This window comes from Euleptes europaea, chromosome 12 (assembly GCF_029931775.1).
Source record: "Euleptes europaea isolate rEulEur1 chromosome 12, rEulEur1.hap1, whole genome shotgun sequence".
Classification (NCBI taxonomy): Eukaryota; Metazoa; Chordata; class Lepidosauria; order Squamata; family Sphaerodactylidae; genus Euleptes; species Euleptes europaea.
Window position 1 is genome coordinate 2,957,517 of NC_079323.1, and position 60,948 is coordinate 3,018,464.

The 60,948-nt window shown below is 45.9% G+C and overlaps 2 protein-coding genes across 2 annotated transcripts; one reads left to right on the plus strand and one right to left on the minus strand.

Moving 5' to 3' along the window:
- Nucleotides 1–2,252: 2,252 nt before the first annotated feature.
- CHRDL2 (chordin like 2) lies at nucleotides 2,253–32,259 on the minus strand. The gene is made up of 11 exons (XM_056858656.1): nucleotides 32,178–32,259; nucleotides 23,777–23,889; nucleotides 22,535–22,628; nucleotides 21,037–21,182; nucleotides 19,511–19,604; nucleotides 17,463–17,509; nucleotides 16,446–16,596; nucleotides 14,893–15,087; nucleotides 8,579–8,740; nucleotides 6,150–6,242; nucleotides 2,253–2,332 (listed from the first exon to the last, which is right to left on the minus strand). Exons 1-11 carry the CDS (start codon nucleotides 32,257–32,259, stop codon nucleotides 2,253–2,255), a joined length of 1,257 nt encoding a protein of 418 aa, XP_056714634.1.
- A 9,087-nt stretch (nucleotides 32,260–41,346) lies between these two features.
- On the plus strand, nucleotides 41,347–60,606 carry RNF169 (ring finger protein 169). The gene is made up of 6 exons (XM_056858822.1): nucleotides 41,347–41,660; nucleotides 49,886–50,072; nucleotides 52,130–52,273; nucleotides 54,252–54,364; nucleotides 56,537–56,633; nucleotides 59,413–60,606. Exons 1-6 carry the CDS (start codon nucleotides 41,347–41,349, stop codon nucleotides 60,580–60,582), a joined length of 2,025 nt encoding a protein of 674 aa, XP_056714800.1. The 3' UTR covers nucleotides 60,583–60,606.
- Nucleotides 60,607–60,948: the final 342 nt, after the last annotated feature.

Below are 60,948 nucleotides of genomic sequence, written 5' to 3' on the forward strand. Positions count from 1 at the left end.
AAAAATCTATTTAGGGCAGAAAATCTATTCAGTGACATGTGATATGGGGAAATTTTCCTTTTCGGACCCCTCCAGCGGTAACCCTGAAAACATTCCTGGATTATGTTATCCTTGAAATGATCCGAGAACAAACTGCCTAACCTACTTCCCAGAGTTGTTGCGGAGATTAAGTGGGACGTGTTCCCTGCCTTATATACACTGCCTGGAGCAGCTTGGAAAACGGATGGGATCAAGATGTGATTAATTAACACATTAAAAAAAACTGGCTTCAGCAATGAGTTGGATCCAATCTGTTGGATAGAGATCTGCATCTCCAAACAACAACCTTGATTAAACCAGGGATAAATCATTATATCAGCGCGTGAATCTCTGTAGCCTGTGGGTGTGAATGCAGGTGCGACGGGCTACCGATCTTCCTTTTGTAAAAAAGTGGTTTTGATTTCCCTGTTTAGGAGACTCATCCCCTCGTGTGAGTCCTGGTACAGAGGATATGGAGAGGACATAAAAAGAGCTATGCTGGATTAGACCAAAGGCTAGGGTTGCCAACCTCCAGATGGTACGTATACAGAAAAAAAGACCACTATGCAACTGAATGGGACAAATTATATAATTTCAAAAAGGCGGTTTATAATTCCACACAGACTTATAATATTCAAAATACTTATGTCCAAATAATGCACACTATACAAATCCTCATATAGACTTATAATATTCAAAATACATATGTCCAAACAATACAAACTATACAACAAATCCAAAGAGTTTCCGTCTAGACATTAGGAAGAATTTCCTAACAGCTAGAGCGGTTTCTCAGTGGAACAGGCTTCCTCATAAGAACATAAGATCATCAGAAAGGCCCCATGCTGGATCAGACCCAGGCCCATCAAGTCCAGCAGTCTGTTCACACAGTGGCCAACCAGGTGCCTTTAGGAAGCCACAAACAAGACGACTGCAGCAGCACCATCCTGCCTGGGTTCCACCGCACCCAAAATAATAGGCATGCTCCTCTGATACTAGAGAGAATAGGTATGCAGCATGACCAGTATCCAGTCTAACTAATAACCATGAATACCCCTCTCCTCCATGAATATGTCCACTCCCCTCTTAAAGCCCTCCAAGCTGGCAGCCATCACCACATCCTGGGGCAGGGAGGTGGTGGGCTCTCCTTCCCTGGAGGTTTTCAAGCAGAGGCTAGATGGCCATCTGTCAGCAATGCTGGTTCTATGACCTTAGGCAGAGCATGAGAGGGAGGGCACCTTGGCCATCTTCTGGGCATGGAGTAAGGGTCACTGGGGGTGTGGGGGGGAGGTAGTTTGGAATTTCCTGCATTGTGCAGGGGGTTGGACTAGATGACCCTGGTGGTCCCTTCCAACTCCATGATTCTATGAACAAGGTTTCGCGATTTTATCCTTGTTTTGCATCAGCTTCATCAGAAGTCTGTTGCTTTTTTATCTTGCTATTTACAGGAGAATCTTCACCGCTTCTTTTAGTCTCTCTGATTCTAATTCTGTTGCTACCACCAGGTGGTAGCTGGAGATCTCCTGGGATTATAACTGATCTCCAAGTGACAAAGTTCAATTCGCCTGTAGAAAATGCCTACTTCGGAGGGTGGACTCTATGGCATTGTACCCTGCAGATGTTCCTCCCCTCCCCAAATCCCATCCTCCCCAGGCTTTACCCCCAAATCTCCAGGTGTTTCCCAACGAGGAGCCGGCAACCCTACCAAAGGCCCATCTAGTCCAGCATTCTGTTTGCCCTGGAGTTGCCAGCTCCATGTTGGAAAATACCTGGAGATTTTGAGGGTGGAGCCTGTGGAGGACGGGGTTTGGAGAGGGGAGGGACTTCAATATAATGCCATAGAGTCCACCTTCCAAAGCGGCCATTTTCTCCAAGGGAACTTATCTCTGTCACCTGGAGATCAGTTGTAATAGTGGGGGATCTCCAGCCACTACTTGGAGGTTGGCAACCCTAATGATAGATGTTTATATAATTATGAAGGGGACAGAGAGAGTAGATAGAATTTTTTTTCTCCCTCTGTCAACCCTAACCATCTGGGAGAATTAGAACTGGGGCACCAAGCGGCCAGGTTATTCTCAGGGGTGTGGGTGGTTTGGGGGTGTTTTCCCAAAGCTGTCTGTGGATTGTGTGTCCTTTCACTGCTATGAGCGGCGACTGAATAAAGCAACTCGGTCATATATATTAATATAATATACACTGTCTCACACTGTCTCTTTCTCTCTTTTCCCCTCTTCTTATAAGTTCCTCATTTCTTTGTCAGGACCCTCTGAGAGCTTCACTTCCGGCCCCTGCACCAGAAACGCGTTCCAATAAGCTAGAAGAAGAAGGGAGATGGAAGAAGATGTGTTAGTCATGATTCCCCTGGAATCCATACCCTAGAAAGACAAAAGCACTATTTACAGACTTTCCTTTCTCCCTTAGAAGCTCCTTGATTAATAAATCTTGAGCAGCATAATTCTAAATCTATTGTTCAAGGGATATAAGGACTGAGATAAATTTTGCCATTGCCAATGTAACCTTAGGATCGCTTTCACTTTATAAATAGGATATTAGCTCAGACACAGAGTTTCTAGAAGAAGGAGGAGGGTTTTTTATATGCCGACTTTCTCTACCACTTAAGAAAGAATCAAACTGGCTTGCAATCACCTTCCCTTCCCCTCCCCACAACAGACACCCTGTGCAGTAAGTGGGGCTGAGAGAGCTGTGACTAGCCCAAGGTCACCCAGCTGGTTTCATGTGTAGGAGTGGGGAAACCAACCCGGTTCACTGCTCATGTGTAGGAGTTGGGAATCAAACCGGTTCACCAGATTAGAGTCCACCACTCCAAACCACTGCACTTAACTATTACACCACACTGGCTCTCAGTCCGATCTGTTGGAATAGGAATAATATATCTTGATCTTAGACCCTCATAAAAACGACCTTCCAGGAGCATGTGTGCTAGAGAATCAATAGAGACAGAAGAACACGGGCAGGTCCTTTCCAATTATGGTACGTTTATACATCTACCTTGCATAACCATAGAAGGGTTAGCATTCAGTCTAGCAAGAAATGAGGGGTTGTCAAGAAATAGGTATAAGAAGGCATTTTACCTCTCACTCGGGGGGGGGGGAATAGATCCGAGTCCAATAGCAACATAGAGATCAACCGTGTCACGCCCCTGGTATTCCTTGGAGGTCTCCCATGCAAATACCAGCCAGGGTCAGGGCTGAGAGTGTGGGACTGGCCCAAGGTCACCCAGCAAGCTTCCATGTCATGAGTGGGGATTGGAACCTGTGTTTCCCAGGTCCTAGTCTGACACCTTAACCAATAAACCACTCTGGCTCTCTATCAGAAGCGTAGAGGGAGGCAAAGGTGTTTCGAAACAGAACACAGTGCCAAACTCAACATGCTCTTTACAAAATCCAGAAACCAAAAAAAGACCTTGGGAGGAATTCATAAGACATCAGCTGCACTTCAGAAAGAACATATTCAAAACTTCCAACATCTGGGTGGGAAATCTGAATAAGAAGGTTGGAAACATCCCTAAATATAAGCAACCCCCCGGGGGAAGTTCTGTTCTTTGCTCTCTGCATTCTTTGCTCTCAAGGCTTCTGATGAAGCCCTATTTGCATGCTATCCGGAATGTTGCGGTAGCAATTTTTAATATGTGGGGAGAGGGGGAGTGGATTGCCCCCCTCCGGTTCCTAAATTGTATAATCCCTTTCCCAAAGCACCAGATGGGTTGCCGAGACAGACTTGAATAGACAGACTTGCAGACTCCTTTTGGCCCCTTTACATGTGATGTGAGCAACATTCCGATTTCTGCCAGAAGTATGCTATAAGGTGTGGAGAAAAGGGACCATAAAGAAGAGCGCGGAATACATTCTGGGGCTGTGCATTTTCTCTTTGCTAAACTTGCCAGGAAGAGCCCCATGGCACAGAGTGGTAAGCTGCAGTACTGCAGTCAAAAGCTCTGCTCACGACCTGAGTTTGATCCCAACGGAAGTTGGTTGCAGGTAGCCGGCTCAAGATTGACTCATCCTTCCATCCTTCCGAGGTCAGTGAAATGAGTACCCAGCTTGCTGGGGGTAAAGGGAAGATGACTGGGGAAGGCACTGGCAAACCACCCCATAAACAAAGTCTTCCTAGGAAACGTCGGGATGTGACATCACCCCATGGGTCAGGAATGACCCGGTGCTTGCACAGGGGACCTTTACCTTTTACCTTTAAACTTGCCAGGGCCCATTTCTCCTGGAATTACAGCTCATCTCCAGACTACAGAGATCAGTTCCCCTGGAAAGTGGATGCTTTGGAGGGTGGACTCTACGGCAGTGATGGCGAACCTTTTAGAGACCGAGTGCCCAAACTGCAACCAAAAACCCACTTATTTATCACCGAGTGCCAATGCGGCAATTTAACCTGAATACCACCCCCAGAGGGGGCCCAGAGGGAGAGGCTAGGGTTGCCAAGTTCCTCTTCGCCATGAGTGGGAGGTTTTTGGGGTGGCGCCTGAGGAGGGCGGGGTTTGGGGAAGGACTTCAGTGCCATAGAGTCCAATTGCCAAAGTGGCAATTTTTTCCAGGGGAACTGATCTCTATTGGTTGGAGATCACCTGTAATAGCAGATCTCCAGCTAGTACCTGGAGATTGGCAACTAGTTCCTTAGTGTTTTCTCTCTACATATCAAGACAAATGGAAAGGTGTTTGGAGGATAGCTTGTGGGCACTTCAAAGGTGGAATAGGACTGCACGCCCCTCCGCCCGCACAGACCCAGAGGGTGCCGGAGAAGCCGCTGGAGGGAAAGAAGGAAGGAAGGAAGGAAAGAAGGGAAGGGAGGGGGAAAGGGAAGGAAGGGAGGGAGAGAAAGAAAGAAAAAGAGAGAGAAAGGGAGAAAGAAATGGAGCAAGGGAGAGAAAGAAAAGGACAGAGGGAGACAGAAAAAGAAAGAGGCCATTTATGCATGGGAGGTTTTGCCTTGGATTTGCCACTCGGTGGGGCGCGGCAGCAGGCTTGTGAGAGGCGAGCAGGGTGGGGCAGAGGGCGCCTCCTTCGCACCCACCGACCAGCCATGCCCCTCCGCCCGCACAGGCCCAGAGGGCGCCGGAGAAGCCGCCGGCCATGCCAAGTGTGAGTGCTCGGCTTCTGTTCCCCGCTCTCCCACCCGCCTGGCTGGCCGCGGACGCTCCAGCGGTGGCAATGGTGGCAGCTTCTGTGGGAGAGTCCGGGGGCCACCGCCAATCATGTCGGAGGTTCCCCACCCCTGGGCTACAGCCTCCCCCATCCGGGGTGGGGCAGAGCCGGAAAGACCAGTGGCTTGGAGGAACCGTGCGTGCCGGCAGAAAGGGCTACGCGTGCCGGAAGTGGCACCCGTGCCATAGGTTCGCCAACACGGCTCTACGGCATTGTACCCCACTGAGATCCCTGTCCTCCCCAGGCTCCATCCCCAAATCTCCAGGAGTTTCCCATCCTGGATATGGCAACCCTACCCCCCCATCCCCTGCTGGTGGCCAGAGAGGACCTGGCAACCTTGGGAGGGTGGAGCTTGGGGAGGTGGAGTTTGGGGAGGGGAAGGAGCTCTGCAGGGCTGTGATGTCATAGAGTCTTCCCTCCAAATAGGGTTGCCAACCTCCAGGCACTAGCTGGCGATCTCCTGCTATTAAAACTGATCTCCAGCCGATAGAGATCAGTTCCTCTGGAGAAAATGGCCGCTTTGGTCATTGGACTCTATAGCATTAAAGTCCCCCCTCCCCAAACCCTGCCCTCCTCAGGCTCCGCCCCAAAAACCTCCCGCCGGTGGCAACCCTAGCATCCTCTGGTCAGTTTCAGCAGCGAGTGTAAAGATCTCAGGAACTGAGCTGGCTGTTCCCCCCCCCCTTTATTTCTGTTAACTATTTTAGCATTGTTGTTGTTTTTGCTAAAATAACCTGGCAACCCTACCTCCAAAGACAGCCATTTTCTCCAGGGGAACTGTTCTCTGTAGTCTGGAAATCAGTTGTAATTTGGGGAGAACTCCAGGTCAGACCTGAAAGCTGGCAATACTGTGAACAGGTGTGCCTTGCTTGGGGTGACCAAATGCCTGGCCTTGATGTCAGCAACAACCTCAAAGTGACCAGATCCGTTCTCAGATCATTTCAGTGGTATTATCTGTACCTTCATTTGTCTGGGAAAGCATCCGGAAGTTCTGGACTTCTTGCCTGAACTCCAGCTTGTTGACCTTCTGGATCTGAACCAAATGAAATACACCTGAAAACGAACACACACAGATTGCCAGAAGGGTTTGAGCAGATCACGTTTAAAAGGCACTGCAGGTGGACTGCAATCCCAGGATCCCCTTTGTCACTGTTAGACTCGTCTCGGTGAGCCAAAACTTGGACTAGGCTGGTAGGCTGCTGTTGGCTGAATTTACCAGGCCCTTTGGCTCAACAAGAACTGACAGCCCCTTATGACTTAGGACAACTAGGTTTGAGTCCAGTAGAACTTTAGAGACGAACAAGATTTTGGGGGATATGAGCTTTTGAGAGTCAAAGCTCCCTTCTTCAGATACTAAGCTGGACTAGATGTCCCTGGTGGTCCCTTCCAACTCTATAGCCATTTATACAGTGTCAATTTTGATGCTCGCTCAAAGCTGTTTTTTTAAATGTGACCTTTAAAATGCCTATTCACTGTCCCGATGCAAGAGGAGAAATTCCACCCCTCCCAACTTGCCTGCTCCTTCGTTCCTTTGTTTGCATAGCCATTAGCAATCACCCGGTTGCATGCTTTCTTGAGGGGATTCTTTGAGGCGGGGGCAGAGGAACACAAAAGGTTGCCTTAAAAGGGCTCTTAAGAAATGCGAAGCAGGTATGCACCCGCTTTCCAGTCACTTCCTGAATGACGGTTCAGGGTGAAAAACTCAAAAAAATATGCAGGGCACTTCAGCCTGGAACGCGCTGCTAATTACCAAGCATAAATGGCCTGTGATTCTATAAGCTTTGACTCTCGAAAACTCATACCCCAAAAACCGTATTGGTCCTTAAGGTGTTATTGGACTCGAATCTAGCTGTCCTACTGCAGCTCAACAGGGCTACCCGCTGAAACTTGTTATTTAGGGGCTCTTTTCTGTCATTTCATTTTTCTTCTTATTCGATTATTTGTTTAGAATGTTTTTTATGCCACCTTTCCACTCAACATAGGGTCCCCAAGGCAGCGAACAATCAAAACCATTAAAACAGGCTTAAAAAAATTATCATAAAAACAGTTAGAAACCAAAATTAAACAGATAGATTAGAGACAGTGGCAACTCAGAGACCAACAAGATTTTGGGGGTATGAGCTTTCGAAAGTCAAAACTCCCTTCGTCAGGCTCCGAGAGCTTTGACTCTCAAAAGTTTATACCCTGAAAACCTTATTTTTTCTAAGGCATCTCTAAGGTGCCACTGGATTCGAATCTAGCTGTTCTATTGAACACCAACATTGCTGCCCTCAGAAACAAGTAAACAAAACACCTAAACCATTAACAGTTCTTCAGCTGCATTGGCTTTGCAAAGTCTAGAGAATGGACAAAACTATGGTAAAACCATAAGCGAGGCCATTTCTTTGGCTGAATCCCCCCCACAAACAACAAGTTGAGTCAACGTAATGAGGACCATGCTGATATACTGTGGGGGCTCAGCTCTCTCCCAGGCATGTGTGGGTTGGCTGTCACTTTCCTTCCAAAGAATTGATGACTAAGGTCGTTTATGCATGGGTACTTTGACTCAAGTTTGCCCCCAGTCTGTCTCGGTTATTCCTTGGAATTATGCATGAGTTTTCCATCCATTAGAGATGACCTTGCTGCCAGCCCTCACAAATCCCAGGACTTCCTGTTCCTCTGTTAACCCGATTCTTCCCTCTCCCCTGAGTTCAGCCCGAGTGAAATCCCCGTGCATAAGGCAAAGCACGGGACACCCAAGCATGGTTTCTCTCACAGCCAATTACAAAGCAGTATGTAAAGAGGCGGGGATTCAAATGCTTCCTGGGAGCACTTTCTGAGCAGAAGAAAGGCTTTTAAAAACTGAGACTTGGATTTCTCCCTCCCCTTTCAGATTGCTTTGTTTTTTGTTTTTTTGTTCTTAAAATGCTTTTTTATGCAGAAATTGGGTTGGGGGGGAATTTTCTCTCACAGTAAGCACTACAAAGTAAGTCAATTACAAAGCAGCATTTAAAGGGGCGGGAACTTGATTTGAGCTCGGTGACTGCTAGTGCATAGACTCCCAACAGGAAAGTGTGGGTCCAGCGAGCAACAAACCTCAGGTAAAACTCCCGTGCATAAATGACCTGACTCTCAGCTGCTCCAAGTAGGGAACCTATATAAGCCACAGTCAAGGGTCATATGCAGATCCCACCGCTGACACCTGCAAGCTAGACCACAGACCTCTGATGGAGTAATGTCTTACTCAAAGGATCTGTCTCCTTTGTGTTTCTTGCATGATGGAGCTCTGCACATGTTTAGACACTGCCCTGAGCATGTTTTGTATGTTCCTGGCTACAAGGAAATGCTACTAAAAAACAAACCAACGCGACCCATCGGAGCACCGCAGAACATGCGCAAGAGGCACATACCTTTCACGAGCTTCCAGATATAGATTTCCACATAGTCTGAGGAATCCTTCTCTATGGCGATTTTCCTCAAGTTTTCTTTCTCAGCACTGGAAGCAATGAACATGTAGATGGACACTCTGCATTTATTGGTGTTGACCGCCGTGGTGGGTATCATCTCGTCGCCTGAAAGTACATAGACCCCATGGTCAGTGGTGGTGACTTCTCAGGAACACAGGAAGGGAAAGGTGCTGAAATCAGCATAGGGGATCGCTCAGGAAGAGACACCATGTGCAGCCCCTCAATCATTCATCTAGCACATCTGGGCGAGCAGTATACAGAACCTTTCTCTCTGATATACCAGTGATAGCCTGCATGGTACAGTGGTTAGAAAGTTGGACTAGGATCTGGGAGACCAGGTTTGGATTAGGGGAGTGCTGTGGACATAGTTTATCTTGACTTCAGTAAGGCTTTTGATAAGATTCCATATGATATTCCCACCTGCATCAGGGTGTCTGTTGTGGGGAGGGGAAGGGAAGGTGATTGTAAGCCGGTTTGATTCTCTCTTAAGTGGTAGAGAAAGTCAGCATATAAAAAAACAACTCTTCTTTTCATCTTCTTTTTGACAAGTTGGTAAAATGTGCTTTGGATCCTATTAGGTGGATCTGTAACTGGTTGACAGATCACACCCAAAGAGTGCTTGTTAATGGTTCGTCATCCTTTTGGAGAGGAGTGACAAGTGGAGTGCCTCAGGGATCTGTCCTGGTCCCTGTGTTGTTCAGCATCTTTATAAATGATTTGGATGAAGGAATAGAGGGGATGATTATTAAATCTGCCGATGATACTAAATTGGAAGGGGTAGCAAATACCGGAGAAGACAGAGTCAAGATGTAGGATGGTCTTGACAGGCTGGAAAACTAAGATAAAACTAACAAAATGAATTTCAACAGAGTTAAATGTAAAATTCTGCATTTAGGTAGGAAAAATGTTGGTTTTAATGGCTTTTAAAATGATATTTTAATTTGTATGTTTTAATTTGTTAGCCACCTTGGTAGTCCTATGAGGGCAGAAAGCTGGGGGTAAAAATCTTGGGTTTTTTTTACAGAAAAATGGAAGCTCGCTGGGTGACCTTGGGCCAGTCACTCTCAGCCTAGCCTACCTCACAGGCTTGTTGTGAGGTTAAAATGGGGGAAAGGGCAACTGTGTAAGCTGCTTTGGGTCACCACTGGGGAAAAGGCAGGATATAAATGAAGCAAATAAATAAATACAGGTGCTGCCTTTTACTGAGTCAAGACCACTGGTCTATCAAAGTCATCCATGTCTATTCCCGGCATCTTTAGTTCAAAGGATCAGATAGTAGCTGATACACAATACCTTGGCCTAGGGTTGCCAACCTCCAGGCACTAGCTGGAGATCTCCTGCTATTACAACTGATCTCCAGCCGGTAGAGATCAGTTCACCTGGAGAAAATGGCCGCTTTGGCAATTGGACACTATGGTATTGAAGTCCCTCCCCTCCCCAAACCCCGCCCTCCTCAGGCTCTGCCCCAAAAACCTCCCACCGGTGGCAAAGAGGGACCTGGCAATCCTACCTCGGCCAGAGACCTCGCCAGTCAGAGCAGGCAGTATTGACCATGCTAGACCAAGGGTCTAACTGAATAATGCAGCTTCCTGTGTATCGTCTTCATATGTATGTGAAACAACAATTAAACAGCTAGATTCGAGTCCAATGGCGCTAGGGTAGCCAGCTCCAGGTTGGGAAATACCTGGAGATTTTAGGGGTGGAGTCTGAGGAGGGCTGAGGTAGATGGGTCACCAGTCTGGTTAGTGTTGCCAACCTCCAGGTGGTGAGGAAATAAATAGTACTAGGCTCTTGCAATGCAAACAAACTTCTATTAATAATACAAAACTGTGCAATAAGTGAAAGTGCAGAATGTTACAAATGGAACAACAACACATACACATACAATACAGCTCCAAAAGGCTGCTCAATGTTCCACAAAATTTATCACAAAGTTGTTATGATCAGTCAAGGTCAAGAATTATCTCAAGAGTGAGCGCACCGTTTGTAATATTCTGCACTTTCACTTATTGCACAGTTTTGTATTATTAACAGAAGTTTGTTTGCAATGCAAGAGCCTAGTACTATTTATTTCCTCAGCTTAGCATTTGGTACTTGTGCCTATTTCTCCAGTTTGCTAACCTCCAGGTGGTGGCTGGAGATCTCCTGGGATTACAGCTGATCTCCAGGCGACAGAGTTCAGTTTCCCTGGAGAAAAGGGCCGCTTTGGAAGGTGGACTCTATGGCATTATACCCCGTTGAAGTCCCTCCCCTCCCCAAACCTCACCCTCCTCAGGCTCCACCCTCAAAATTTCCAGGTATTTCCCAACCTGGAGCTGGTGCCCCTCGCTCTTATGTGCTGTGTATTTTTTATCCAATGGAATAAGGAGACAGTGTGAAAATTCCACAGCCCAAGTTCCAGTACAGGAGAGAAGTCCTGCCCACCCCTCCCTGCTTCCTCACATTCACACCCCAGGATGTCATTTCAACTCTCTCTTACATATAATTCCTGGTTTTGGCCTCATCATGCTTATTCTTAACCTGCCAGAGTTCTAGAGGCGGTTTTTAGCACTCCCATTGGGCACAAAGCTATCGATGTTCTGTTTTTCTTGTGGTGTGATCTGGAATTAATGTTTGCACATAAAGGTGCCAATGTCCAAGTGGTGGCTGGAGACCGCCCACTATTACAACTGATCTCCAGGCAACGGAGATCAGTTCCCATGCAGAAAATGGCTGCTTCGGCCATTGGACTCTATGGCATTGAAGTCCCTCCCTTCTCTAAACCCCACCCTCCTCAAGCTCCACCCCCAAAGTCTCCAGGTATTTCCTAAAGTGCAGCTGGCAACCCTATTTGCACATCAGCATATTAACCCCAGAACTAGGCCTACCCAGAACACAGTGTTGTTTTCCTTCTAGGAGCATTATTGTTCCCTGTGCTTTTCTCACTAGGGAATAATAGATCAACAGAATATATTTTAGAACTCGGCACTATAACTTCTTTCAGTTTCATGTTGGCAGACTGGAGACCACCCCGGCTTCAGTAGAAGATGCTTAGCATAAACTTCCAAATTTGGTTACATCAAATATTTTTCTACTCCTGCTTTTGCTCCGATACAACCAAACAAAACACAGGACAAACATTCGTCTTGGTAAACGTCCACCTGGTTCAGCGTTATTCAGCACATTTTCATTTCCCCAGACCCTGCTTTCTTTCTCTTTGCCATTACTGTCCTTGCCTTCGCTTGCCCGTCCAGCTCTTTAATCCTACTGGCTAAGGCAACCTGTGAAGGCCAAGTATGTTAGTTCCTGAACTCTTGCAAGAACCCCATGAAACAAACCACCCTCTCCACATAGTAAATGGGGGCAAAGTGGACAGATGCAGGGAGAATGTGGCATGCCGATAGGGTTGCCAGGTCCCTCTTTGCCACTGGTGGGAGGTGTTTGGGGCGAAGCCTGAGGAGGGCGGGGTTTGGGGAGGGGAGGGACTTCAGTTGGGTATAATGTAGGGTTGCCAGCTCCAGGTTGGGAAATACCTGGAGATTTTGGGGGTGGAGCCTGAGGAGGGTGGGGTTTGGGAAAGGGAGGAAGTTCAGTTGGATATAATGTAGAGACTGCAATCCCGGGATTGCATCTGCTTTTGCCCTCTTGAGTTTCATTATGGAAAACTGTTAAATGTAAGAAGCTTCTTGATGCAGAGTTGTGGCTCAGTGGTAGAGCGTCTACTTGGCATGCAGAAGGTCCCAGGTTCAATCCCTGGCATCTCCCATTAAAGGGACTAGGCAGGTAGGTGATGTGAAAGACCCCTGCCTGAGACCCTGGAGAGCCGCTACCGGTCTGAGTAGAGAATACTGACTTTGATGGACCAAGGTTCTGATTCAGTATAAGGCAGCTTCATGTGTTCCATTTACATTCATGTAAATTAATTTTGCACAGTGAAAAGGCGGAAGGCCACTTTTAGAATAAAGCCTACACGAGGCTTGTTGCTTTCAGAATTAACAGGATGTTCTCTTTTTAAAAAAGTTTTAAAGTTTTATTTCAATACACAAACAAAACATAGACACATAAAACATAACCAATCATATTCATACAATTTAACTTACATTTTAGTAGTTTACTTCTTTTTGAGTTACATTACTGTGTCTTCTCAATATCTCTTCATATCTAATAACTCACATTTGCTGTAAAACATATATTACCTAAATCTTTCTTATTCTGTTTTGATTTAATTTTAGTCTTAATTTTCAGCTATGTGTTTAAAGAAGACATTCCATTTTTCGTGACATTCTGAAATTGGTCTATTATGTATAAAGGAGGTTAGTTTTGCCAGAGTTGAATATTCAGTTAACTTATTCATCCATTCGTTCAAATCTGGGTATTTCTCTGCCTTCCATTTTGCTGTGTACGTTACTCTTGCCGCCGTCACCATATACTTGAATAATTCACAATTTTTTTAAAAAAAAAATTACTTGGTAAGATATTTAGTAACATACTTCTCGGATCCATCACAAACTTAAGTTTTAATATCTTTTGCATTTCATCATGTATCACTGTCCAATATTTTCTTGCTTTCTTACATGTCCACAACATATGATAAAACATTGCATCTGTGTTCTGACATTTCCAACACTTCCCACTATAGCCTTTGTTAGGTTTTGCTATATCTTTAGGTGACACCATCTGAAGAACATTTTATAATATTCGTCATTCTGTAAATTTAATTTCTTTAGTCCAGAGATTTCCCCACTGACTCATACGTATGCTTCCTCCAAAATTTTGCACTAATTTTATCATGCAATCATTTACGGGCTCTGTTTCAGTATCATATTGCAATAACATTTTATGAATTGTTCCTAATAAAAGTCTTGAGTCTCCAGTGATTAGTTGTTCAAAAATAATCTTCTTTCTTAATTGGCCACCTTCTTTGCATTTTTGTTCTCTCAATTTTGATACCATTGGAAGATATAATAACCACAGAATAGTCTTTCCTTCATCTTTGATTGTTTGCCAAGGCTTTGTTTTCCCTTGATTGTCCCTCATAGTCTCATACGTTATATAATCAGTTTTCTTCCTTGTACTGTTGCCACAGTAAACATCAACTGGAGATGTCAATGGTGAGACTGGCGGACTTATTCAACCTCTGCATTGAAACCATATTCTTAACAAACCATCTCTCAAAATATGCCTTCCATCTTGCGTCTGAATTGTTCTTAATGACTTCTTCATCCGTAGATAGCTAAGTATTCCTTCTTTAATATCAATTGTTTCCAGTTTTACACTCCTCTGATTTGAATCAATAACCCAGTCTGAGAAATGGATGTTCTTGATTGTTAGAGAAATCCACGTTGTGATAGAAAAGGCAGAAGAGGCCCACTATCTAGCTTTCGAGATAGATGCTGACATCACATCTGACTCTCAAGAAGGATGCAGGAGGGTAAAAAGACAGAAGAAGAAGAGGAGGAGGAGGCGGCAGTTGGAAGAAAGTCCCTGAGAATAGCAATCTGGGTAAACAAACAGCAGCAGAAGACAGGAAGGATACAGAGCATCTCGACTTGTCCACCTTACTAGTTCTACTTGCTTCTTCTGGAGTACAGCCGTGCTTGGTGCAAACAGACATCACTAGGGTTGCCAACCTCCAGGTACTAGCTGGAGATCTCCTGCTATTACAACTGATGTCCAGCCAATAGAGATCAGTTCACCTGGAGAAAATGGCCGCTTTGGCAATTGGACTCTATGGTATTGAAGTCCCTTCCCAAACCCTGCCCTCCTCAGGCTCCTCCCCAAAAACCTCCCGCCGGTGGCAAAGAGGGACCTGACAACCCTAGACATCACACATGCATTCACTTTCAACAGTATAAACATTTCTTTCTCTAATAATTCCACAGCACCCAGAACCAAAACAGAACAGCACTTTTATTACAACATAGGCAAGGCCTGGTCTAGGCCCTGCTATAGCATAACCGGCCACAGCTGGCAAACAATATAAGTGAAAAGTGGAATTAAAGTAAAGGCTTTTTCCTTAAGGGAGCATGTTAAAATAACTGTACAATACAATAACATCAACAAATCAACAACTCCCCACGATATAACACTTTCTATAGACAGAAATCGGCTGTACAAATCGCTGATGTGTTTCAACCCATCTTCTGGGGTATGAGCAGGAGAAGGTCTCTGTGCCTGATTGTTACCCGCTCGGCCTCTGCTCTGCCCTCTAAGGCAGCTGTGCCACCCCGCAGCCGTGACGCAAACCACTCAGATGGAAGAAGAAGGAGCTACTTCACCTGGGCAGACTTTGCAGCATTTCCCTTCTACGTGCTGAGGCTCGTCGCAAGGGTACTCGCGGGGGCACACGACTTTTTGGCAGTCCTGGATCCCGTCCTGGCAGGTGCACAGAATGCAAGGCAGGGGCACAAAGTAGCGGAAAGTTGGGTGCCAGACTTCCCCGTGGGAGTAGGTCTTCCCATTGTACGCACAAGCTGGAGGAAGAGAAGAGGGTCTTAGGTAGGGTTGCCAACCTCCAGGTGGTGTGGAATTCAAAATACAGCACAAGACTATTATTTCCAAATTAAAGGAATCAAACAAAAGCAACTCTTGCTATTAAAGATATATATTGGAAACATGCAACTCTAGAGCAAAGAAATGTATATCACAATTGGTCTGAGTCAGACCCCAACTCTTAGGATAAGGCTTTACAGTGCAAAATATAAGCCAAAATGCTCAGTTCTTATTCAGTCCGTATGAATAATTGTGCAAAGTGCATCAGTAAATCACAGCAACAAGATGTGGAGCCACTTTGGCAATTGGACACTATGGCATTGAAGTCCCTCCCCTTTCCAAACCCCGCCCTCCTCAGGTTCCACCTCCAAAATCTCCAGGTATTTCCCAACCCAAAGCTAGCAACCCTAGTCTTAGGAGAAAATGGAAACCGGAAACCCAGGGTTTTGCCAGTTGCCACTTTGGGGTTATTAAAAATAATGTTGAAAATTACATTTAGGGCATGTGTATAAAGTGTATATAAAACAAAGGAATTTGGGTCCTATTCCCAAAATATCTCATTATGCATATGCAAAAATTCCAAAATATTCCAATATACGGAAAGATCTGAAATATCCCAAGCAGTCCAGATAAGGGATACTCAACCTGTACCCCACCTTATCTCCTCTGACTCGAGGCTGTTAACAAAACAACATAAACTTTAAGAATCATAAGCCCCCCAACAATAAGGTAAAACCTATACACAAAATTGTATTGTGCAGCTTTGTGCCTGTGTGGTAGCGTTTGTTCCATAGGGACAGGTCTTGGCAACTTGTGGCTGCTTCTACAGTCAGAGAACTAACTTTTCTTGATTTATCAAACAAACATATATTCCCTGAGCCATGGCTGGGTCATTAAAGTGAACAACTTGTATTATAAAGCAGGGAATTGCTTGCAGGTTATTCCTTCTTTACACTTGTGTAGTTAGATGCATCTTTTAAAGACCCAATATCAACTATTATCTGCATTTTGCACCTGCACAGTCAAGAGGGGATCGCAATCAACGATTACAAATTTAGCTGGGTTCATGGGCAGGTACAGAAGGCCCAAAGAGACCCTAGTAGTAAGTCTCAATACAAAAATATCAAACTGATTTCCCTCCCCCTTTTAACTGTCTTTTAAAATTGGAGGCAGGGGCAGATAAGTTGGGCGGGGGCTTCAAAAAACAACACTGTAACGTGGGAATGCAGCATAATTGTGCAAACAGACATATCCAAACATGAACAATCTGCTCCCGACTCATAACCGGCAAGCATGACAAGAGCCAGACCAGCAGGTGCCTAATCTGAAATGCCATTACCTCTCTTGTGCCTCTCTTTCAAAATGATTTTGACCGTTGTGCCACCCCCTCTCTGCTTGCCGCTGTTAGGGGCGAATTCCAGTGAAGCACCGGTTGGCATATCAGCTGCTTCGCTTCTTGTCTCCCCTGCGCACTGCTCCCGTGAGTGGCCCTGGAAGTAAAACAAGAAGAGACCAGTCAGCTCTGCAGATCTGCTACCATTTAGATGGGGGTCAACAAATGGGCAGGCAAGCCCCACCCTCCTCCCCAGCTAATTTGATAGCCAATTTTCATTCATAACATACTCCTGCTACCCTTGCCAGCCACTGGGTCCTGGGCCTGGCACCCAGATTTCCTTATAGGGTTGCCAACCTCCAGGTACTCAAATGCACATAAACAAGTTGCAAAAAACACGTCTATAATGAGTAATGAAGATGGAAAGAACAAAACAAGTGTACAACATGAAAGCTTAGCAACTAAGTGATTGGTTATATACAAATATACAAGTAAGCATGATTCTATGGTTTTGAAGTCCCTCCCCTCCCCAAATCCTGCCCTCCTCAGGTTCCACCCTAAAAGCCTCCTGCTGGTGGCAGGGGGAACCAGAACTTAATTTTTTTTCAGGGGGGGGGGGAAACAATCAGTGTCCCTGGCGGAATAATGTTACTTCCTGCACAACCCGGAAGAGACATCACTATGCCAGAGGCACGCTCTAGCATTTGCCCAAAACTCTATGGTTTAACCATAGTATTAACTCTATGGTTTAACCACAAAACTCTATGGTCTAACCATAGTGTTAACTCTATGGTTTAACCACAGAGTTTAGGGCAAAATGCTTGAGGGTCACCTGAAGCTATGATATCACTTCCACTTGCATATAAGGCAGCTTTGTATGCTCACTGAACTATCGGAATATTACAAATGAGATTGCGGACTAGGGGCAGGTGCTGAAGCTCAGAAACCAAGCATTTTTCATTAATTTAAAACAAAAATAATAGCTGTGATTCTTAGAGTGGACGTTTCACGTAAGACACCTACATTCAGCTGCAGGGGTTCCTCTTCTGTCAAACTGTCGTAGGAATTATCTACAAAAAGAAAAGGAATGGCAGGCATTAGGTGGGAACTGTCTTAACCTGAAGATAGCTTCGGGTGGGTAGCTGTGTTGGTCTGCAGTAGAAGAGCAGGATTCGAGTCCAGTAGCACTTTAGAGACCAACCAGGTTTCCAGGGAATGAGCTTTTGAGGGTCAAAGCTCCCTTCGTCAGATGTAAGGAGGAATAGAGATCGCTCTGCTCTTATATCCCAGTTAGAAGGTGGGAAGGGGTGTTGCAAAGAAGAGAGTCAGGATGCAAAGTAAGATTAAAGGAAGTACTTCTTCACACAACGCATAGTTAAATTGTGGAACTCCCTGCTCCAGGATGTGGTGATGGCTGCCAATTTGGAAGGCTTTAAGAGAGGAGTGGACCTGTTCATGGAGGAGAGGTGTACTCATGGCTACTAGTAAAAATAGGTACTAGTCATGATGCATACCTATTCTCTCCAGGATCAGAGGAGCATGCCTATTATATCAGGTGCTTTGGAACATAGGCAGGATAATGCTGCTGCAGTCATCTTGTTTGTGGGTTTCCTAGAGGCACCTGGTTGGCCACTGTGTGAACTTGATGGACCTTGGTCTGATCCAGCATGGCCTTTCTTATGTTCTTATGAACTGGATTTGTTTCCCCACTCCTACACATGAAGCCAGCTGGGTGACATTGGGCTAGTCACACACTCTCAGCCCCACCCACCTCACAGGGTGACTGTTGTGGGGAGGGGAAGGCAAGGCGATTGTAAGCCGGTTTGATTCTCCCTTAAGTGGTAGAGAAAGTCAGCATATAAAAACCAACTCCTCTTCTTCTTATGGACTCTGCAGAGGCAGGCAATGGCAAACCGCCTCTGCTCCTCACTTGTCTTAAAAGCCTCTTGCTGGGATTGCCGTAAGTTGCCTGCAACTTGATGTCACTTTACACACCCACCCAAGCATTTCTCCTCTGCTCCTGTCATGCTGATTACATTTTGCCTTGTACCTTTGTGTCCAGACTCCTTTCTTTGCAACACCTCTCCTACCTTCTGACTGGGATATAAGGACTCGATGATATCCATTCCTACTCGTATCTGATGAAGGGGGCATTGACTCTCAGCAGCTTATACACTGAAAATATTGCTGGTCTATAAGGACTTGAAGCTTGTCTCACCCTGGGCATTCATGTCATGTCCTCTAAGAAGTTCATTGAAAACCACTGTGCCCGATTCATCTGTTCAGGTGTTTAAGCTGTCAAAAGACTGCAGCAAGTAGTCCCCATCAACTATCAGAAATCAGATCTTTGGCAGGGTGTAAATGGGATTCTTCATCAATACATTTGTGATATAAAGGCTGCATTTCAACTAGATATTATTTGAGTGGTGGGCCCCCTTAATGTATCTGGATGCAGTGAAGGAGACAACCCACAGCAGGATTCTTAACACAAGGTTTTATTCTTCTGCCTTCTTACAACCCCTGCTCTACTTTCTCCTACATCTCTTTTCTTCTCCTCCTATGTTTCGTTCCCTTTCAGTCTATAGGAGTCTAGCCCACCCGGCCACAGCCTAAGGCTGCCAACCCAGGTACTAGCTGGAGATCTCCAGCCGATAGACCCTGGAGAAAATGTCCACTTTGGCAATTGGACTCTATGGCATTGAAGTCCCTCCCCTCCCCTAACCCCACCCTCCTCAGGCTCCGCCCCAAAAACCTCCCACCGGTGGCAAAGAGGGACCTGGCAACCCTACCACAGCCTGTGGTTCCATAATGGGACACACTTCTAAACATCATTAATGAAATAAATTACTGCAATTAAAACCTCTGAACGTCTCTTGCCTTGAAAACCCTGGAGAAAATAGCTGCTTTGGAGGGTGGCATTATACCTCACAGAGATTCCTCCTCTCCCCAAACCCCACCCTCCTTAGACTCTACCCCCAAATCTCCAAGAATTTCTTAACCTGGAGCTGGCAACCCTACTTACCACAATGAGGTCTATTCATATCATATGAGAAACAAATTCGACATCTTACCTCTGCAAACTGGACAGCAGGAATCTGGGATGTTCTGAGGTGAGGCACAGAATAGTTCTGGACAGGTCACCAAACCACAGTAGATCTGGCCTTCCTGAGAAACACCAGAAGACCCCAGATATTATTCAGAGCATCAGAAGCAAGTAGACAGAGCCCCTTTCTCAAGATCTTCCTGGTCTCAGGGGAGGGGACTAAATGGGCCACACACACCACTGAAATGTCTCTGGGGAGGGGGCTGTGGCTCAGTGGTAGAGCTTTTGCTTGGCATGCAGAGTTACAAATTCAATCTCCAGCATCTCCAGTCGAAAGGACCAGGCAGTAGCTGATGGGAAAAGTCCTCTGCCTGAGACCTCACCTGGAGGTTGGCAATCCTAGCTCAAGCAAACTGTCTTCGTCTGCCAAGCGATGCCCTTGAGGAAGGGCAGGGCATGCCTCCTGCCTCCCTCACTACGCCTTGGCACACCATCACAGTGAGGAAGCTACAGCTACTTTTTGGCTGGCTCAGATTTCAACCACTCCTTTTAAACATTTCTGGTTGCCTACAATGCTCTTGTGCCTTTCCTGATAGGTTTCGACCTGGAGAGCTCCTGGAATTAAAACTGATCTCCAGACTATAGAGATCAGTTCCCCTGGAGAAAATGGATGATTTGTTCAAGGAGGAGAGGGATATTCATGGCTACTAGTTAAAATGACTACTAGTCATGATGCACACGTATTCTCTCCAGGATCAGAGGAGCACGCCTATTATATGAGGTGCTGTGGAACACAGGCAGGATGGTGCTGCTGCAGTCGTCCTGTTTGTGGGCTCCCTAGAGGCACCTGGTTGGTCACTGTGTGAACAGACTGCTGGACTTGATCGACCGTGGTTTGATTCAGCAGGGCCTTATGGTAATATGCCCTGCTGAGGTCCCTCCCCTCCTCAAACCTTGCCCTCTTCAGAGTCCACCCCCAAACCCTAAAGGAATTTCCCAACCACGCTGTGGGGTTGTGGCTCAGTGGAAGAGCTTTTGCTTTGAATGCAGAAGATCATAGAACCATAGAGTTGGAAGGGACCACCAGAGTCATCTAGTCCAACCCCCTGTACAATGCAGGAAATTCACAACTGCCTCACCCCCAATGACCCCTACTCCATGCCCAGAAGATGGCCAAGGTGCCCTCCCTCTCATGCTCTGACTAAGGTAACAGAATCAGCATTGCTGACAGATGGCCATCTAGAGATGTGCCATCACCCAAAGGTGGCCTGCCATCACCCAAAGGTGTTGACCGCAAAGCCTTTAGGAGAATCTAACCTCTTCTTAAAAACCTCCAGGGAAGGAGCGGTTTAATCCCTGGCATCTCCAGCTTAAAAGGACCAGGCGGTAGATGATGGGGAAAACCTCAGCCTCAAACCCTGCAGAGCTGCTGCCAGTCTGAGCAAACAACACTGATCTTGAAGGACCAAGGGTCTGGTTCAGCATAAGGCAGCCTCGTGTGAATAACCCACAGCTGGCAGTCGTAGCAACTGATTGTGCCCCCCAGCCGCCTACCGAGCAGCTGCACTGCGTGCATTGGTTGGACTGCTTGGAAGGGAAGAGCTCGCTGGCGGTAAACATGTCGCCGTTTTGGTACGTTGCCCCATTGTATTCACAGGAGGAATCGACAGGCTCCTCGAGTCCAGGCTGACTGTAAAACTCTGCAAAGGAAGTGGAGGGGAAAACAGAAAAAAGAAAGAAAGGCAAGGAGCTGATTAGATGGCCATCTGTCAGCAAGGCTGATTCTGTGAACTTAGACAGATCACGAGAGGGAGGGCAGGAAGGGTTGCGTCAGTGTTTGGCTCCTGTGGCCCTTTCTTACATGTCCAGGGAAGTGACTATTGCCACTTTGGGGTCAGGAAGCAATTTTCCTCCAGGCCAGATTGGCCAGGGATCCTGGAGGGTTTTCCCACATCTTCTGGGCATGAAGTAGGGTCACTGGGAGTGGGGGGGGGGGGAGGAGGTAGCTGTGAATTTCCTGCATGATGCAGGGGGTTGGCCTAGATGACCCTGGTGGTCCCTTCCCACTCCATGATTCTATGACTCTAGTCTATGATTAGAAACCTTTCTAAACTGTTACCCTCCCACACTGCAAATTGCACATGAAAACCGTGGCACAAGGGTAGAACGTAGGCCTTGCAAGCCTGAAATTGAAGGTTCTGACTAAGGGCAAAACTTGACAGAATGGGGGCAGTGACCTTTGGTTGTGTCCTTCTTCATTCCTGTTTGTGCATAGGGTGAGAGCCTTATTTTAATGCGAAACAGAAACACATGGGCGTGGGAAGCTGAACCTTCCCTCTTTGAGCTCTGTTGCTTCAGTTAGAACTGGGCTGGGAGAAAGATCCCAGTGAAAAGGTCAGATGCTAGCGTTGCCAGCTCCAGTTTTAGAAATTCTTGGAGATTTTGCAGGTGGAACCTGGGGACTGTGGGGTTTGGGTAGGGTTGCCAGGTCTCTCTTCGCCACTGGCGGAATGTTTTGGGGGTGGAGCCTGAGGAGGGTGGGGTTTGGGGAGGGGAGGGACTTCAGTGTCATAGAGTGAACTGATCTCTATTTGCTGGAGATCAGTTGTAAGAGCAGGAGATCTCCAGCTAATACCTGGAGGTTGGCAACCCTAGGTTTTGGAAGATAAAAGATCTCAGTGAAGTATGACGCCATAGAGTCCATCCTCCAAAACCGCCATTTTCTCTAGGGGATTGCTGTAGTCTGGAGATCAATTGTAATTTCAGGAGATCTGCAGGTCCCACCTGTTGTTTGGGGAGGATACGTAGGGTTGCCAGATCCCTCTTTGCCACCAGCGGGAGGTTTTTGGGGGGGAGCCTGAGGAGGGCGGGGTTTGGGGAAGGGAGGGACTTCAATGCCATAGAGTCCAGTGGCCAAAGTGGCCATTTTCTCCAGGGGAACTTATCTCTATCGGCTGGAGATCAGTTTTAATAGCAGGAGATCTCTGGCTACTACCTGGAGGTTGGCAAGCCTAAGGATACAAGACCCTCGTGTGCTTTAAAATTGGCTTACCTGGGCATCTGCCACAGCACTGCTGAGGTTCCATGATGGGGTTTGGGCACGGAAGCAAAGGGCACTGGATTTGATAGCAGCTTACGTTGGTATCCTAGAGGGCGAAAGGGACAACCTAGCATCAGACTGAGTTCTGTCCATAATAAATGGAAAACCTACAACAGGCAGATGTTATCCACATTTATTATTGAAGCTATAGTTGTGTCTGATTGAGTCCAGCTCTCTGGTTCAAAACTACGTGTTTGAGAGAAGAGAGAAAAGGGCTTTTGAAAGCAGCAAAGGGAACCAGTAACTCTGCTGTAAACCAATACAAAGCACAAAATAAGAGCGAGTTGTGTTATGGTGACTTGTTTTCCAGCTCTTCATTTAATTATTGACTGATGTGCTCCGATATCTGCTGCTATACCTTATTTATTTATTATTTCAAGAGTTCCAATATGACCCTTGATGTCCTGCCTTCTTTGCTCAATCCCCTTTTCTTTGGTAAGGAGCTCGGACCATAACGTCAGCATTCTAAATACACAGGCTGGCTTTTGTTTGAATGCTTCAAGCGATTCCAGAATGACCACTAAACTCTGTGATGGTCTCCAGGAACTGACTACACCCTCCTACCTTCTCCACTGCAACAGGTGTGGGTGGAGCCTAGGGAGGGTGGGGTTTGTGGATGGAAGGGACCTCAGCAGGGTATAATGTAGGGTTGCCAACCTCCAGTTGGTGGCTGGAGATCTCCCGCTATTTCAGCTGATCTCCAGGCGACAGAGATCAGTTCGCCTGGAGAAAACAGTCGCTTTGGAAGCTGGCCTCTATGGCATTATACCCTGGTGAGGTCCATCCCTTCCCCAAACCCCACCCTCCTCAAGCTCCACCCCTAAAATCTCCAGGTATTTCCCAACCCAGAGCTGGCAACCCTGGTATAATATGCCATTTAGTCCACCCTCCAAAGCTGCCATTTTCTCCATGGGGACTAATCTCTGTAGTCTGGAGATCAGTTGCAATTCCAGAAGCTCTCCAGGTCCCACCCGGCAGTTAGCAACCCTACTGGCTGGTTGTAAGCCAAGCTGGAAATATCTAATGGTGGCACAGGAGGAAGACATGGGGGAACCTCCCCTGGGGCGAAAGAATATCTTCAACCATCTCTGGTCGCTCATCTTGCTTGGATTCATCATAATATTACACATGGCAATCCCTAGTTGCAGAGATGGGGTTAGCGGTAGCCACCACACCGCTGACTTCAAGCGATACCTCAAAACAGGTGCATTTGATGCAGTACATCACCCCGTGGGGTTCCAGGTACGGATGCCAACTGTCTCCTGGGTTGTACCTTTGCCCATTAAACAAACAGAAGAGATCCAGATCTGAAAATAAAACACAGGAGCGTTATTTATTCGTTTGTTTAGAAAATGAATACGCAGCCTCTCCAGATGAAGATCACAAAGTAAAGCATGATAAAAATGATAAAACAGGACACGCCACCCTGAGCCCAGCTTGCCGGGAATGAGGGTGGGATATAAATGTAAACAATAAATAAATAAATAAAATTAAAATTAATAGACCATTAAAAGAAACCCTGCCATTAAAAACTCAGAGCATAAATTAGCAGCCTTGTAAGAGAAGCCTCAGACTAGAAGCAAAACAAACCTCTCAGTTACAAGCCTGAGTGGAAAGAAATGTTGAAGCCTGGCCTCTAAAAGAGAGCAGGGTATAGACATTGGGATAGACTCCAGGGGAAGGGCATTCCAAAAGTGAAATCCCACCTCTGCAAACAGGGAGAGATGAATGCAGGCGGTTTGCCATTGCCTGCCTCTGTCTCATGACCCTGGACTTCCTTGGTGGTCTCCCATCCAAATACTAACCTGGGTCAACCCTGCTTAGCTTCCAAGATCTGACAAGATAGGGCTAGTCTGGTAAATTAAAAAGCCTTAGTGGCCCATAGAGTTGCCAACCTCCAGGTACTTAGTATGGAGTCGGCTAGTTAATTTCAGCCCTGACCTGGATGGCCCAGGCTAGCCTGATCTCGTCAGATCTCAGAAGCTAAGCAGGGTCAGCCCTGCTTAGTATTTGGATGGGAGACCACCAAGGAATACCAGGGTTGCTGTGCAGAGGAAGGCACTGGCAAACCACCTCTGTTAGTCTCTTGCCATGAAAACCCCAAAAGGGGTCGCCATAAGTCGGCTGCGACTTGACGGCACTTTACACACACACACACAGTTAATTTCAAGTCAATCGCAGACACAAAGTAATGCAGAACTTGACAATTTATCACATAGGTGCAAAAGTGCAAATGTGCAGTGAAAGACTTACAACATACAATTCTATATACAATCCTATGTTCTCAATCCTATAAGGTAACAATCTCCACAATTTTCTCTTGAGTAATCTTCACAAAGGTAACTGGAGTAGCACTTTGTATCCCTTTGGGAACAGATAACAGCATCTGAGCAACCACGTATGTGAAATGATACACCCTGAGTGGGAACTTTGAAAATATATACAGTACGTGGCTGCAGCTTTATCCTGAATAGAAAATTGGAGATAAGTTGTGAACATATACAATTGAATTAAACTGAAAAGGGGCTGAAGAAGAACTGAAACGATCGTCCCCCTCTTCATTCTTCTAGAAATACTATTGAAACCTTACCCTCACGGGACTTTTTGAATTTTGCTCTCCAGTTACCTTTGTGAAGATTACCCAAGAGAAAATTGTGGAGACTGTTACCTTATAGGATTGAGAACATAGGATTGTATATAGAATTGTACGTTGTAAGTCTTTCACTGCACATTTGCACTTTTGCACCTATGTGATCAATTGTCAAGTTCTGGATTACTTTGTGTCTGTGATTGACTTGAAATTAACTAGCCGACTCCATACTAAGTTCCTGACTGTGTGTAATAGTGTGGTGGTGTATATTTTGATTGCTCAACCTCCAGGTACTAGCTGGAGATCTCCTGCTATTACAACTGATCTCCAGCCGACAGTTCCCCTGGAGAAAATGGCTGCTTTGGCAATAGGACTCTGTGGCATTCAAGTCCCTCACCTCCCCAAACCCCACCCTCCTCTGGCTCTGCCCCAAAAACCTCCCGCTGGTGGTGTAGAGGCAACCCTAGTGGCTCATGACAAGGATTGTGGTGAGAAAAGTAAACCAAGTAAAACTGAAGCCAGACGGCTCCTGCCAAGCCCCATGCCTCCCTTCCTTTCTGGAAAGAGAGCGGGTGAATCAGTGAGAGAGCTCCCCTACGGCGGTTGGAAAGACATGCTCGGCTCCTGTTTATCTTCAGGAAAACACCTGTTTCCTCTCAGGGGATGCCCTGCCCTCAAACATCTGTCCCCAGAAAACAGGTACGCTTGTTCTACACGCTGTGGGCCCCGAGTAATAGAAGTAAACAAGGTGCGAACAAGCTGCTTCAATGAGGTCTGGCAACTTGTCCAGCCCATCCAAAATGTTAAAAGGGCACTTTCTGCTATTGCCAAAAAACTGGCTGTTTGTATTAGCACGGTAAATAGGCTTGCCCTGAATTTTGCTGTGGATGTGTTCAGCAGACAAGCTTCCAACGTTCGACTGTGACAATCAGATGTGAGCTGATCGCCAAGTCTGTTTCAGTCACACTGAACAATCTGAACACCAGCCAAACAGATTTGCGTTGGGTTTTTCCAAGACCACGGATGCTCAAAAATCTTGCTGATCCCATCTGGCCTGAAAATTCCTGGTGGTTTGGGGGCAGGGGCGTTGAAGGTGGGAATTTGGGGAGGGGTTTCACCAAAAATCTATGGTATACCATTAGGGTTGCCAGGTCCCTCTTCGCTACCGGTGGGAGGTTTTGGGGGCAGAGCCTGAGGAGGGTGGGGTTTGGGGAGGGACTTGAATGCCATAAATTGCCAAAGCAGCCATTTTCTCCAAGGGAACTGATCTCTATAGGCTGAAGATCAGTTGTAATAGCAGGAGATCTTCAGCTAGTACCTGGAGGTTGGTAACCCTATATACCATAGAGTCTCCCATTTGAAGCTGTCATTTATCTCCAGGGGAACTTATCTCGGTAGTATGGAGATTGGTAATTTCAGAAGATCTCTATGGCCTACCTAGAGGTTGGCAGACAGGTTTGCCAGGTCCTCCAGGGCCACTAGTGGGGGATGGGGTTTAGGGATGCCAGATCCTGGTTGGGGAGCTCCTGGAGATTTGGGGGTGGAGCCTTGGGAGGACAGGGACCTCAGTGGGCAACAATGCCATAGAGTCCACCCTCCAAAGCAGCCATTTTATCCAGGGGAACTGATCTCTGTAGTCTGGAGATGAACTGTAATTCCAGGGGATCCCCAGGTCACACCTGGAGACTGCCCTGCTGGCTAGCCCTATTAGCAGCCCTATGGCTAGGCTTGCCAGCTCCAGGTTGGGAAATATCTGGAGATTTGGGGGGTGGGAACCTTATGAGTTGGGATTTGGAGAGGGGAGTTACTTCAATGGGATATAGTGCCATAGAGTCCACCTTCCAAAGAAGCCATTTCCTCCAGGTGAACTAGGGTTGCCAGCTCCTGGTTGGGAGATTTTTGGGGCAGAGCCTGAGGAAAGCGGGGTTTGGGGAGGGGAGCGACTTCAATGCCATCGAATCCAGTTGCCAAAGTGGCCATTTTCTCCAGGGTATCTGATCTCTATCGGCTGGAGATCAGTTGTAAAAGCAGGAAATCGCCAGCCACCACCTGGAGGTTGGCAACCCTAAGGTGAACTGATCTTTGTCGCCTGGAGATCAGTAGTAATCCCAGGAGATCTTCACTCCAGCCACCAGCTGGAGGATGGCAACCCTACCTATGGCTCAGCCAGAGCTTGACTAGATTCTTCAAGGATGGATCTATCAGGCGGAGGACGCTGCATGCCAACGGAACAAGTTTATGCAAAACTTAAGCATTTATATGTGTTCCAGCGCCTGGCAGAGCCTGTGTTATCTGGCCGCTCAATGCAAACCGAAGAAGTGCCAGATCTGAACACAACATTGTCTGCCAATAAGTAAGTAGGGCAGGGAGAATTCTCTTTTGCAATTAAGGATGAATTTGTAATAAGATAGCTGCTGGGGCTCAGCTGAGGGCTCTGAAGAAGTAGGTTCTCCAGGGCATCTTTAAATGATTTTGTCCACCCAATGGGGTTGCCAACCTCCAGGAGATCTCCTGCTATTACAACTGATTTCCAGCCGATAGAGATCAGTTCACCTGGGGAAAATTGCCGCTTTGGCAATTGGACTCTATGGCATTGAAGTCCCTCCCTTCCCCAAACCCCGCCCTCCTCAGGCTCCCCCCTAAAAACCTCCCGCTGGTGGTGAAGAGGGACCTGGCAACCCTACCACCCAAGCAAGGTTCACCAGTTGCTTCTTGCTGGGCCCACACCTACCAGGTCCAAACTAAGTTCCTGAGGTGCTGGACTTTGGCTCAGACATGGCTGGGAGTGGCACGCGTCCTGGAGACAATACCCACCTGTCCCATCAGGGTTGCCAGCTCCAGGTGTGGCCAGGAGATCTCCGCGTATTACAACTGATCTCAAGACTACAGAGATCAGTTCTCCTGGGAGAAACGGCTGCTTTGGAGGGTAGACTCTATGGCATTATACCCCGCTGAGGTCTCTCCCCTCCCCAGGCTTCAAAAGCACCAGCACTGTACCCAGGAAGTCCCAGATTCCAACCCTAGCATCTTCAAGATCTCAGGCTTTCAGAAAGATCTTTGCCTGCCTTTCTGAGACCTTGAAATCACAGATAGAAGAGGCTAGATTGATCAATGGCCTGATTTTGGCTGTATCCACACGTCACTGGATACAGGCAGCCCTAACGTTGTGCTATAGCAATAATTCACAACCGGATGTTCCTGTGTGGACAAGCGAATCCAGTTCAATAGATGGCGACGGTGGAATGATAGGGCTAGTTGACAACATGTGGATGGATGCATCCTCTGTCACCACACACACACAAACCATCCTTGCATTATTTTCTGATGTAATAGGATTTTTCCACACTGTATGATATAATATCATTTTTTCTGCATTGTATCTGCAGGTCTAATATTCTATGCTTGTTTCAGATTTCTGTAATCCTAATCCTAGTACATTGCTTATCTGATGTTTCATCCTATTGATTGCACTGATTTATCCTATGTAATTTGCCTTGAGTCTCACCGAGGAAGGCAGACTATAAATACATAAATACAGTACACAGTAATTTCTAGAAATCTGGTTGGGGGTACCAGGAATCCTGGTGGGTTCATTGGAGGCTGAACGAGATTAATTTGACCATAGTACAAAATGTATAGTGGTAGTGGAAAATACCATCAAGTCATAGCCAACCTAGGGCGACCCTGTAGGGTTTCCAAGGCAAGAGACGTTCAGAGGGGGTTTGCCATTGCCTGCCTCTACTCTGGACTAGCAACTCTGGACTGCCTTGTTGGTCTCCCATCCAAGTACTAACCAGGGCTGACCCTGCTTAGCTTCTGAGATCTAAGGACAGCAGGCTAGCCTGGCCCATTCAAGTCAAGGCAAGGGACATTCAGAGGTGGTTTGACACTGTCTGCCTCTGTATAGCAACCCTAGACTTCCTTGGTGGTCTCCCATCCAAATATTAACTGGGGATAACCCTGCTTAGTTTCTGAGATCTGACAAGATCAGTCTAGCCTGGGCCATCCAGCTCAGGGTGCAAAAATGTGTTTTATTTAGGACATCCCCTGTTTTCCAGAACTCCTTCCTGCATCCCAGATTTCTGAGTTGCTCCAGAGGAAGGCTGGGGCATACATCTGTTTCTACAGGTGCAGCTGACAATCAAAGCTAACATCTACTGGTCCTGGATTGGCAGAGGACAAGCTGATACCACCCAGCCGAGAACTACTGCGGCCTAGAACTGGAATGGTGAAAACCTAGAAGACTGAAAAAGGATGGAAAGTGAAAAAGGATGGAAAGCCATCAACACACACAGACATGTTGTTAGGCAATACCATCTGCATTATCACTACATCACAACCACAACCCAAATCACAACAGCTCACAAAAAGCTATATTGCACTATGATTTCCTGGAGGAGCAATATGCCAGGGGGAGGATCAAAGGGGGGAACACAGTAAACCACAGGAAGCCAATGTGTGAGCAAGAATTCAAGTCAAAAATTTTTTTCTGACCAGTTAATTTTATTGAAAGCCATGTCGTGATTATCGCAACATCTCACCTTTAAGGTTGCACACCCAAGCACACTGATGAAGAGCACACCCCATTGAATTCAGTGGAATTTACTTTTGAATAAGTATGTACAATATTGGGCTGCACATCTGGTAACTCCCACTTGCTCAATGGGAGGGAATTGAGGCCCTTAGATAAGGGAAGGGAGCAAATCTTCCTAAATTGTGGTGAGCAGGAGACTCCAGAATGAGGATTTCAAACAATAACTAGAGGGGACTCCAGAATAACTGTTTTGAAACTAGCATAGATCTTCAGCTAGTACCTGGAGGTTGGTAACCCTACCAACATGACAAAACTCTTCCAGGGTCATTTGCATCGCCATTACATCTTTCTAAGTCCATGGGAGTCAATTGGCTTGAAGGGTGGAACTACACAAGGCATCTCTCTAGGATCTTCAGCTGAGGTTTTTGTCTCAAATTTGGCCTTTGGTTCAAAGAGAACTGATAGGGTTGTCAACCTCCAGGTGGTGGCTGGAGATCTCCCACTATTACAACTGATCTCCAGGTGACAGAGATCAGTTCTCCTGGAGAAAACAGCCGCTTTGGCAATAGGACTGTAGGGCATTGAAGTCCCTCCCCTCCCCAAACCCTGCCCTCCTCAGGTTCCGCCCCCAAAATCTCCAGATATTTCCCAATCTGGAGCTGGCAACCCTAAGAACTGGGCTAGGTTTGGGCAAGTCACCAGGACTTAGAGTTGTCAACCTCTTTGTGGTGGCTGGAGATTACAACTATTACAACTGATCTCCAGGCGACAGATCAGTTCACCTGGAGAAAATGGCCGCTTTGGAAAGTGGGCTCCATGGCATTATACCCCATTGAAGTCCCTCCCCTCCCCAAATCCCATTCTCCTCAGGCTCCACCCCCAAAATCTCTGGTTATTTCCCAACTCGAAGCAGGCAACCCTACCAGGACTCCCTTTCACACACATACACCCATGCGTAAAATGAGAAGGGCATTATTAGGAATGAAAGGACCCGCCTCCTTTTGGCATGTAGAAGATGAATTATCCTCCTTCCTCCTCTCAATAGCATCACCCTTTGGGGAGAAGCTGTGGCTCAGTGGTAGAGAATCTGCTTGGCATGCAGAATGTCTCAGGTTCAATCCCCAGCGTCTCCAGTGGAAAAAAGGACCAGGCAGTAGGTGATGTGAAAGACCTCTCTGCCTGAGATCCTGGAAAGCCACTGCCAGTCAGAGTAGACAATATTGACCTTGATGGACCAATGGTCAGATTCAATATAAGGCAGCTTCATTTGGGGGTGGGGCCATGGCTCAGTGGCAGAGCCTCTGCTTGGCATGCAGAAGGTCTCATGTTCAGTCCCCGGCATCTCCAGTTGGAAGGACCAGGTGGAGGAGAGGGGAATCAAATCTGGTCCTCCATATTAGAGTCCACCGCTCATGTGGAGGAGTGGGGAATCAAACCTGGTTCTCCAGATTAGAGTCTGTCCCTCTTGACCACTACGCCACCTTGGAGATGCCAATCACCTTGAGTGCCACTGATGGCTGAGAGTGAGCTGAACCCCTGTGGAACTTGGGCACCCTTTCTAGTCACTTGGGCTGGAGAACCAACCCTGGGGAGCTGAGTTTGAAGGAAAGAGCTGGATATGCCCAAGGTTATTACCCCCTGCCCCAAAATACAGAGAGAGCAGAGCAAAACCTTGAACCCCAATTCCCTTCCCACAAATCCACAGTTATAAATGCTGACATGTTTGATACAGATCCATCATAACGATGAGTAATGGACTGAAATGCATCTTGTTCATTTACAGCACAATCCACCCAGATCTCCAGTGGCATCCAGCCAGCATGGTGTCGTGGTTAAGAGTGTTGGTTTGGAGCGGTGAAGTCTCATCTGGAGAACCGGGTTTGATTCCCCACTCCTCCATATGGGCAATGGATGCTAACCTGGTGAACCGGATTGGTTCCCCCACTCCTCCACATGAGTGGCAGACACTAATCTGGAGAACTGGGTTGGTTTCCCCACCCCTAAACATGAAGCCAGCTGGATGACCTTGGGCTAGTCACAGCTCTCTTAGAGCTCTCTCAGCCCCACCTACCTCACAGGGTGTCTGTAATGGGGAGGGGGAGGGGATTGTAAGCCGGTTTGATTCTTCCTTAAGTGGTAGAGGTCAGCATATAAAAAATAATTCTTCATCATCATCACCCTTAGTGAAATGAATGGAAGAGTATTCCTTTCCATAAGTTTGGGGCTTCCAGAAGAGGTATACAGAAGTAACTTGACAGCGCTCAAGAGGCATTCTTTGCCATCTCACCCGTACCATATAAAACCACAAGATAATGTTTTCCATTTTTCTATTTCTGCCAGGTGCAGTCTAATAATGCTACTTCTAACACAAGGTAGACGTCTACCTTTCTCCACTTCCCTCCCATCAACGGGCTGTATCCTTTTCCCTTCACTCCCCATCACCTTTCGGTCCTCCTATTCTGGTTACTTACCGGCTGTCGCATCTGTTTCTGAAGTCAAAGAAAGAAGCAAGAATCCCAGGCCAAGAATAATCTCTCTGACTTCTGCGATCATTCTTCTGTTCGAGATGGGATAACAGGAGGGGAGGGGGAGAATCCGAGCACTTTCTCGCCTAAGAATTTCTCAAGGGCAGAGAAAGCACCAAGCGGTGGTTACAGAGTCAGCCTGTAGAGATGCAAGAGGGGAAAGCGAACTGATGCTCTACAAGCGCCTAATCCGCAGCCGCCTATGATGCCAACGCTCTTCAAAGACGCCTCCTTTGGGGAAAGCAAAGAACTAGATTGCGATTTTTGAACACCAGCCTTTTAAAATCTTTCCCCCCACCCTTAAGTTTTCTTAATCAAAGGAGCAGGAGGGGCCAAAGACTGAAACACTTTAACCCTTCCTTCCCTAGGAATTCTCCCTTTCCTCTTTTCCTTCTTCCCACCCCCACTTTTTTTCATCTTTTCTTTTCCTTCTTTTCTTCCACTTCCTTCCTTCCTTTCTCACTTGGTTTCTTTTTCATCTTTTCTTCCACTTCCACTCTTCCATTCTTTTTGTCTCTTCTTTTCCCTCTTCCTTCTTTTCTCCTTTCCTTTATTTCTCTTTCATCTTTTTTTTCTTTTTTTTCTTCCACTTCCTTCCTTTTCCATCTCTTCTTTTTATCTTCTTTCTTTTCTTCCACTTCCTTCCTTTTTTCATCTCTTCTTTTTCTGTCTTCCTTTTATTCTTCCCCTTTCTTCCTTCCTTTTCATCTCTTCTTTCTCTCTTCCTTCTGTTCTCTCGCTTCCTTTATTTTTAATCTCTTCTTTTTCTCTCTTCCTTTTTTTCTTCCTTCCTTTTTCATCTCTTTCTTTTCTCTGCCTTGTTTTCTTTGGCTTTGGAGAATGGCTGGATGAAACATTGCAAGAAAGATGGTCTCAGCAGGGTTGTGATTATGCCCAACTGAGCCAAACCCTGAAGCCAGACCTGCTTCTGATGTTTCTCTTTGAGGGCACAACTATCCACATGAACACACATGAAGCCGCCTTCTACTGAGACAGACGGTTGTTCTACCTGGGTCAATATTGTCCACTCAGCCTGGCAGGAGCTCTCCATGGTCCCAGGTGAGAGGTCTTTCTCATCACCTCCTACATAAGGGGTGTGAAACTCAATTGTTAAGAGGGCCAGATATGACATAAATGTCACTTGGTCAGGCCGGGCCATGCCTCGCCAGCCCAGATCAAGAGTGTGTCCGGGAGGGTGGGGGGGTGGCCAGATGTAACTGAATGGACAGATAAAGTGGCAGAATATGCAACTATGGCTAAGTTAACATCTTTAGCGAATAACAGATCAACCTCTGATTTTTTTAAATGGAAAATGGAAAGTATTTCTTGATTATATAGCTATTAACTAATAAAAATAATAGAATTTAAGAATTTAAGTAAGAAGTGTATTGTCAGATACGCAAATATCATAATTCAAAGAAGGTATATTAGAATAGAAGTTATAAAGTGAATCCCAGTATAGTTTAAGAATTTGATGTGTACGTTTGTATGTTTTTTCACAGTGGGTAGCCGTGTTAGTCTGTTTGCAGTAGTCAAAAAGGGCAAGAGTCCAGTAGCACCTTAAAGACTAACAAAAGTATTTTCTGGTAGGGTATGAGCTTTCGTGAGCCACAGCTCACTTCTTCAGATATCTTCAGTATCTGAAGAAGTGAGCTGCGGCTCACGAAAGCTCATACCCTACCAGAAAATATTTTTGTTTGTATGTTTTGTTTTACTTGCTTGAAAAATAAAAATGTTTAAATAAAAAGAGAGTGGGGGGTGGCTGCCTCAGGGGCTGGATAAGAGCTCTCAAGGGGCCGGATCTAGCCCCCGGGCCTTATGTTTGACACCCCTGTCCTACATGATCCATAACTGGAAATGCCAAGGATTGAACCTGGGGCCTTCTGCATGCCAAGCAGATGCTCTGCCACTGAGCCACAGCCCTTCCTACCAACACTGATCCTTTCACCATTATCCAAGAGCAGGCTTAATACATAATGAGAAATAGTTGTCATTAATGAGACTACTGAAAACTGAGATACCAACATAGTTTGGTTGCATTTCTGGAGGAAAACAACGTGTGTCATAATGGGTCTTATCTTTGTGTTCTTTGCAATAATCGCAGAATTGCAGCAACAGAAAGAGCTGCCCAAGGGACAATATGTAGCTTGCCTTCACATCATATTGCAGTTTAGAAATTTCTCTGTAATAGCTTGGGTTCTTTGGCTCATTTCAAGGAGATCTCTATCAACGGTGTTTATATGTTTATTGCTGCCCCTCAGGGCAACAAGAGAGGGCTCTGGTCTCTGTGCCTTCCCTGTAGGCCTTCCAAAGGCATCTAGTTAGCCACTGTGCTGGACTAGATGAACCATGGTGGTGGAAAGTGCTATCAGGTGGCAGGTGACTTATGGCAACTCCTCATGAGGTTTTCAAGGCAAGAGACTAACAGAGGTGGTTTGCCATTGCCTACCTCTGCGTAGCAGCCCTGGACTATCTTGGAGGTCTCCTATCCAAGCACTAACCAGCACTGACCCTGCTTACCTTCCGAGATCTGATGAGATCGAGCTAGCCTAGGCCAGCCAGGTCAGGGCTGATATGGACCATTAGTCTGATCCAAAATGGTTGTTTTTACATGTTTATATACGTAAAGGAGCTGATGTAGGTGTAACAACATTGGACTAGTGCCTGGGCCAACTGCTTTCGAAACCCATTCTGCCATGAAAGTTCTCCAGGCAACTTTGGGCCCGCAACTCCCTCTCAGCCCAACTTACCTCACAGGGTTGTTGTCTTGAGGGTAAGGTGGAAGAGTAGAGAATAATGTGAAACTCTGCTTTGGGTCCCCACAAGGGAGAAAAGCTGGAAATTAAATAAATAATTTGGAATCCTGCCCTATGTGGATTACTAAAAAAAATAAGGATATAGACCAGGAAACAGACAGGCAAGTTCTGGATGAAACAGTAAAACCATTTTCCAGCAAGTCCTACTTGAGATCACAGAGATGGGCACTTCCACGATGAAACACTCCCCCCTGGGGGATAGAAAGAGTCCTACACACTGGCATTTTCACTATGGTAGCCATATTGGTCTGCAGTAGAACAACTAGATTGGAGTCCAGTAGCTCCTTGAGACCAACAAGATTATCAGGGCATCTTTTTACATTATTAAAGCGAGTTTATGGTAGATAAGATGACGATATGAATGAATAAATAAACAATACCGAATTGGGTCAGGGAAGGAAGAACGGGCTCTATAGAAATCTAATTAGTAGAGATTTACCAGGGGACAATAAGCCTCCAGATTGTGAATGGAATACTAGATAAGTTCATCATCTCCTTAAAGGGCAGGCAGAGGCAAAGACTGAAGATGACAAATGGAATATTATTTGGCGAAGGCTTTCACAGTCAGAGTTCATTGGTTCTTGTAGGTTATCCGGGCTGTGTGACCGTGGTCTTGGTATTTTCTTTCCTGACGTTTCGCCAGCAGCTGTGGCAGGACAGTGTTACTCCTCTGAAGATGCCTGCCACAGCTGCTGGCGAAACGTCAGGAAAGAAAATACCAAGACCACGGTCACACAGCCCGGATAACCTACAAGGAATATTATTTATTAACAGGATTCTTCTTTTTATTGTATGAAAATTATATATATATATATCCTTTCCCCTACCTTTTTCTTTTCTATACAGTGAAAATAAATAAATAAATAAATAAATAAATAAAAAAGATTATCAGGGTATCTTTTAAGAGTCAAAGTTCCCTTTGTCAGATACCTTTGGTGAGGTTGATGGATTTCCACTCCATGTGGCTGAATGTGGAGTCTCCCACTGAGATAATTTCAGAGGATAATTTCAGAGGATAGCTGTGTTGGTCTGCATTAGAACAACTAGTTCTACTAGAGTCCAGAAGCACCTTTTGGGACTATGAGCTTTCAAGAGTTTAATTTCACCAGGCCTTCAGCAACTTAGAATCATAGAATCATAGAGTTGGAAGGGGCCATGGAGGCCATCTAGTCCAACCCCCTGCTCAATGCAGGATCAGCCTAGAGCAACCCTGACAAGTGCTCCCACCCCACCATCAACCAGAGCATGAATCAGTCCATGCAAGAAGTACATTTTCTAGACATTCCTGTACAAATACATAATAAAAGGTAAAGGTCCCCTGTGCAAGCACCGGGTCATTCTTGACCCATGGGGTGATGTCACATCCCGCCATTTTCTAGGTAGACTTTGTTTACGGGCTGATTTGACATTGCATTCCCCAGTCATCTTCCCTTTACCCCCAGCAAACTGGGTACTCATTTTACTGACCTCGGAAGGATGGAAGGCTACCTGAAACCAACTTTCATTGGGATCGAACTCAGGTCGTGAGCAAAGTTGTGGACTGCAATACTGCAGCTTACCACTCTGTGCCACGGGGCTCCTACAAATACATAATAGAAGCATTAAAAAACTTTATATGGGTATCTGATGAAGAGAGCTTTGACTCTCAAAGATTATACCCCCAAAATCTTGTTGGTCTCTAAGGTGCTACTGGACTCAAATCTAGTTGTACATATAGGCAATAAGCCTACCTGAGAGAAGGGATGGTATCCTTGAGGAGTGGTTTTTGAAGTAAGATTATTGAGTCATAGAGCTCGTCACCTGCAGTCTGTGGTATAGCCCAGGCACAGGTTGGTCACTGCATGGAAATTTGGCATCCCCTGGTGGACTATATGAAATGGCCCTATCCAGGTTGATCCAGTAGCCCATCTAAGCCAATAACCTGACCAACAATGGCTCTCTGAGGTCTCAGGCCGAGGTCCTGTGACCATCAAACCTTTTTAATAGGAGATGTCAAGGATTAGACTCACCTCCTGAATGCAGAGCGAGGGCTATACCACTTTTGCTTTAGATAGACTTAAGTCCACAGGACACCCATTTTGTGTAAAGGGTTCACGTCACATTATAAAATATACCGATGAAAACTCAGCATCCAGAAGAGGGTGTCAGACAGTTTTTCACTGCGGTGCACATTGCTCCAGAGCACAAATTGCAATCCATTATGGGGTAGTGTTGTTGGTCCAAACACCTCCCTCTTCATGGTAATGTAACATACTCTGTAAAAAGAGGCCAATGAATAGATTAATTTGCATAGATGGTATTTAACACTAGAAATGTTTTAAGTAGGCTCCCACTGTGATTTTTGCATCATTTAACGGATCGTATTAACACAATTTGCTTCAGTTCTGTCTTCGGATTCCTGGTCGGTTCCAGATTTCTACAAATTCAAATCCTATTTCCTTGTTTCTTGAATGTCCCATTCTGTTGATTGTATTGACTTACTCTGTAACCACCGTGACCAAGATCAGCTCCTCTGGAGAAAATGGCTGCATTGAAGGGTGGTCTCTGGCGTTATACCCTGCTGAGGTCCCCCCAACAAACCCCGCCATCCCCAACCTCCAGCACCCCCCTCCCAAATCTCCAGTTATTTCCCAACAGAGCTGGCAACCCTACTCTATAGCAACCATTTTCTCTGTAGCCCAGAGATCAGATGTCATTCTAGGAGATCTCCAGGCCCCACCTGCAGGTTAACAAACTTAGGCTGTACCAATCCTGATTGTGCATAAGAGCAACTGACTAAAATGAATGGGTTGATGAGTGACTAATCCTCCGTATCTAGGGCTACCAACCTACAAGTGGCGCCTGGAGATCTCCCGCTATTACAACTGATCTCCTGATGACAAAGATCAGTTCCCCTGGAGAAAATGGCTGCTTCGGAGGGTGGACTCTATGGCGGTGTACCTTGCTGAAGTCCCTCCTCTCCCCAAACCCTGCCTTCCTCAGGCTCCGCCCCCAAAATCTCCAGGTATTTCCCCACCTATAGCTGGCAACCCTATCCGTATCTGATCTCCAGCCATCTCTTTCTGCTTACTTAAGAATCAATATTCAAGCTCGCACTGTTTACCTTGGTGCAACAGAGACATCTGCTGGAGGACAAAAATGGTTGGATGCATGCGCTGTAATGGCGATCCTCCTTCCCATCTTCACTTAGGGTTGCCAGGTCCCTCTTCGCCACAGTGGGAGGTTTTTGGGGCGGAGCCTGAGGAGGGCAGGGTTTACAGAGGGCTGGGACTTCAGTGCCATAGAGTCCAATTGCCAAAGCGGCCATTTTCTCCAGGTGAGCTGATCTCTATCGGCTGGAGATCAGTTGTAATAGCAGGAGATCTCCAGCTACTATCTGGGGGTTAGCAACCCTATCTTCATTGCACAAGTAACATTAAATCCTTGCTTATCCTCCTTGGGAAATCGGATGTCCCATTATGTGTTAAGGTGATAAAGTAATATAATATATTATATATGTATATATGTGTGTGCATAAAGGGAAATAAACATTACAAAATAAACACCGTGAGGGGTTTTGCTGCTTTTGAATTTATTTCAGCATGCTATTCTATGCACCAACCTATTAGCAGCGTGGTTTAGATTGTTTAAAATTGAATATACATTTTTAAAACCACACACAGATTAATATAATATAGTATGTATGTATACATATATATTGTGTGTGCAAAAGAACAATTTCTCTACGAAATAGACACTCTGAGGTGTTTTGCTGCTTTTGCTGCTTTTTGAGTTTATTTCAGGATGTTGTTCTATATAGTCCCAGCCTATATAGTCTGTTGTGTATATGTATGTGTGTGTGTGCGCGCATGTGAAAGAAGATATATTGTATATAGAAGATATATTGATTGTATAAGAAGTTATATTGTATATAGTGTGTGTGTATACTGTATTTATTGTGTGCGCAAAAGCAAATCTTTAGAAAATGTGTGTGTGTGTGTGTGTGTAAGAAGATATATTGTATATAGAAGATATATTGATTGTATAAGAAGATATATTGTATATAGTGTGTGTATATACTGTATATATTGTGTGCGCAAAAGAAGCAAATCTTTAGAAAATAAAGACTCTGAGGTGTTTTACTGCTTTTTGAGTTCAGTTCAGTATGTTGTTCCGTACCCTATTGGCAGTGTGGTTTTTGTAGTTCAAAACCGAAGATACATTTTTAAAACCACTCACTAATTAATATAATATAGCCTGTATGCATATATATTGTGTGAAAGAAAAGTATCTTTACAAAATAAACGCTTTGAGGTGTTCTGCTGCTTTTTTGAGTTTATTTCCGGATGTTATTCTACGTCCCAGCCTATTCTTCATTTTATTCTATGTCCCAGCCTATTTATGTAGTTTAAAACTAAATGTACATTTTTAACAGCACACACAGATCAATATAATATACTCTGTATACATGCATACACACAAACACACACACATATATATTGTATGTTTGAGATATATTGCATATATTGTGTGTATATACTGTACATGTCGTGTGAGCGAAAGAAAAATATCTTTAGAAAATAGACACTGAGGTATTGTCGAAGGCTTTCACGGTCAGAGTTCGTTGGTTCTTGTGGGTTATCCGGGCTGTGTGACTGTGGTCTTGGAAAAGAAAAAAGAAAAATACCAAGACCACGGTTACACAGCCCGGATAACCCACAAGAACCAAGACACTGAGGCGTTCTGCTGCTTTTTTATTTATTTCAGGATGTTATTCTACGTCCCAGCCTCTTTATGTAGTTCAGAACTAGCTATACATTTTTAAAAGCGCACCGAGATCAAAATAATAGTCTGTATACGTGTGTGTGTATACGTATGTATAGTGTGTGTGTAAGATATATTGCATATTTTGTGTGTATATACTGCACACGTCGTGTGAGCGAAAGAAAAATATCTGTACAAAATAAACACTCTGAGGTGTTCTGCTGCGTTTTTATTTATTTCAGGATGTTATTCTACGTCCCAGCCTGTTTATGTAGTTCAAAACTAACTATACATTTTTAAAAGCGCACCGAGATCAAAATAATAGTCTGTATACGTGTGTGTGTATATGTATGTATAGTGTGTGTGTGAGATATATTGCATATTTTGTGTGTATATACTGCACACGTCGTGTGAGCGAAAGAAAAATATCTGTACAAAATAAACACTCTGAGGTGTTCTGCTGCGTTTTTATTTATTTCAGGATGTTATTCTACGTCCCAGCCTGTTTATGTAGTTCAAAACTAACTATACATTTTTAAAAGCGCACCGAGATCAAAATAATGTAGTCTGTATACGTGTGTGTATATATGTATATATAGTGTGTGTGTGTATGTAAGATATATTGCATATTTTGTGTGTATATACTGCACACGTCGTGTGAGCGAAAGAAAAATATCTGTACAAAATAAACACTCTGAGGTGTTCTGCTGCGTTTTTATTTATTTCAGGATGTTATTCTACGTCCCAGCCTGTTTATGTAGTTCAAAACTAACTATACATTTTTAAAAGCGCACCGAGATCAAAATAATGTAGTCTGTATACGTGTGTGTATATATGTATATATATAGTGTGTGTATGTAAGATATATTGCATATTTTGTGTGTATATACTGCACACGTCGTGTGAGCGAAAGAAAAATATCTGTACAAAATAAACACTCTGAGGTGTTCTGCTGCGTTTTTATTTATTTCAGGATGTTATTCTACGTCCCAGCCTGTTTATGTAGTTCAAAACTAACTATACATTTTTAAAAGCGCACCGAGATCAAAATAATGTAGTCTGTATACGTGTGTGTATATATGTATATATATAGTGTGTGTATGTAAGATATATTGCATATTTTGTGTGTATATACTGCACACGTCGTGTGAGCGAAAGAAAAATATCTGTACAAAATAAACACTCTGAGGTGTTCTGCTGCTTTTTTCAGTTCACTCCAGTCTGTTGGCCGCGGGGCCGTTGCGTCCTTTTAAACTGACGGTGGGGGTGGGGTGGGGGGGAGACACACATTCGCTCTCTCTCGCGCGCGCGAAGGAAAAACAAACACGGCGCGTGAGGCGTTTCACTGCCGATAAATATTAATGAGGGGGGGCTAGTTTCCCCCGTTCTTCTGAGTGGGCGTGGCTTCTCCTCAAGCTTACATAAAAAGGCGAGAAGGGGGCGGGGCCCGCCAGGCGGCCTCGCCGGCGACAGAAAGGGGCGGGGCCGCCCGCGGCCCCCTGGAGGGGGGCTCATGACTATGGATCGGGTGGGCGGGGTCTTCGGGCCGCGAGAAGATGGCGGCGGCGGCCACGGCCTCGGCGGCGTTGGGCGCCCGGGCGTGCGTGTCGGCGGCGTCGCCGCTGCTCCGACGGGGCCGGGGGCGGAGGCGACGCCCCCGGGGCGGCCGCGAGGAGAGGCGGGACGAGGCGGCGGAGGCCGGCGGGCCCGGGTGCTGCTGCCGCGCCTGCCCGCCGGGGCCCGGCCGGCCGGACAGCCTCGGCCGCCGCCAGCAGCAGCCGCCGCCGCCGCCCGGGCCTTCCTCGGGAGGGGAGCCGCCCACGCCCGCCCCAAGCGACCGAGGTGCTGCGCTGCGTGAGTGCTGCGCTGCGTGAGTGGGGAAGGCGCGCGTAAGGCGTGGGCGCGCGCGCGGGGGCCCTGCCTGCGTGTCTCTCTGCGTGCCCCTGCTGCGGGGGCGGGGCTTGGAGATGGGCGGGGACCGAGGGGTGGGCGGGGACCGAGGGGTGGGGTGGGGGCGAGTGTGGAAGGGGCTGGCGCGTGTCTCGGGGCGGGGAGATGGGCGGGGCGAGTGTTGGGCGGGGACCGAGCCGTGGATGGAAGTATTTTTTCACACAACGCATAGTTAACTTGTGGGACTCCCTGCCCCAGGATGTGGTGATGGCTGCCAACTTGGAAGGCTTGAAGAGGGGAGTGGACATGTTCATGGAGGAGAGGGCCATCCATGGCTACTAGTCAAAATGAATACTGGTCATGATGCACACCTATCCTCTCCAGGATCAGAGGACCAGGCCTATTATATCAGGTGCGGCGGAATACAGGCAGGATAAATGCTGCTGCAGCCATCTTGCTTGTGGGCTTCCTTGAGGCACCTGGTTGGCCACTGTATGAACAGACTGCTGGACTTGATGGACCTTGGTCTGATCCAGCAGGGCCTTTCTGATGTTCTTATGTGGAGGAGGAGGGTGCACGTGTGGAAGCGGCTGACGCTTGTCTTGTGGCAGTGTCTGCTGGGTTTTTTTCCCATGTGTGGCAAGGGGGCGGGCTCTTCCTGGGTTGCGTTCACACATGTGCTGTCCACTGTCGATGCATTTTGCAGCTGGGTTTTACTGTGTGAAACTGCAAAATCCACTTGCAAACGATTGTTAAAGTGCATTGAATGTGGATTGAAGGTGCGTAATTAAGTAAGTGTGAAATTGCCCTCTGTGTGCATGTGACTGTGTGCATGGAGTAGGGGTCTCTCTGTGTGTGGGGGGGGAGGTAGCTGTGGATTTCCTGCATTGTGCAGGGGGTTGGGCTAGATGACCCTGGTGTTCCCTTCCAACTCCAAGATTTTATGTTGTCAGCAGGATTTGAACCCAAGTCCTTGCCCATTCTGGTCTGATACTGTCACCTTCTCCACACTGCCCATACAATCTATAACCACTTTCTAAAAACACTTGGGTGCCATGGCACCCAGGGGCACTGCATTGGGGACCCCTGGTTTATTGGATATCCAATTTGGTTGATTGTGTTGACTCACTTTACGTAATCCTCCTTGAGTCCTTGTGAGAAAGACGGACTATAAATAACATGAATAAAGTGCTTCATTTACTGAACATGTGTTTATAGGAGGTAACCAGCATGGTGTAGTGGTTAAGAGCGGCGGACTCTAACCTGGAGAACCTGGTTCGATTCCCCACTCCTCCACATGAAGCCTGCTGGGTGGCCTCAGGCCAGTCACCGTTCTCTCCCAACTCTCTCGGCCCACGTGGAGGCAGGCAATGGCAAATCACCTCCCGTCTTGCCTTGAAAACCCTACGGGGTCACCATAAATGGGCTGTGACTTGACGGCACATGCTAACACACACAGAGATGGCAATAGTAATGTTTGTAATAAGAAAGGTGTGTGATTCCACGTGTTCAAAATCACGTTTTCCTAAGTTGACTCACCGCTTGTTCATTCTTAAGAAGTCACTACCGCCTTGTGATCTTGTGTTCTGAGTCATTAATATGCGTTGTGGTTGTTGCTTGGGCATGAAAAGTGCGTGGTCATTAACTTAAATAGTTTTAGGCTTCTTTTCCCCCAAACGCCGAGCTTCTGTGCAGGGGGAAAAAGAGGTAGCTATCTGAATATGGTAGCTAGGAGCCCCATGGCGCAGAGAGGTAAGCTGCAGTACTACAGTCCAAGCTCTGCTCACGATCTGAGTTCGATCCCAATGGAAGTCGGTTTCAGGTAGCTGGCTCAAGGTGGACTCACCCTTCCATCCTTACGAGGTCAGTAAAATGAGCACCCAGCTTGCTGGGGGTAAAAGGAAGATGACTGGGGAAGGCACTGTCAAACCACCCCATAAACAAAGTCTGCCTAGTAAACGTCAGGATGTGACATCACCCCATGGGTCAGGAATGACCTGGTGCTTGCACAGGGGACCTTTATCTTTTTACCTAAATATGGGTTGTTTGATGCTAGATGGGCTCTCTGAATATATCATACCTGGGGTTAATTAGGAGTGTAGTCCATGCAAATATGTTCTGGGGGCTTCTTTAAACTCTTAGAAGTGTGCATGCTTTAGTTTTAATTCTTGTGTTGGTCACTGTATTCTTAAGCTTTATGGACTTTGGGTTTGGCTCTTAGGGGCAAGTGAGGTGTTGTGTGAAAGACTTGGGGACATCTAAAAAGAAGCAGGAATGTGATTTGGAAGGAAAACAAACAAAAACAGGAGGAGAGCTAAAACCTTCTGCTCATTCTCCCCCCCCCCGTTTTCTCTGACTGGGGGTGTCAGAGGTACACTATTTTCTCCAGGATCAGAGGAGCAGGCCTATTACCTTAGGTGCTGTGGAGCACAGGCAGGACAATGCTGCTGCAGTCATCTTGCTTGTGGGCTTCCTAGAGGCACCTGGTTGGCTGCTGTGTGAACAGACTGCTGGACTTGATGGGCCTGGGTCTGATCCAGCATGGCCTTTCTTATGTTCTTACACATTTGCTGTGGTTGTAAGAAAAATATCTACGCGAGTGCAGGGAGCAGAACCGAGCTGTGCGCTCCACCGTATGTGCGGCTGTTCCCTTTTTATATAAGCTGACATGAAGAAAGTAGATGCCTTTGAAATGTGATGTTGGAGGAGCATTTTACAGATACTGTGGACAGCCAAAAAGACAAATCAAGCCTGAATTCTCCCTAGAAGCTAAAATGACTAAACTGAGGTTATTGTACTTTGGTCACATTATGAGAAGACAAGAGTCACTGGAAAAGAAAATCATGCTAGGAAAAATAGAAGGCAGCAGGAAAAGAGGAAGACCCAACAGGAGATGGATGGACTCCATCAAGGAAGCCGTGGACCTCTGTTTGCAAGACCTGAGCAAGGCTGTCAAAGATAGGACATTTTGGAGGACATTGGTTCTTGGGGTCGCCATAAGTTGGAAACGACTTGACGGCACATAACACACACAATGTTAATGATATTGCTGGGTTATATTTTCACCCATTAAATTTATTTTCCAGCCTAGTTTTCAAACATACATTCTTGCCCTTGATTTCAAGTGGAGTTATGGAAAGGAGGAAGACCCAACATGAGATGGATTGACCCTATAAAGGAAGCCACGGCCCTCCATTTGCAAGACCTGAGCAAGGCTGTTAAGGATAAGGCGTTTTGGAGGCCCTTGATTCATAAGGTAGCCTTAATTCAGAAGAGACTTGGCAGCCCTTAACGTACACACACTTAAGCTGCCTTGGAGACCACTGGTAGAAATGTGGGGTATAAACCTTTTAAAGGACTAAAATAAGTGTCTTAGTTTGGCTGGGCCACTGAGCAAGGGTGGCTGGAGGGGAACGGGATGTAACCCTGTGAATGAAGCCAGGGAGTCATCCTCCACTCTTGCTGAATGTCCGAAGAGTTATTTGGGTTGCTGCTCTCACGGGTGGTTGAAAAAGTCCAGGCTTTTTTGTGGGGAGGGGGCTCGTGCCTAGTGACTGGCTGAGGGTAGAGCCAATTCACACGTTACAAAGCCCTGGTGTCCCCTCAGGTGTCCGTCTCAGGTCTTCTCTGGAAAGTTGTCTGCTGGCTGGTGGTGGTTTTGGAGTGCCAAGCTGGCTTCCTTTGTGGGTTAAGTTACCCTGAGGGTGGAAATCATGGCTGATTCTGAGATTCATGAGATTAGAGAACTGGGTAACCTGTTAATAGCTCAGTATGAAAAGACTGTAGTTAGAAGGGGAGGAAATAAACTGTAGTGCTGTACTATCAGTTTGATTCTTGGATATGAGAGAAGAGTTGGTTTTTATATGCCGATTTTCTCTACCTTTTAAGGAGACTCAAACCGGCTTACAATCACCTTCCCCCCCCCACAACAGGCACCTTGTGAGGTAGGTGGGGCTGAGAGAGAAACTGGTTGAGAAAGTTGGCATATGAAAACCAACACTACTTCTTACCAACTGGGTCCTGTCCTGCATGTCTTTTTTTTATATAATTTTTTTATTATTTTCCTTCATTTAATACATCTATATAAAAATCAACATTTAACACTAAAATTTGATAAAAATAATAAAAAATCTATAAAATAGCTATAATAAACTTATAATGACTTCCCCTCCACCCTCTTCCACCTACAAATAAAGTGTACCTGCTTTTGCTATTTAAACTAATCCCCCCATTGATTAATGAATATGTATAAATATTTACTTATCGTATCTGATGTTATTCATTAAATATCTTATTATGTTCGTAATACAAAGTATACATGAGAGATTAAATCAAATAATATCCTTTAAACAGTCCCATTAAAAAATAACTTTCACAATAATTTCTCCATGCCTCCCATTCCCCCCAAAATTGTACATTGTCATTCTGATTTATCAAAGCCGTACGTTTCGCCATCTCTGTCAATTCCAGCATTTTATTTATCCAGTCTTTTTTGGTCGGTATCTCATCCATCTTCCATTTAGCTGTGTATATCACCTGTGCAGCCGTGGTGGCATATATTAACAAAATCCGATGAGTAATAATAGTGTCCGGTATCATGCTCAATAGCATCATTTCAGGTGTTTTAGGAATATTTTGATGTAAAATCAGCCTTATTTCATTGTATATCATCTCCCAAAATTCCTTAGCTTTTTCACAAGTCCACCAAATATGATGAAATGTTCCTACTTCTTTATTACATTTCCAACAGTTTGGTGACATTGTGGGAAATGATTTTGCTAATTTCTTTGGTGTTAAATACCATTTATACATCATTTTATATATATTTTCTCTTAACAGTTGCGAGGATATGAGTTTAAAGTCTCTTGTCCATAGCCTTTCCCATTTTTGCAACATTATATCGTGGCCCAACATTTGCGCCCAACTAATCATAGTTGGTTTTATTCGATCTTGTTCACAATAAAGTTCTAACAATAGTTTATACATCCTAGATATTAGATGGTCATTTGTATCCAGTAAAAGTTTCTGTAAAGTTGATTTGGTTTTAGAAAATCCTATTTTCAGATCTTGTTGAAAGACCAAATTAATTTGGTAGTACTGGAACCAGGTCAATAAGTCTTTAACTTCTTCAAAGTCTTTAACTTCTTCATTTTTAACCTATCAAGATCTTTTGAAATGGGAAGGTATAAAATGTTCACTTAAAGTGAACATTTTATACCTTCCCATTTCAAAAGATCTTGATAGGTTAAAAATTGGGCAGGTCTTAATGGACGTAAAGTTAACATTTCTTCTGTTGAAACCCACAACTGTGTTTTTACTTCTAGTAGGTGTTTATATCTAGTCCATATCCTATAGAGAGATGATTTAACCATATGTTGTTGGAATGATGCATGAGATTTAACTTTATTGTACCACAAATAACCATGCCATCCACGTCTATTGTCATATCCCTCTAAATCCAATAATCGTGTATTTTTTAAATCCATCCAGTCTTTCAACCATACTAAAGCGGCCGCTTCAGCATATAATTTAAAATTAGGAAGTGCAAGTCCACCTCTTTCTTTCAAATCAATCAAGTATTTATATGCAATCCTTGGTTTTTTACCTTGCCAGATAAAATTCATTAAGTCTTTTTTCCAGGTGTTAAAATATTTTACTTGGGATATAATGGGAAGATTTTGAAACAAAAATAGCAATCTTGGTAATACATTCACCTGTATTGTCGAAATGCGGCCTAACAGGGACAAGTTCTTATTTGTCCAAATCATCATGTCTTTCTTTATCTCTTCCCATAATTTAATGTAATTGTTAGTAACCAAGTCCGCATTCCTTGTAGGAATCCAAATTCCCAAGTATTTTACTTTAGTCGCTTTCTGCCAGCCTGTCATTGCAATAAAGTGTTTTTGTTCTGAACCAGAAACATTTTTAAAGATTGTTTGTGTTTTCTCTTGGTTAATTTTAAATCCTGAAACCTTGCCATAAGAGTCCAATATCTCCTTCAAATTAATTGCAGATTTGTTGGGGTAATCCAAAATCAGTAATAGGTCATCCGCAAATGCCCTCACTTTAAATTCCTGTTTATTTATTTTTAACCCATTTACTTCCTGCGATTCACGAATCTTACAACATAAAAATTCTAAAACCAAGATAAAAAGCAAAGGAGAAACTGGACATCCTTGTCTCGTCCCCTTTTGTATATTACATTCTCCAGATATTGATTCATTTACCAATATTTTTGCTTGCTGTTTAGTATATATAGTGTCTATGCCTCTTCTAAATTTTTCTCCAAAGTTCATTACTTCCAAGGTCTTTTTCATATAGTCCCAAGAAACCATATCAAACGCTTTTTCTGTATCTAAAAAAACAAAAGCTGCTTTATGTTGAATACTCTGTTCATAATACTCCAAGGCATCCAAAAGTACCCTAACATTGTCTTTAATTTGTCTTCCAGGGACAAAACCTGCTTGGTTGTTGTGAATCAATTCAACAATAAATTTTCTGATTCTGGATGATAAAACTGAAGCATAAATTTTGTAATCCACATTAAGTAACGAGATAGGTCTATAATTAGCCACTTTTTCAGGATCTCTTCCAGACTTATGAATCAATGAAATAAAAGCATGTAACCATGTTTCTGGTATATTCCTGTATCCATTATTGAATTACAAAGCATCAAAAAAGGTTTCATCAGATGTGATTTAAAAGTACGATAAAATGCAGCGGTTATTCCATCTGGTCCTGGAGTTTTGTCTATTTTTTGTTTATTAAAGGCTTCTTCTAATTCCTGTTTTGCAAAAGATTCATTTTGTTTAGTAAACATGTCCGGGATTTTTTTCTCCATGTTTGCTTCTTGCAAGGGTTCTTTAAGTTTAGATGTTGCAGATGACGGTGTTTGAAATGATCCAGATCTTGGACGGGTTGCAGACATTTAAAAATTATGCCTTGTTTTTAACATTTATTTTTAAGTCTTAGAAAGGCATTTCCACTATGTGGGTAGACTAATAGTCCATACTGAGCATAACCGCTAAAATATTTTCACCAGAATTATCCATAAATAGTAAAAAATAGCTTTTAAAAATTTTAAAATACCAGCGAGTTCTTGAGGATGCTCTTGGTCGGCAAGTATCAGGCTGTCCTGCATGTCTTAACGTTCAAATTTGGTACAGTCTATAATGCTTTCTCATTGGCAGGACATGATGTGTGTGGTGTGTATCATGGGGTTTTTTGTTCAGAAGATTCCTTCGTGAGTCTTCCTGTGTCCCTTCCAGGGCCCTGCCCTTCTTGGCACCTGAAAGCCAAGGACTTTATGAGTCCTAACTTGTCGCCACACCTGCCTCGTGTTGAACTCTGGTGAGTTGTGCCCTTGCTTCACCCTGCATTTAAGGGCCAAGTGAGTTGGTCGAGGGCGTTCCCCAGGTGACGCTGGAAAATGGCTGTCATTTAGGGTGGGTTCATTCCTTATTTAGAACCAGCACGCCGTTCCCTCTGTAGCATCATGACCATGTGTGTCCTGCGTTTGAAAATAAGCGTGCCCGCTTCATCTTGGAAAGGCTCCAGTCTTTCAATGCATTAAAAAAAACTGTAGGGTATATGGAAATGTTTTTAAAAAGCCATCTAGAGAGATGGAAAAGAATGGGTTAGCAAATCCAATTTTGGCAGCCTTCTCCCATCAAGTTGTACGCGTTTAATCGCTGACACGGGAAAATAATCTGAATTCTGGTGGCTCTTCGGACGACTTTGTCATGAATTCCTCTGAAAGGCTTCTTTGATTCCGGAGAGTAACTTGCCCGGGCACGTGTCTCGCAGAAGTGGGTGTGACTTCCAAAGCTGCTGTTAGAAATTTTACTAGGGATGCGTGAGAGGCAACGAAACCTGTGGGAATGTCTGTCTACCTTGTTTGCGAAGCATGATTTGTGGTTCTGCTGTGGAATGCATTAAGCTGTGCATGCAGCTAAAAGCCTACTATTCTCATACCTCTGACGTTTGGGTGTTCTGGAGGTGAAGGCCTGCTTTTGCTTAACTTCTTTTTTTGGCACACGACAGTCAACTGGAGGCATTTCCCTGTGGAAGGGAAAACGTAGTACGTATTGAGCACTTCTGGGCATTCTGAGTGCCTCCCTAACTCAAAAGGCTTTAAACTGTTGTCTGTAGATGTGCTATTTTGCTAGCCCTCATGTTTTACGCGTGATTTTTGTGATAAAATAGACGCGAAGGCCCTGGAATTTGGGTGCAGGACCGCGGAACGATTAAGCTACATGCCCTTCCGGACTGTGTTTTGTGTTTTACCTCTTTCCGTCGCTCTCTTTTCTCTGCAGACTTCATATTCAGAGCACCCATCACACTGAACAAGCCGGGCGAGCTTCACGAGGAATACCGAAGCCAACTGCGGAAGGTAATGCTGTCGCGTATAGTATTAAATCTACTGCAGTCTTGATGTCTAAGGCAGTTGCTAGTAGCAACTGGCATGTGTCAGCCAGCAAGTATTTGGCTCCACGCCGAAGACAGCGTGCATTCTGCGTTCGTCACTTCACAGTGCTGAGTAACAACTCGGAGAGCCAGTGGGGTGCGTATGTCCCATTTTTAAGCCTTTGGCATCCAGGCTTTCTCCGAATCCTGTTTTCATTTTCTGTTTACGAGTCTAAAAGGAACATGAAACACTGACTCCTAAGCGTCGAGGCTTTTATAAATGTGGCTGGGGTGGTGGTATCACAGAATTCTTAACCGTTTTCCTGGCCTGGTTTAAACAGCCTGCCTCTCTGGCCTAGAAGGGCACGAAGCATGCCTTTTCCTCCCCCATCATAAGGAGGCTCATTAGGACGAAAGGAGAACTCTTCCCATAGAAAAGCGGGCGGTAGCTGCATACCCGTTTTCCGTGAATTTGATCTGAACCGGTAAGAGAATGCTAAGAGGTTACATAAGGTGCCGTGCAGCGTTTTCCAAACTTGTTGGGAAGGATTATAGGATAGAGCAGCAGCGCTCTAGGGAAACTGGGATTAACATGAAAAATGTTTCAGGAACGAAGGCTTCCGTGGACCAGTGATCCGATTCAGTATAGGGTAATACAATTAAACTTTTAAGAAAGAGGATGTAGAAACTGAATTCCTGTGTGTGTGTTTTTTTCTTTTTTTAAACTGCAGTAGGACTTTCATGATGCGGTAGTTTCCTCATACGACTTCTGATTATTTCCGTTGCATCAAATATGAGGGTAAATGTTTAAGGTTCCTGGAACTCTGACTGTGCCACATGTACGGTTTGGAGATGGATTTTTTTTTTGGTCCGCTTCCTATTTGGCCCCACTGGCCCTTCTCTCTTCCTCTTTAAACTTAACTGGCAGATCCAAGATATGCATTCCCTCTTTTCCAGCGCGTACACACCCTTTCTGAACTACTTCTGGTTGGGAGGGAGCGGGGCTCGGGAAAACTAAAGTTCACTCCAAAAAAAGAAGAGATTTTCAGTGCCTAAATTCTTCTTTTGGTCATTGCCAAGCCTTGTGGTTAAGTGTTAAAAAGCTGCTGCTAAAATAATTACTTGCAGCTGACTCATGTAAAGGTTCCAGAAATGGCAGATAAATTGCATGGTTACTTCACTGCTAATAACAGCAGGGTCTGTAGCTCAGGAGTGGAGCATCTTGTCACGCACATTCACTCACTGGCGGTGCCAGTTAAAGGATCTCGAGTATTGGGAAAGATCTTATTCTGCCTGAGAGCTACCGCCACTCAGAGTAGGTGTTATTAAGCTAAAAGGGTCTTTCTTGGGATAAGACAGCTTCATATGTTCGCTATCACTACTTCTGTGGCTGATAGTACTTAAAGCAGGGGTGTCAAACATAAGCCCTGGAGGCTGGATCTGGCCCTTTGAGAGCTCTTATCTGGTCCGCTAGCCAGCCAAGGCAACCCCCCCCCATCCCAATCTTTGCTGAAAAACTGGACAATCTGTCAGAGGGCCCGCTGTCTTTAGCTGCTTTCCCTCACACAAAGGGTGCCAAGGCCTTGAACACATGAAGCTGCCTTATACTGAATCAGACCCTTGGTCCATCAAAGTCAGTATTATCTACTCAGACCGGCAGCGGCTGTCCAGGGTCTCAGGCAGAGGCCTTTCAAATCACCTACTTGCCTAGCCCCTTTAACTGGAGGTGCTGGGGATTGAACCTGGGACCTTCTGCATGCCAAGCAGATGCTCTGCAAACTGAGCCACAGCCTTCACCCTGAGCAGCTCTGCTGGCAGGTTCTTTCTCCCACTGGGCCCTATAGATCGTCAGCCCTTACCAACGGAGCGGGCTTTAACCGTTGCTAATGATCTGGAAGGAATTAAGGCCCACCAAATCATTACAGGCCCCTTAGAGAAGGTGGAGATAAAGCCCCCTAGTTACATGATCTGCAAGAAGGATATTTGTTGAAACCCCATATTTATTTGCAAGTAAAACTGCCCTCCACCATTCCTTGTTTCTAGCTGAGAGATGAAAAGTTGCAGGAGGAGAGAACTCCGGAGGATTTTATTCACAAGCTGATTTTTGAGGACGCCGAGGCAGGGAGGAGAAAAGCAGAAGTTCAGAAGAAGGAGGAGTCTTCAGCAGTCAAGATGACACAGGAGCACGTGAGTGACTCATGGCTGTGATGTGCGCCTTTGCCAAGGAAGTGGCCGTATGTGTGTTCTCCCAAAAGACATCCTTGTCTCTGCTCAAATGGAACGGGGTCCTGGCACACATTAGAGGAGACAAGTGGGGGCCTGCGAAACCCGCGGGGGGATCCCTCCTCCTATTGCTGAGCCTGCTGAGGCCACCCCCCATCCTGATCTCGGCTGGCGGGGCTGCAGGGGGCTCGCCACCCAAGGAAGCCTCCCTCCCTCCCCGTCCTGATCGCATAGGTGACTGTCAGTGTCCCTGCCAGTCTGGAGCAACTGACTCTGGGCCAGCAGGGGATCCTGGCAACTTCCAACAATAGCGTGCATTCTCTGTGCATGCTCAGAGAATGCTTTCTTTAGTTTTGGGGGGATTTAAACCCCCTGTTGTTTTTTTAAGGTTCAGATTTTTCTGCAGACCTAGGGGTCCCCTAAGTCTGCAGAAAAATCTGTTGGGGGTGAGTGTGCCCCCTCTCTGAGAATTTAGGCATCCTAAGGCAGGGGGCACACTTGGGAATTAGATATATAGATAAGAAAAGAGGTGCTTTAAAGAGGAGGCAGAAGTCCTACCGCCCCTCTTCCTACTGCCCCAAAGATCTCTAGGTTGTCTGATAATAATCTACTGGTGGTCCCTCGCCCTAAGAGTGTGCGGCTGTCCTTGACCTGGTGGAATGCTCGGTCTGGTGACCTCAGGGCCCTGCAGGATCTGAAAGAGTTCCGCCGGGCCTGCAAGACAGATCTATTTCGCCAGGCCTACAGTTGAGGGCAGCCGCGGGTATTAGATCTGCTGGCCTCCCTACCCCCCCCTTTTCCAGGCTACATACTATATCAACAGAGTGGGTGGCCTGCCGCCTATCTCGGTCAATATGATTGATTGGAATTTAGGTGCCATCTGCAGAATCAGAGGAACATGCCTACTATATTAGGTGCTGTGGAATACGGACAGGATAATGCTGCTGCAGTTGTCTTGTTGGTGGGCTTCCTAGAGGCACCCGGTTGGCCACTGTGTGAACAGACTGCTGGACTTGATGGGCCTTGGTCTGATCCAGCAGGGCTTTTCTTATGTTCTTAAGGCTTTAATAGGGGAGTGGACATATTCATGGAGGAGAGGGCTATCCACAGCTTCTAGTCAAAATGGATACTAGTCATGATGCATCCCTGTTGTTTCCAGGATCAGAGGAGCATGCCTATTATATGAGGTGCTGTGGAACACAGGCAGGATGCTGCTGCTGCAGTCGTCCTGTTTGTGGACTTCCTAGAGGCACCTGGTTGGCCATTGTGTGAACAGACTACTGGGCCTTGGTCCAAACCAGCAGAACCTTTCTTATGTTCTTGAGGAGGAAAGGGCTACCCATGGCTGCTAGTCAAAATGGATACTAGTCATGATGCATACCTATTCTCTTCAGGTCAGAGGAGCAGGCCTATTACATTAGGTGCTGTGGAACACAGGCAGGACAATGCTGCCACAGTCGTCTTGTGGGCTTCCTAGATGCACCTGGTTGCATCTGTTTGGACAGACTGCTGGACTTGATGGCCCTTGGTCTGATCCAGCAGGGCTTTCTTATGTTTTTATGAGCCTTAGTCCTAGGTGAATTTCCTTCAAAGCAAGCCCCATCAGATTTATGAGAATATGCTTTCAAGTGTGTATGTTCAGAGTCTCAGCACCTGGACGCATCTGCACAATACCTTCTTGTGCAAGGTCTGGGAACAGAGGAGGAGAGTGAAGTAGCCTCTTATCGGATACGGACGAAATAAGGATATGTATGGGACAATCTTTAATCTGGGTTTAAATCTGCTTACTGCTGACAAATTCATAACTCTGTTCAGTATGTACATCCAGCGTTACCACTCTGATCTTTTGGGGGAGTTCAAAATATTGTGGAAAAAGAAGTGTGTTGCCAGAGCAGGACTTGTTCACAAAATGTCTTCTAATTTCCCCTTGATTTAACTTCAGTTTCCTGAGCGTCTCTCCGATTCCGAGAACGAGGAGCCATTCCAGGGTAAATCTGGCCATCGGTCGGCCTTTGTCTCCAAGGGGAACTCCTACTCGCTTGCGCTGTTGACAGGGTGAGTCCTGGGCCTGGCTCGGCAGGCAGGCAGAAAGGAGTTATATGTGTAGGCAGGGGTTATGAGCACAAGCAGGTGCGTTCATAAGAGACCCAGGTACTGTCGTACATGAGAAAGGTTGTGTGTACATTTGTGTGGATGTATTGTGGAGATTGAGGCATAGGCCATTTATGCATGGCTGTTTCCTGGCGGTCACCCTGCCGACTGCTTCGGGGCTTCGCTTTGATTATGCCCTCATTTTCCAACTGTCAGAGGTTGCCTCGCTCTCCCTGCATTTGTGCTTAGCCAGCATCCAGAAAACACTGGGGAAACGTGTGGGGAAAGCGAGGCAACCTCTGACTATCGGAAAATGCGAGCATAATCAAAGCGAAGCCCTGAAGCAGTCGGTGGGGTGACCGCGATGAAACAGCTATGCATAAATGGCCGTAGTCTGAGGAAAGGAGGTCTTTTCAGGGACTGGCAGGATGTAGATTGTGCTGCATAAAGGAACATCTGGAAGGAAGTTTCTAAGCAGCATTTCGTTCACCTGTTTTCAGAGGCGTTTTGATAGCTACAGGGACCGGAGATGCTCTGGTTCTGAAGGTTTCACAGCCCCTTCATGATCCCTGGGGAAAGGGATAGGAGGGCAAGAATGTCTTGTGCTCTCTATAAGAAGGTGGTCTTCTCCAAGCTGGAGATGCAAGGGTTAAAGATGATTGTGCCAGACTGCTGTCAAACTATGTGCCTGGCTCCCGTTCCCCAGCCTGCATAAGCCGAGTCCATGTTGGTCTCCCTTCCGCCTACACGTACAACATGATTATTGTGCTCGTTATGTCTTCTTTCTGAGGGGTACCCAGCCTTTTCGAGCCTGTGGGCAGCTTTGGAATCCTAACACAGGGTAGTGGGCACCATGTTGTTTCTAGGTTCCAAAATAGGAGACCAAAAGACTGAGGAGTAGTCCAAAGAGCTTTAAGAAGCAACGGCAACAGGTTCACGCAAGCACTGTCCTCTAACTGAATTGCCTACTTGAACACGTGACCTTAGGGAAGGTCTTCAAATTAACACACTAGACCAGCGGTTCCCAAACTTTAGTCATGGAGCACTTTTCAGGAGAGAAATTCATCACGGAGCACTAATTTTCACCTAGCACCTATATACTAAACTGAGTGACAGTAGTATTTTTCTTTTCAATCTCTTCATGGAGCACTAGGTGATGTTTTGCGGAGCACCAAATGCTCCATGGAGCACGGTTTGGTAACTGCTGCACTAGACAAGTGGTTCCCAAAGTTTTCGGGCCACCGCTCCTTGGTTCCACAAACTCAACCCCAGCGCCCCCTACCCTATCCTATAAAAAGCATTATTCAAAATAGGGGTTTGCATGACACACTAAAGACAAGAACAATAAAATTTCAAAACAGTAACCATTAATTGCATATCTATTCAAAATCAAATTAAAACTTTTTAGTTGAAATTTATTCAACAAAATTGATGAACTTGATCCAGTGGTACCAGCTCTTTGAAGTCTAGGGAAAAAATCTGATAGTTTCCACCAAATTTGCCAGCATGGTGCCGTAGCTTGATGTATTGTAAATTAGTGAACAACACAGTTGAAGGGGCCCACCTTTAGCACCCCCTGCTGCCCCCTTGCCTCTTAGTGCCCCCCTAGGTAATCCCACCACCCCCAAGGGGTGGTACTGCCCATTGGGAACTGCTGCACTAGGCTAACGTAAGGGAATATCTTGAAAAGATAAGTTCTGTCACAACAGGCACAACCGCAAAAATGGCTACTGCCGGAGACAGAGCCAACCGCAATGTCAAGGAGTTAGCTTATGCCTAATACCCTTCAACATTTGGTGCAGAAGCTCAGTTTAACAGGACGCCCTTCTTAAATGAACACATAGTGACGCAGTGAAGATCCTTGTGCTGTAACGGTAGCTGATGGCGAAGCTACGTCTAAAACCCTGCCCAGCCAACCAGATTTGCCAGTGGCCAGTCAGAAGCCCTGTTGAGAAAAAGCCCCGTCGGGTCCTGCACGCTTTCTGCAAATATTTGGTGGGCACTGTGGTACCTCAAGGACCCTGTTCTATTTGAATAGCAAGATATTGGCTTCTTAGTGGCTTTTAATAAATTTGTTAATGCTGCAATGTAATAAACATAACATATTTTTTTTTATATATATATATATATCTGTAGAAACTTGGGCTCCAAAGTAGAAAGGAGCCAGAGTTGCAACGACACTCTTCGGGAGAGGTCTAAGAGCAGACAAAGATCGACTCCTGTCAGAACAAAGGTAACTAGCAGTGTTTTTTAATCTGCCGCGGAAACCATCTTGGGCCTCTATTGCCTGGAAACGCCCTGCAAAGTGTCTTTGATTTCACTAGTAGAAAAGGGCAAGAGTTCAGTAGCACCTTAGTCTTTCTGTTAGTCTTTAAGGTGCTACTGGACTCTTGCCCTTTTCTACTGCTGCAGACTAACACGGCTACCCACTTTGATTTCACTGTGTGTGTTGACCATGTTGGTTTGTTACGTTAAGTCAGTGCATCTCAACAGATTAGAACCATAGAGTTGGAAGGGACCTCCAGGGGATCATCTAGTCCAGCTTCCTGCACAATGCAAGAAATTCTCAACTGCCTCCCCACTCACACCCCTAGTGACCCCAACTCCATTTCCAGAAGATGGTTTAAAAAAAAACCTCTAGGATCCCTGGACAATCTCCCCAAAAGGAAAATTGCTTCTTGACCCCAAAGTGGCAATGGGCATTTCTCTGGGCATGTAGGAAAGGGCCACAAGAGCCGAGCACTGGCTCATCTCTTCCAGCCCTCCCTCTCATGATCTGCTTAGGTTCACAAAGTCAGCATTGCTGACAGATGGCCATCTAGCCTCTGCTTAAAAACCTCCAGGGAAGGAGAGCCTGCCACCACCCGAGGAAGCCTGTTCCACCGAGGGACTGCTCTGACTGTCAGAGTAGACAGTACTGGCCTCAATGGTCTGATTCAGTATAAGGCAGCTTCATGTGTTCAACATGCGACTCAAACAGAAAACCCAAGTTATGAGTTCATCAGAATGGCAGTGCAAGTCAGATCAAAATTAAAGTTAAAATGCTTATGCCTCCTTGCAAATGGTGGCAGAGATATTGCAATCCCCAGTTTGAATAAGTAATAAAACATAAGGAGAGCCCTGCTGGATCAGACAAGTGAGGATCCATCTAGTCCAGCATCCAGCCTCACACAGTGGTCAGCCAGTTCCTCTGGTGGGCCAGAAACAGGGCAGAGAGACTGGGGCCTTCCCCTGATAAGAACCTCAGAAGAGCCCTGCTGGATCAGGCCAGTGAGGGTCCATCTAGTCCAGCATCCTGCCTCACACAGTGGCCAACCAGCTCCTCTGGAGGGCCAACAACAGGGCACAGAGGCTGAGGCCTTCCCCTGATGTTCCCTCCTGCCACTGGTATTCAGAGGCTGATTGCCTCTGAATGTGGATGTTTGTTTTAGTCACTATGGTTGGTAACTACTAATAAAGACCTCTCCTCCATGAAACCTGTCTAACCTTTTTTTTAAATCTAACGTGGAGAGTGAAATGGGTGCCCCACCTACCTCCATGGAAAAGGGTTAAATTCTGTTATGATAGATGGGTGGACCACCACCTCCACAGCATATCATGCACATTTTGTTGCATGACCTGCTCATTTTAGTGTGTTTGGTTTTCCCCTTAAATTTAAACAACGCAAGGGAAATACATGCCTAATTTTTTCACAAGTAATATTCCAATAAAAATAATTTTCACATAAAGATCTGAACTTGTTTGAATATAACATTTAAACTGCACTTGACTTATTTTTTCCCCCAGTCAAATATTTCAGTTCAATTATTTGTTGCCTTTGGGGGATATAATGAACACTTTTAAAGTTTTGTTTTACTTTTAAAGTTTTGTTTACCAAACGTACTGAATCAGATCACACTCTGTTGAGGGCATTGGTGAACTTTCCGGTTTCCAATGAAATGTTTTGGCAATCCCATATTACTCGACAGGGTTGCTGTGAGCCAGGGGTAAACATGTTCTCCAGTTGCATCACCACATGCTCTGTTTGCAGCTCACCGTGACCCAAACGTTTCACCCTGGGCAGCATAAAACAGGAATGAGCTGGCACATTAAAAAGTAGATTCAATCCAAAAACTAATCTGTTGAATCATGATGGGAATGGGACACTCCCAACTGTTGTCAAAAAGGCAAAATGTAAAACCAAGTGCAGTGTGAAAAGAGATAAGCAGGTGCAGTAGTAAGTTGAGGAGATGATGTACAGGAAATCAGTGTTTGTATGGAGTGAGATGAGCAGGATCTTTAGCATCTACGGTGTGGTGAGAATTCCAGGCCCCTATTAAGCCCTGGGAATTTGGAATGGTATAGTGTAATCTGAGCATGTCAGATCTCAGAAGCTAAGCAGGGTGGGCCTTGGTTAGTACTTGGATGGGAGACCACCAGGGAAGTCCAGGGTTGCGACACAGAGGCAGGCAATGGCAAACCATCTCTGCTTAATCAGTTGCCTTGAAAACCCCATCTAGGGGTCACTATGAGTCAGCTGTGACCTAATGGTATTTTATACGCGCACGCACACACACAGAGATTAAACCCTGGGGGAGGAGGAATTGTCTTGTATTTTTAAATGGATTCTAATTCAGCAACTTTGCGTTAGATTCTCCCTTTGAACTTCCCATAGTAAGGGAACTGCCATTGCTCTGAGCTATGAAGATGGTTTCAGAGGACAGTCGTGTCAGTCTGCAGTAGAACAGCTGGGTTCGAGTCCAGTAGCACTTTAGAGACCAATAAAATCTTTTTTTGTTGGTCTCTAAGGTGCTAATGGACTCGAATCCAGCTGTTCTGCCTACTAATTTGCATTTGCTGTGTTAATTGGCATTTTTGCTGACTTCAGCACTTCTTTTTCACATTATATTTTTATGTATTTGACGTTGTTAGCCGCTGTGAGCCCAGCCTCGGAGGTTGGGATAGAAATCGAATAAATAAATAGTAGTCTGACACAGTAGCACAGGCCCTGAAAACTGTCCCTTGTCTTGCAGGTCAACCTGCTGATGAGTGTGTCCACCCCCGTAGCTGGCGTTCTCTCGTCTACCCAGAACAATCGTTGTCTCTCCGCCCCAGACTTGACAGCAGACAAGCGGGCAGGTCTCGGTGCTGCCACTTCGCTCTCCATCCTCCCAAAGCCCGAACGGTCCATCAGCCCGGAGAGCAACGACAGCATCTCGGAAGAGCTCAACCACTTCAAGCCCATCGTCTGCTCGCCGTGCACGCCTCCAAAGCGGCTGCCCGACGGCCGAGTCCTGAGCCCCCTCATCATCAAGTCAACTCCGCGGAACCTGACGAGGAGTCTACAGAAGCCGACCACCTACGAAGCGAGTCCCCGGATTCTGAGAAAATGGGAACAAATACTTCAGGAGCGTCAGGTCAAAAAGACCCTCTCCAAAGCCACCCTGACATCTTCGGCCCCGGAAACGGGGGAGGATTTTCCCGATCCTAACGTGAACATCATCAAAGAACTCCCGCACATGTCCAATGACTTTTTGGCCCCAAAGAGCATCGTGCGCACACATGCCGAGTCAGATTGTTTTCCTTCCCCCTGCGGAGCAAAACTTGAAAGCTCCGACAGCATCAAGAGAGACGCAGAGGCGGCGGATGATAGCCCTGCAGCCTCAACGGGCAGAACCGTCGAGGCCACCCACCACGCCAGAGTGTCTGAGGCCTCCTGTCAGAACTCCGCCTTGTTTCTGGCTGGCTCCGGTCTCAGTGCCGACGCAAAAATGGGAACACGGAAAGCGATTGGTGTCCACGCGGCCTTTCTGGAGAACGGTACGCTTGGGCCCTCCGTCAAGGCTGCAGGGAAGAAGCAGCTTAAATACCTGAATGGGAGCGAGCGGAGCAACTTGCCGAACGGCATCTGCCCGGAGAGGGTCCGTGGCGAGGAGCCTGCCTCTTTGCGATGGGGTCGGAAGAGGCAGTGCAAAACGAAGCACTTGGAGCACAGCTGCTCTGCCAAAAGACTGAGGCAGGGGGTGGCTGAGCCCCTCCGGAGAAGCCAGGCACAGCAGAAGCGGCAGCAGGAAGAGGAGGACCGGCGGCTGGCATTGCAGCTCCAGTGGAAATTCGACCGGGAGAACAGGAGGGTGGCCAGGCGGAAAGGGAGAACGGATCACTATTTTTTGCGCTCAAAGAGCACCGTGGGGGCCAAATAGAGCACTTGCCAAAACAACATTGCCTTCTCTGGTTAAATGTGAGGTCGAGCCGAAGGATCTGGGCAGGAAGGAGAGCCGCTGGCGTATCCTGCCGCCGGCATATGCATTTCGTTTGGATGGTTGTGGCGTTCAGTCCAGTTCATCTGGGAGCCTGGGCCTCTGTGCAGGTCCGAGCCAGGATCTGTCCCTCTTCCTGAAGCTGCTTCTGATCCTATACATTTCGCTCATGAGAGCACATTCAGCGGTTTGCTTTCTAGGAAAAGGCACCGAGTCAGAAGGACCGAGACCCGCGTGGACTGCCCCTTTGCACCAATGTACAAACCTGTTTACCAGAACCCTTGATTTAGCCAGGTCTGGTTTATCGAT

Excerpts from the sequence above, each read along its gene's own strand:
- CHRDL2 (XM_056858656.1), bottom strand. The coding sequence starts at position 32,259 with ATGATCGCAGAAGTCAGAGAGATTATTCTTGGCCTGGGATTCTTGCTT. Across the intron at positions 23,890-32,177 it reads AGAAACAGATGCGACAGCCG|ATCTGGATCTCTTCTGTTTG; the intron begins GTAAGTAACCAG and ends TTTTATTTTCAG. Across the intron at positions 21,183-22,534 it reads GTGCTGTGGCAGATGCCCAG|AGTTTTACAGTCAGCCTGGA; the intron begins GTAAGCCAATTT and ends CTTCCTTTGCAG.
- RNF169 (XM_056858822.1), top strand. The coding sequence starts at position 41,347 with ATGGCGGCGGCGGCCACGGCCTCGGCGGCGTTGGGCGCCCGGGCGTGC. Across the intron at positions 50,073-52,129 it reads ACCGAAGCCAACTGCGGAAG|CTGAGAGATGAAAAGTTGCA; the intron begins GTAATGCTGTCG and ends CCTTGTTTCTAG. Across the intron at positions 54,365-56,536 it reads TCGCTTGCGCTGTTGACAGG|AAACTTGGGCTCCAAAGTAG; the intron begins GTGAGTCCTGGG and ends ATATATCTGTAG.